The sequence below is a fragment of the Sphaeramia orbicularis genome, chromosome 6 (assembly GCF_902148855.1).
Source record: "Sphaeramia orbicularis chromosome 6, fSphaOr1.1, whole genome shotgun sequence".
NCBI classification, from domain to species: domain Eukaryota; kingdom Metazoa; phylum Chordata; class Actinopteri; order Kurtiformes; family Apogonidae; genus Sphaeramia; species Sphaeramia orbicularis.
In genome coordinates, this window is record NC_043962.1 from 29,009,289 (window position 1) to 29,071,668 (window position 62,380).

A 62,380-nucleotide genomic window follows, 5' to 3' on the forward strand; every position below is an offset into this window, starting at 1 on the left:
GAGCTTTGTGCAACTAATGGTGTCCATATAGAGGTGTATTAACCCATAAAGACCCAGCACTACTTTTGTGGCAGTTCCCAAATTAATGTTTCTCTCTATGTAACCTTTCCTAAGTGATTTATCACCATTTAATATAACATTAGCTTTTTCATTTTGCATTTTTCCACTGTAAATTGTGTATTGTCGTATATTTAATTCGCAGACCATGTGGAGGTTCATTACAGCTCAGAGTAAATTAAAAGGTTATTATATCAAAACTGAGAAAAATAAAGAAAAAAGTGACTTTTTTCAGTAAAGATATTATTAACTGAATATAAACCAAGTGTCTCCATCCACTGTCACTGATCCAACTCCATGGGTTTTACTGGTGAATCAATGTTGTAGAAGACGACAGTGTTTCCAGATTCACTACAGAGCCTCTGAACGTCCAAATGGGTCATATCTGATGACCATGAAAAGAAGAAAAACTGCATTTTACACCAATTATTCACATGTATTAATAAGATTAGTGGATCAATGGTTATCTAACATTTGATATCAGTAAATGATTTTGGTCACCAGAGGGTGTTTGGGTCTTTATGGGTTATGTGAGGTGGAAAAAAAACTTCAGTATCTACTTCTCATTTTGTAATAATTTTCATAGATTTGTCTATTTATTTGCTTTTGTTATATATTTGTTAAATTGTAAAAAGACACCCTGTATATCAGTTTCATCTGTGTTTGCTGCTCATTATCCCTGTAGAAACTAACCTGTAGCATTTCATTAGTTTACATTCATAGACATGGTTTGGGGAATATTTTTTCTGTCTTTGTGACTTTTTCTCTGCCCCTTCAGAAAGTCTCAAGCCTCTTAAAGTTCTGCTCTTGACGCTTTTTCACCTCAGGTGTTAAGACCTTTTGTGAAAGTTCTTGACTTAACATTTCTTTGAAAAATGACATAATTCTTAGAATTTTCTTCATCACTAGACGCAACTCTTTATGAAATGTTATTGATGCTGTTATCTGGTTTTAATGGAAAACCTTGAAACGTCTTAGTAAATTGTCCTGGTGGAGACATGTATATATTTATCTGTGTTTTGAAATGTGCCTCAATGAAAATTATAGTAAATATAACAGACTTGACAAGTGTCTCCTCACCTCATTAAAGACATTAAATACATTCCCATCTACGAGGGCTGTTCAATAAGTTCATGGTCTCACCCAGAAATACTGGTTGTTATAATACAGGATGTTACAATCTTTCGTGATGGGATAGTGATGCTTGAACATCAATGGACCAAGTGCATTGCTGTAAATGGAGATTATGTTGAAAAATAAAATATAAATTATCAGTCTGTGTTGTTCTGTTCTGGGTGAGGCCATGAACTTATTGAACGGCCCTCGTATCACTTGTGGTTAGCTGAATTACAGAAGGAGATGAATTGAACTCAGTATAATATTGTGATAATCTGTAATTAGTTATCCATCATGGGTGATCTATGTTCGTTATGTTCTGTCATTTAGTTGCACTATTATGGTTCAGGTGTGTGTGAGTGAGATGGGAGGAGTCAGTGAGAAGGAGATGAGGGGCTGACGTGTAGCGAGAGTCAGTGGACGTTGGAGCAGAGTTGAGAGTGCGTGTGTCTTGGAGAGTTTTCACCATTTTCAGTGTCTTGTTAACGCTCAATAAACCTTCTGAATGTCACTCCTGGCTTCGTCCTTGTGTAAAACTCTCCGGGGTATAACAATATGTTGAAACAATAACAATTTAGAGATATTTCTGAAACAGATGAGGATCAATGAGTGAATTGCACGACAAGGAGGTCCCACAATGGTGAAAGTTTCAAAGGACAAGGTTACAGTGTTTTACCAGATTGTAAAAACACCACCCTGAGACATTTTTGGTCAGAAGACACAGAGATTCCTTGAATATGTTTTAGAAAACACTCAGAAAGGAGTATTTGTGTATGTGCAGCCTTCGGATACCACTGCAAACACTTCCTAAAGAAATAATTGAAAAAGAACTGGAGCCATTTATTACGATCTCTTGTGACTCAGTGAGCTTTTGAGACTCTACAACTTATAAAACTTTGCAGACTTTTTTTTCAGTAAAAGGCCAGCTCCAGAGGACATCAGCCCAGTGTGTGTTCGTCTTCACTCATTTTTTTTATCCTCTTTGGATCAGCTTTGAGTTTCTTGGTTTATGTGTAAGCCTTTGAATTTAGCAGCTATATTTCCTGAAGTCCTACACTCATACTTGACCCTGACACCCCTCAGGTTTCTTTAAAACAGTCCTCTTCATTGCTCCATAGTTGAGGCTGAAGTTTAATGGAGATTGGATGCATGAGGTTACAGCCCTACATGATGAAACAGCCTCCCACACCGCATCACATCTGTTCCATTCACTGACACTTCTAAAAAGGTCCTCGCATCCCATTTTCCCCTTTTTGTTTGCTTAGCTCGAATTCATATGCGCTGTTGTGTATGTGTTTTATCTGAAGGTTGATTGTTATGCTGCGCTGGTTTATTGATTGTTTTAGAGCTACATCTCAGCCTCTTGCATGAACCGACTCTTCTTTTTTCATGTAACCATAAATAAACTTTGGCTTGAATATGAAATATTATCCAAGCAACACTTCAGACTTATTGGAGCAATTAATTTAAAGTAATTTAATATGTATGAGAACACTTTCAACATGGAAACTAAAGATAGTGTCACTGTAAAACATTTAGCTACATGTGATAGATACTTATTTCAAGGAAGTGATAATGAGAACAAATCACACAGCTGTGAACATTAAATGACTGAAATTATCATAGAAATACCCAGTTCCTTACAGTATATAAGTAACACTGTTTCAGTGGCAGGTTTGACGTGGATGGTGAAAGTCAGATCTGAGTCTATTAATACACTAAGGTCTTTGGTTTTCAAAGACTGTGATCTTTTTCTTTGCGTTTTCTGACAAACCAATCTCAGTTTTGTTCTTATTTAACCGAATTTTTTATTTTTTTGGCCCATCCCATTATTTATCTGCTCCAAACATTGTGTTACATTGTGTTACACTTGGCCTTGGATATGTCTTTTTTTGTATTCTCCAGTCCTGCTCCCGACACCCAGTCCCTCAGCTGGGGCTCCTTTGTCCCATTTCAATGGTTTTGTTGATTATTTACCCCCTGCCTGCTCTAGAATGCTGTTGTTTTGTTGTTATACTTTGGGCTCGGTGGTGCAGGGTTTGTTTGGTTCATTTCAGTTAATCCTCCTGAGTTTTAGTGTCATGGGAGACAGTCGAATCTGACGGCCCTCATGGTTGATTCAGTCTCTTTCCCGTATTTAGCTTACATCGCATTTGTTACATTGAACTTCGAGTTTGACTATGATGATGATTAGAAAATAGAATTTTGAGCTATACATCCACACTAGAAATGTACATAAAACACTATAGAAATAACATACAAATAAAACATCAATGAATCAAAAGGTACTAAAATTATACAACAACCCGATTCAATCAAATAGAAAAACATGTACATTTAGATTTAGCCTTTTCCCCTTCATTTAAAATGATTTTGAATGTATTTAAAGAGACCAGCTCCTTCATGTTTAGCTCCTCCTGTAGATTGTTCTGGGCAGTGGAAGGAGAAAATTTTAAAGCTTTTGTTCCAGTTCTGTTCTGAATTTTGGAACATGTAGACATAACATTTATTACCCCACCCCCCGAAGGCGAGGCCAGGGGTATTGTTTTTGGTTTGGTTTGTTTCTTTGTTTTTTTCTCTGTTAACACTTTAGCAGCAAAATTGGTTGAATTCATACCAAATTTGGTTTATAGAATGCCAGTGACTCAGAATAGATCTCATTACATTTTGGGAAAAGTATGTCAAAGTTCAAATTTTTAATGAATTTAAAAAATATATATACATCATTTCTTCCTATTTTCTTATAATGGGCAAAATGTCACATGTCCATTAAAATATAAATTTTGTTTCAATTTACTTCAAACTTAGTACATATATAGAGGCAATCAATATGTTGACATCAGCACATGCATAGACAGGATGACATCAGCTGGATCGATGCCAAAATACATGCAAGGGGCGGGATTTGCTGTGCCTGGCACCACTTGTTTGTGTATCATCTGCATAACTGTTGTGATCTGTAAGAGTTCTTTTTAGATTTTGATGTAAAGGGAGTTTATGCAGGTTGAACAGAAGGGGTACAGGAAGTGAACCCTGAGGAATTCCACAAATCATAGAACATAAAACCTTTTCCTCTTACATCTCTACCCTGGACCATCAGTTATCAGTACTTCATCCCAAAAGTCTTGGATATGGATCTTTATCCTGCGGGCTAATTGGTCTTTCGTTTCAACCACTTTTTTTTTTTAAATGTACCTCATAAATAAACTTTGGCTTGAATGTAAAATATTAGCAAAAAGATAAGAAATAAGAAATGTATCTAGGTAAGATTTCAGAGCATATTTAACAAGGAATAAAAGAACTACAACTAATATTTTTAGTTGCAGAATTCTTTTATTGAAACTTTCTAGGTTTTCTCCTTGTCATGTTTTTTTTACTGTGATATCTCACTGAACTTCTCTCCTTAGCCTTGATGGAAAATATTGCGGAGTTGAAGACAGATGGAAAGAAGAATGTAGAAGGATGGAGTAAACAATGTTACAAGGTTAAGAGCTGATTACACTTCTGAAGATGGACTAAAAAATGCATCATGGATACTTCATGTGCATTCTTCCTGTGTTGTTTAATACACTTTATAAACATGGAACAAGGTTGGGACAGAACTAAACCAAAATAAAGGTTATACTAGTCAGGCATACTCATATCTGTTAATATTATCCTCAATCAGCACAAATATATCAGAATAGTAAATCTATGCAAAAGAAACATAAAGCTACTAATTATATCTGTATATCTAGTAGCCTACATGTGATCATTCTTTACCCATTGAAGTAAATATAATGTGCTTATATTTATAATAACATTTTGTCTCACAAATACACTTCCACCAGCCTGATTTGGCTGCATTTCCCTTCCTGCTGAAGATCCAGGTTGCTGTTTAGTTTTATTCACAGAATCTCTGACTGAAGGAGCTGAAAATTAGAGCTATTGGCTGTGAAGATCTGAAACAAGCAAACTAAAGCTTATGTTGTGCTGCATTAAAATCCTTTAGAGACCTAGAACTGCATTTGTGGTGACTTCCAAATGAGTTTTTCTCTACATTTATCATTTTCTATATAATCTATCACCTGTAATATTATTTAATGTATTTTGCATTTTCCAGTGAAAATCAGATATTTCCTTATATTTGGTTTATTGATTATGAAGATGTTAATCATAAGAGATCAGAGTTAATTCAAATGTTATTATATCAAAACAGAACACTGAAAGAAGTGGGAATTGTTCGGCAAAATATATAATAAACTAAAGGCAACAGCAAGCATCTACAGCCACTGCCATTAGTCAAACTACAATGGTTTACAAATAAATCGATGATGTTTCCACAAGAAATGGCAATTTGTCACTTGGGGGGGGGGGGGGGGGGGGGGGGGGGGGGGGGGGTTTGCTATGTTGTCTGCATGTGTTGTGATATTTAAACCACTAAAATGTGTATAACAGTACTGACTTAAAGACAATGTATGTAATACTACTGATTTGAATAGAATGAGTGTAATGGCACTAACTTAAAGAGAATGTATGTGATATACTGACTTAAACACAATGTGTGTTATACTACACTGTAAAACCTGGTAAGTTGAATTTACTCAAACAGTTTGAGGAAACAGATTGCCTTGAACAATTTAAGTTCATTAACTCAAATCATTTTAGCACAAAATAATTTTTAAATTGAGTATAAGGAACTTAATGTTTTCTATTAATTCAACTTTACTATATAGAACTGTACTTATTCCAATTAGTAGGTTGAACTTAATTATTTCAGTTATTTGTACTCATACACAATAATTTGAACTTAGTTAAATTAAGTAATGCTAACTCATATTTTATACATTCTTGTAACATAACTATTTACAGTCACTTTACTCAGTTTCTTTCATTCATTTAATGCAGGGGTACTTAGAGTGGGGGTCGTGGGAGGCCAACAGGGGGTTGTGAGAAGGTTTTCAGATATTTCTTGACCCCAGAGGTAGTGTTGATTGGAAGGGAGGGAATTTGCTCCTTAGGTATTAATCATCACAGGAAACATTTATATATTGAAAGAGCAAGTGGCTTTCTTTTTCAGACTGTCACAATAGCTTGGCAGGGACAAACAGGAAAGGGATTATTCTGCCTACAGGTGTGACTAATGGTGTCACATCAATAAAAAATAAAAAGGAACATAAAAAGGCCAAACAAACGGTGTAAAACAGACACATTAACCAAAACAAACATTAACACAAACCCCCCCTTGAACCCCTAAGTAAATTATCCAGTACCCACAATGCAACACACAGGTTGAACAGAGCTCCTTGATTTGTCCAGGCAGACTGGACCTCCAGCGCACGTATGGAACATGAGTGGGCGCACATTCAAAACAACCAATCAGTGCTGAACTTAGCCCTAGCAGCAGGCTGATATGTCAAAGCCAAGCAGCAGAGTGCAGGACAGCGCTGTGTTGCTTTGCTTTGGAGAGCAAAATGCATGAATTCCAACTGTCAGATGTAATAAAATTTTATCATACAGGTTTTCCCATAAACAGGATTATGAAATACAAAGGAGTCTTGAAAAAGTTGTATATGAAATAAAGCAGTTTTTTTTTAAATGATATAATAGATCATTAAAATGATTTATGGTATTAGTTTGCAATTTATTGGTAATGCTGTTTAAAGGTGTATATCTCATTAATTTGTTTCAAATATCACATTATTTGATGTATTGGAATAGAATTTGAGGAATAGAAGCTTCAGCAGCAACAGGAAAAAGAAAAGATGCAACCCATGCTGAAGTCTTCTAGGTTAATTTAAAGTAAATGAGTCATTGAATCAAACTAGAAGTGAGTCACTATTAGTTAAACTGTCACCAAAACTAAGTTTACTCAGTTCAACAGAGTTATTATAACATTAACTTTTTGAGTTTTTTTTTAGATGATTAGAAATGAATGACTCCAACTTTCTTAGAAGATTAAGTTATAGTAACTCATTTCATTCAGTTAGATAAGCTCTTTTATAGAGTACTAGCTTAAACAGAATGTGTGTAATAGTACCGGCCTGTGTATTTGTCTGGGTGAGAGACTTGTAGTTCAGCTAAGTTACATGCAATTTCTTCGGAGATTGCAATTCATCTATTTAAATGTACTGATAGCATTAGTGGTCTAAAAGTTATTAAACATTTCCGATCAGATGTAGATGCTTTTGGTTGCTTGTGGTGGTTTAGGTCTTTGAGAGTGTTAAATTCACTTTTTACATGACAACTGTTTACAAAGCAGACAACACATCAGCATATGAGATGAAAATGTGTGTCATGTTGATCATTTCTGAACGTTTGGGTTGGCCCATGTTGCTGCTGCAGTGAATTGTGAGACAGTATTCTCTTCTGTCCTTTTGTAAAGGATGGTCTAGTGTATCATATCGTATAGTAAAGGAGATACTAACCACTTTCCTTTGCATTTACAGAAATCCAGCAGCTCCTATTATGGCTGATACTCAGATACTTCATGTCATTTCACTCAGATAGGAACCATCCAAAGCTAAAAGGACTACTGGGACTCACCCTCAGCTCTTTCACTCTCTGGTCTATTTATTTGCTCTCTGGAAAATGACTCCTGTCTTTGTTCCTATGATTTCTTCTTCCATTTGTTCTTCCTTTTAAAGGCCCTTCAGTATGTGAATAGTGGTGATTTGTGATTCTTCAAAACTCACCTGATGGTCGTCTGAATATACCCAGGTAAACATTTGGCTTCTCTGGCTTTTTTTTTTTTACATCTCAGAAATGTTTGCAGCGGTGAAACATAGATTTGGGTCTTATTCTTCCCTTTTCTCTTCTGTCTGTGTTGCTTTAAGTTGAAATTGCCACTTTGATTGTCACATTCATTCCAGGAAAATCTTGGTTGCTGCCAGTTGTGTCAGCTTTGTCCTATTAGCTAATCAGCCCACTGTGAATATGGAGTCTAGTGTTTTCCTCTTTCAGGTGTCAGATTGTCTTGGCCCTGCTTGAAATCAACCTATCCAGACATTCTTGTTACCACAGTGTCCTCTTGTGCGACTTTTTGCCTGTAGCTATTTCTTTTTGTCTCAGTTTATGCCTTCTCGGGAATAAACCAGTCTCATCTGTTTGGCACCCATGTGCAACCTTTTGCCTGCAAGTACAGATTTTTATTACCCCACCCTCTGAAGGGGAGGCAAGGGGTATTGTTTTTGGTTCAGTTTGTTTTTTTGTTTTTGTTTACACTCTAGTTGCAAAACTATTGCTTGAATTCATACCAGATTGGGTTTATAGGTTGCCAGGGACCCAGAATATATCTCATTATGTTTTGGGAAAAGTAAAAGTTTCAATTTTTTAATGAATTTTTTTAATGTTTTTTTCCCCCATCTACATTATAAAAGCCAAGTGACTTCTGTGTGTGTGTGTGTGTGTGGACGTGCGTGTGTGCATGTATGTGTATGAGCTTTATAACTGAAAAACTGGAGAGAGTTAGCCTGTGACTTTTGGAGTATTTGTATTCTGGGTGAAGGATCAGATAGGTGAAAACTGCATATTGATACAACCTATACTTTTGGAGTTATTACTTTTTAAAATTACAGTGGGTTTACAGGCGGCCTGCAGATGAGTCCATTCACAGCCGGATATGAGGTGGTGGTGGTAGTGGTGGTGGGGGGGGGGGCTGCTTCCGGATCAAAAGCTGTGATCAACACTAACAAGGTCGGTCTGGTTCTTACTGTGTGCGCCCCCCCCCCCATAACAGACAGACGGACTGGAGTTGTAACATCTCTGTCTTTTTGTTCTGCTGTTTCTCTTTCTTTCTCTCTTTTTTCCTCTGTCTCATTCTCAGCCACACCTCCTCATCAGTTGATTCCCCTCACCTGTGAGCACACCTGGGCTCATTAGGTAGAGGGTTTATATTCACCTCTCTCTCCTTTGTTCTCTGCCAGATTGTCTTCTTCCTGTGAGAAACTTTCCAGCGTTGTACCTACCTGATTCTTCGTGTCTGATCTCGTTCATTCCTGACCCGCTCTGCTACCTGTCGTCTGATCCCTGCCTGACCCGTCTGCCTGGTTCTGCCTTTTCGTCCGTTTCCCTGGTGCTCGACCTGCCCTTTGTCCCAGACCACGTCTCTCTGCCTGCCGCCTGGTATCGACCTGTTTCCGCCTCGGACCCTGTCTTCTGTCACAGCCCCTCTGGATTCTACGGACTCCCCGGTTACTGGATTATCTGCCTGTCCCCGACGCCCCCCTTTGCCTTACCCCTGTTGACTTTCTAAGACTGAGTTTATGACTTTGTTTAAAACTGTGAACTGTAATACTGAACTCCTGTTGCTTTTACAAAGTTTCAGTAAAGGCTTTCAAACTCATACCTCTGTGTCGGTCTGCTTCTGGGTTCCGGTTTTACCTGTTACAGGAGTTTGGATCTCGACACAGGACGAGAGTGAGTGGCAATAAACCGTCATGTTCAGTCCTGTGTAAAAGTCTTTGGTCCATGTCAATACAAAACTAAATGAGTCCATTCTATTTCTTCCTAATCTGTGTGTTACATCAGTAAACTTAGTCAAGTCATCAAGTAATGTCAATGTGATGAAGTCATACAGTAACATTACTGCAAAGCCCTTACAAAGAAATGTTTAACATCACTATGAATGCACTCTTTTGTTACTTTTGATTTCAGTACAAACAAAATGAGTGCCATTAGATTTCTTCCTAATCTGTGCATTACACCAGTAAGTTTAGCTCAGCTCCCCATTTTAACAACTCTACTGCTTCTAGAACCTGTGGATTCCCATGGGTCAAATGGGCAAAATTTCAAATGTCTATAAAAACATAAATTTTGTTTCACTTTACTTCAAACTTGGCACATATATAGAGGCAGTTGATATGCTGACATCAGCACACACATAGACATGATGACTGGATCAGCTGGATCGATGCCAACAATACATGTGAGGGGTGGGCTTTGTTGTGCCTGGCACCACTGTTTTTTATTGATGTGATTAACTGCCATATTTGTGAACATTCACATTTTTGCATATTTTATTTCACTTTTCTTTTAATATGTGCGACAGAATTGTGGAGAGAGCATATCTGGGAAAACACTGAACATCCTCTCTTCCCCATCTAAATATTTAAGAAGCGCAGGATACGTTTACTGAATTCGATATCATCAGTTACTGACAGAGTTCACTGCCCACATCATTTAGTATTCAGTCATTTTTAATTGAGTCAACTGTGGAATGGCAAGTGCATTGACTGGCAGGCAGCCTTGAAATGTCATTCAAAGTCACACTGAGAAGGAAGCCTCACATTTGTTTCCTTAAAATTATAATTGAAAATGTGCGATATATGTGAAAAAACGTAATCAAAAGGGTCAAGTATAAGAGATCCTGTCAAGGTCACTCACTCCAGACCACCGCTGTTATGACTTTATTGCTATGGAAATTAGTGCAGCTGATTGCAAGGAGCCCAGGGGATTTAGACACTCTTCATGTGAGCCAGACTCTGAAAAACACTTAATTCTAGCTCTGAACTAACCCTTGACAGTGAAGACATCCCACAAATATTTTCTAAATACATTATTGCTGTTTTTCATCAAGGATACACTTAGATCCCCACTCAGCTTTCCTTCCCATTCATTATTTTCATCACATTTCTTCACATAATGGAAGGTCAGACACAATGTGGAAATTACAAATGTGTATTTTTTGCATAATAAAGGCAACATCTTCAACTAACAAATGATTCTGAATGTGGAGGGTTTTAATTTTTTTCATTATTCTATTGTATCAGTCCTTTTTAAATATGTCTACAAGTAATTTTAATCATCTGTGCAGATTTGTTAGCAGATACGTTTCCTTTTCCATTTTGCAGACCTGTATGTGTCACCACATCACATAACAACTACAGCTTGTACAATTTCCCATTCCTGATGATTTAAAATATTATCATGATAATATGTTCATGTCAGAGGTTGTCATAACAAATGTCAAATCAATATTTATTTTTAAGGCTGTGTTTTCTTCCTGCATGAGAGTCAAAGGAACCAGACTGCTGCTTGTGGTTTGAAAAGACCACATATGATCACAATATGATAAATATTTTAGAAATCTAGGAGTAGACCTTTTAAAACAATTATAATAAAAAACAAAAATCACCATTATATATTTATTTTTGTAACTTTTTTCCTATTCTATTTTAGCAGCTTATACAAGGTAGATATGTACATACAGCTTTCACCATGTACATTTTGAACCTACAATCAATATTTTACAGTATCCCAACAGATGTTATTGGAAGATCCATTTAAAATGATTGATTCTGTTATGCACATATTATCATCATATGTTATCAGATATTGTCATATAGCATGTGTGTGATTTTTTTTTTCACAGCAATACCTAATTAAAGACAACACAGCTGTTCTCACCTGTAAATATTGAGTATACTGTGTGGGAGAGTGAGTGAGTGAATGAATGCCTCATATATAAATGCAACACTGGATTATCAAATTGTGCGGTATGATCATTTTAAATCATGTATATTTTATACTTGTACTGCAATGTTGTGGAAGAGCTCAACTGGAGACTGGAGTTGAGAATTAGCACTGACTATAAACTCTATATGCATCACATCAGTTGCAAACTTGTACTTATATTTGACTGCGTTGTCCCTGTCAAATAAATAGATAAATTAATGAATACCTGCCAACATTTTTGAGGAAAATTAGACAAATGTGCAAAGTGAAAATAGTATATTTGAGAACACAGTCCAAATCTAGAGAATCTTTGTGGAGGGATGAGATATAGATGAGAGTGTCAAAATGTACTATGATATGGGTGCATACAGACAGACACACAGACACACAGACAGACAGACACACAGACAGACAGACATAGACCATATTCCTGTGCAGGGCCAGAGTATTAAACGAATTTGCCATACTGCATCTCTGCATGATATGCCAGATGCTCAGTAGTGGAGCGGAGAGTCCTTCAGATTAACAAATCAGCCAACATTTTGAAAGCCCTGTCCCACCCTGCACATCATCTGTCTAACCAGCCGCCTTCTAATAGATGTTTCAGGTCCATTGGATCAGGGACAAGCAAATGAAATGTTTTGTACCCCAAGGCCATATGAGAACTGAACACTGGCAAACATCAGGACTGACAGTGACACATTCTAAATGCAGGACTTGTACAAATGGTGTCTGTCTGTCTGTCTGTTTTTCTGTCTGTCTGTCTGTCTATCCGCCTGTCTATCTACAGTTGTGAAGAAAATTATTAGACCAACTTTGTTTTCTTCAAGTTCTTGTTCATTTTAATGCCTGGTAACAACTAAAGGTACATTTGTTTGGACAAATATAATGAAAACAACAAAATAGCTCATGACAGTTTAATTTCAGAGCTGATATCTGGACATTTTCCATGGTTTTCTTGATAATAACCAAAATCACTTCAGTTCTTACATCAATAGCTATGGCATTGTACTGACAAAAACAGTGCTTTTAGGCATTCCATGTTTTCTTTTCTGTCTGTTTTAGTCACATGATACACACAGGAGTTAGTACTTGATTGCATAACCATTGTTTTCTGATGACTTTTGATGGTCTAATAATTTTTTCCACGACTGTATCTATCTATCTATCTATCTATCTATCTATCTATCTATCTATCTATCTATCTATCTATCTATCTATCTATCTATCTATCTATCTATCTATCTATCTATCTATCTATCTAAGTTTGGCACAGACAAGTGAAAGGAAAGTAATATAATATTGCAGTTCACCAAGCATGCACAACGGCTTAATCTATCAAAGACAAAAACAAGAGGGAGATGACTCCAGTTAGTGCTGTCATATAACAGAGCCGCTTCTGGGGCTGCTAATAAAAAGCACAGTTTTACTTTTTAGCCCGCTGTGACAGCACTGAAGTAATTTTCTAGAAATATGGATACACTGTTTGAATCTTATCTCTTAGCACTTCAATCCAGCAACTCAAATCAGCCCGACTACACATCTGATGGATAAGGGCTATTTTATATAACTGTAAAAGGGTCTGTTAAGCAAGGTGGGTTTATGAGAACCTAAGAAATACATAATGTTAAAAGGGGATCAGACCACAGAAAAGACACTGCTTTGATATTACATCAACACTGTTCACATTATATTCTATTGAATTGTCCTTAGCGGATCAATAAAGTTAATCTTGTCTCGTCATTAGCTTGGTGACAGAAAAGTAAAAGATTAAAGTTTAATTTTGGTTTGGATCTTACAAATTGAACAAGATCATCCTTCATGTTTGCCAAGGCTAGGAGAAATGTCTTCTTTTATTAGTCTATATTGATTCCTTTTTCTTTTACAGTCAATGACATATAACTTCAGATTTCCACTTTATTGGATCCCTCTGAGCACAGATGTTGCACAGATACATGTAACATCTCCATTTCAGCAGCTACAGGATATATTTTTTGAGTGGGTGTTATTTAAGTTGCAAAAAAAGATCAGCCACTACTTTCCTCAGGAGTGCGACTTGGGTAATGCAACATGTACGTAACATTTAACATGACAATTTTGTGCATGCACTGTCTCAGAAATATTTCATCATACCATATGATGGACTTCCAAAATTCCCTACCAGCCACATCACGTCAGTCAGATATATATTATAATAATTCTGTTATAGATAATAAAGTCAGATTAATATTGTAATAATTCTGTTACAGATAATAAAATCATATTAATATTATATTAATCTGACTTTTAACACATTAGGACACACATTGAGGATAAGTAAAATGTCTCAGTAATCAATCATTGATGAATATTTAGAGCACTTTTATAACATTATTCTTTTTTTTTTTTACATAATCACTTAAAAATATCTTATTAAGAATGCTAGTCTATTCATTGTGTTGCAGAAATGGACTAATTAATTAGCCTACACAGGAAAAGACTGGGTTGTATGTAAACCAGAAAGAAAAGTCACAAATACAATTCACTGTGCTTTGCAAAAGAAACAAAAAAAGTTACATACTGAGGGAAATAAAAAACTTAAGTGCTTCAACAATAAATGATCACAGTGAGTAAATAAAAGGAGCATACAGAAGGAGAAAAAATACAGTGGTAAATGAAAATTAAGTGCTTCAACAATAAAAGGTCACAGTGAATAAATAAAAGGAACATACAGAGGGAGGAAAAAGTACAGATGGAAGTAAAATGATTTTCATCAATAAAACATCACAGTATAAAAAAATGTAATTAGTCCAAAGCATGTAAACCAGTGGTTCCCTACCCTTTTTTGGCTTGTGACCCCATTTTAACATCACAATTTTCTGGCGCCCCCAGACATTCAAAACTGAGACATTTTTTTGCTAAAATTAATCTGTTTTTGATCATGTAATAGTTTGCTACACTGTGTTGCAAAAAAAAAAAAGGTAATTTTAGATGACATTTAGGCTATATAATGTATATAATGCACCTTTTTGGTGTCTGCTTCTTAGTTTCTCTTGGAGATGTCTTAGTGGGGCCTGGTGGGTGAAGAAATCTTTCTATTTTCTGTTCTGTTTTCTGACTGTGTCTGGGCAGGTTGAAGCGTAATAATGCACAAGGTCACATGATCAGGTCAATCAAGATATGCCTTCTCTGATATTATATCCTGCATTTTATTTGAACTTCATTTTTATAGGAAAATTGTGTGGTGTTTTAATTATAATGAAATATATATTGAATCATTAAAAATATTTTTTATAAGTAATTTTTTTTTTATCATTCATTCATTATCTGAACTTGCTTTATCCTCACTAGGGTCACGGGGGTCGCTTGGAACCTATCCCAGCTACATAAGGGTGAAGGCGGGGTACACCCTGGACAAGTCACCAGTTCATCGCAGGGCTGTTTTTTTTATCAATTACTTGAAATTTCAGCTGACCCCATTTGAATTCCAGGTGACCCCATGTGGGGTTGGGACCCCAAGGTTGAAAAACACTGATGTGAACTCATAATATAAGTGATTAGAAACATTTATATTAAAACAATGAACACAAAGTAATTTTATTTATATAGCACATTTCATCTACAAAGACAATTAGATGGGCTTTACATAAATAAAAGGAACAGAGGTCAATGAAACCAGAAAAGAATATGCAGTCATCCAGACTCATTAGCAATAAGACTAACAGTGCAATAAGACTAAAGTGTGACTTATTTCAATATAGTGTGATCATTCACACAGGAAGTCAAATTTTTCCCACTAGGATCAAAAATGTCTACATTTAGGGGAAATCTGAGCTCTACTGGCAGTTTGCTTTGGCAGCAGCCTTCTGACGCTAACTTTTTAAAGTTCAGTAAGAAGACCATTGTAGTAACTGACTCGACTGGAGGAGAAAGTGTGGGCCAGCTTCTTTTAGTATTTTTGAGTCCAAAACTTAAGTTGTTTAAGTTAAGTTGGGAGAGAAAAAATGTTTTGGTGACAGTTTTGATGGGGCTGGTGAAAGTCAAATCTGAGTCATACCTAAAAAGATCTAACTGTAAAGCCTGACTTAAAAACAACAACAACAACAATAACAGAAAACTTAATGATTTAATTTGGAGCTGGCCAACTTTTTAACAAATCCCACATTGCCCCCTGTTGTTTTAAGCATGTAGGTGCACATACATATAAATCTAAAGTTTAATTCCTGATTTAGAAGTTGTTAAACTCAGAAAGCTGAGCTCCAAACATCTATTTTGTCTCTTACCACACTTCTCAGTACTTGTTTGTAATGTGGGATAACTCTATAGTTTTCACTTGCTAATGAGCAATACCCACCAGAATTATTATTGTATTAATTTATACATCATAAGGATTAATTAATAACATCATTCCACAGATTTCCACACATATACTATTAATAGATTTATAATAACATTATCACAGTGGGAGGTCCTCCCTTGAATCCTCTCCGGCTTTTGGTCCGTCTCCAAATTGTGTCCGGGCTGAAACACATGATATTTAACTGTAGCTCATGTATTAAACCAACTGGAAACTTAGCCGTGAACGAGAAAGAAGTTTCACTGCTGTCCTTATTTACTTCGTTGTAATAGGGAAACCTTAGCTAAACACCCGTTCTTTGCGGTTTAAGTGAATGTAGCTAATTAAAACCTTACCAGTAGAAGTCTTCTAATTGGACCAGCCCTGCCTTCCTTCGCCTCGGCTGCTACTAGAACAACCTGTTCTAGGTGCATTTAAGAATGGACGCGGTGGTAAAATTCACTAATCAAAGTCAAGGAAGGGACCGTCTTCTCAGGTGAGCCCATTTGACTAATTTTACTGACCTATAAGTCGTATATTTTGCAACTCTTTTCCACTTTCGCTACTTCTTTCCTTACTTCAGGGCAACCCAGTATGCATGTTCCCTATCCTCCTATTTACTCCGAAACAAGTCGGAAAGAAAGGACCTTGTGGCAAAACTTAAAAGTCTGGAGGCCAACATGAGCGCTGGACGAAAATGTAAGTATGTGAAGCTGGTGTAGCTCAGCAACACTTCTTTAATTGTGTGTGAAATTCAGTATCTTTTCAGTAAAAATCATAAATAAATTAGACTAAGTGTAATTATAATCTATTTTAAAATGGCAGCCCAAGAGCCTAGGGTTCAGTATTGCTTAATGTTTTAGCTAATAGCTGCAGAAATTTGATAAATGACTTGCACAGTTGCTAAGATTCTGAATAATTCCACTTTACTGTCTGCAACTGCTTCATACTGCCTTCTTGAACCATATTAATCCTGTCATGAAGGCCGTCCTTGAACTACCCAGTCCTAAACTCCTTTTTTTCTTATTTCATCTCAGCCACAACAGGCAAGTTCCAAACTTTAATTAATACCAGGCTATTATCCACCTACTTAACACACTTACCATTTGTATTATAGATGTGATTTTGTATCTAGAGTGAAAAATAAACCTTATTTCCTAAGTGCACCTCTTCATTCTCACTAGAGATAAATGCACAAAGGTTTTCTATGCATTCATCTGGAGTCTGCATTTTCAGTTGCCCTTCAAAATCCCTCTTTTGCTGCTTAAATGCAATATTTCATCAGTGAGGTTATGAAGAGCTCTTGATGGTTCATTCTTCAGCACCAGTAAGAAAAGAGATGTCTAATTTGTCTTGTTGAATATATTTGTGGAATCACCCAATGTTTAAGTATCTTTAATTTAATCAGCCTGCAATTTATAGTTTGTCTGAATAAGATAGGACTGTCTTCATCCAGTCTAGAATCAAATGCTTCACCGTGTGCTGTGGGTTTCACTAAACACAGTGCACAGTTATTTAGCTTTAAAACAAATTAAAATGTAGGCTAGATTGATTGCAAATTACATAGCACTGTAATTAAGAATGTGTATAAAAGCATTAGAAAATTCAACTACTTAAAAACTGTTTTCCCTGGGGGATATTAATGATTAAATTCACAAAACTGTTAATAATTATGATTTTAGTTGAGGTGACTTTATTTCAGGGGTAGTGTTCACCTCCACAATAAAGCACAGCATACACAAAGCATCTTGACATGGCTGTAAACACTTTTTTATTAACTCCAATTTACACAGCTGCCTACATTACGACTGAAAGAAAACTAAAAGATACAACCATTCAGTAGGGACTCGTGAGCTGGATGGTCAAAACATTCAACCTGAATGTCAAATGAAATGATACTCATAAGACATTGATTTTTGAAAATGTTTCATAGGTTCAGAGTTGTGTTAGATCACCTTGATCTTACTCAGTAAAAGGATAATACAAAATGTCGAGCTGGCAAATGGGCCTGGCCAAGCAAAAGTGAACATCAGAGTCAATTTCTTTTTTCTCGAAAACAGTATTCTTGATTACTCAGCATGAAAGACATATATCTCTAGTTTTTAAAACTGTGTTTGTGTAATTTATATTTGAATTTCAACTGGATATATAAGAAGAAATATATGAGAATACAGTGTAAATTAAGAACAGTTAAGGTTGTAAATTAATGTATACAGCATAAATTCAGAATGTAAGTAGCAATGTGTAAATAAATATGCTCAAAATATATACCTGTGTCTGAACTTATATTTCACAATAATCAAACACTATAATGATTTTGAAAGGTATTTATTATAAAGAACAGCTGAAACATGTGTATTAAATATAGTAATGAAACATATTTTGCTAAAGACTGATAATTTTATCAGTATCTTAATAAAATCAATTGTTGTTGTTATTGTTATTATTATTATTATTATTATTATTATTATTATTATTATTATTATTATTATGTTGCATCACACTGAACAAACACCTCACTCCATTACTTTTTTAGATTCTCACTCCATTATTATGAATTACTGTATTTTAAAACTAAAATAAAAAATTATATCTGTTTCATTTTTGGATATAATGTACTCTTATATATTAAGAAAAGTGTAGTATGCTAAATATTTGCACTTTCCTTTAGGAACAGCACTTTTTGGTATTTTTTTTCCAAACCTTGAATAACTGCTGTATATTTTTCCTCACTCCATGACTTTGTCAATGATGATAAATTCATGTTTTTATTAAATTTTTGGTTATTATTTCTTAATAGCATGTTAAAGTACTTGCTTAGACCTACAATTTGAGCTATTATGGTTGCTGCTGTATTAGTTTTTAAAAACCGATATGGAATGATTAGTATTGCTGCACAGTGCTTTCTCACTCCGTTAATTCACTTGGCCAGGTCCAAATGTGTAATCTGTCCACTTCCTTTGAGCTCTTGGTCCTTTAGAAGGTAGTAGTAGTTGATTTGGTGAAAAAAATCCTATTGTGATTATTTTCAGTAATATTGTAATTCTAGTCCATTTGCTTAGTCATTACTTTAATTTTGGATGTACTGTAACTGTAACTCTCTGCTCAGTGTCAATAAATCCACAGCATCACCATGCAACAAAGATTGGACCCTTACTTTGCAGCCTTTTATAATGATATAACTGCACAGGCTCATATTGTGATTTGATTAACTGTACCACTCTGTTAGCTGCTGATTGTAGAAGTAGTTTCTCCCAATGTGAGCTGATTGCTTGTGTGCCTGAATGCACCATGTTCTTGCACTTAAACGTACTCCACCTATGGCTGTACTGCTGATAACCTTTAGAGTAGGGGTTAGGTCATGTGTAGATAACTTTATTTTACAACCTGTGGGGAATTTTAAAAACTTTTTGAACTTTAGCACTTAGAGGTCTTTGTATGAATATAACATTTCCCTGCATGATCTCCATACAGAATGTTAGAAGTGCTGCCTCAGAGGAAGGTCAGGCGGTAAAAGCCTTCTCCCTCTTAATGCTAATGCAGTATTGCGGTATCATCCCCCGGGAAGTAGAACTGTATATATGATGGAATTTCAGCCTGATAATTAAAGCCGGGGTGCTTGATACGGTTTTTTGTAAAACAATGGGAAGAAACTCCTTGATTGTCTTTCAGGTGGTTTGTAAGAAAATAAGAATTGTTCCCCCTTCTGTTGAGTGTTTTCAGGCTGTAGGCCTAATCGACTTTCTAACAGGAGGTTTGGGCTGCCCATAGGGGTTTTCAGACAAGTACAGGGTTGAGTAAAATTGACAGTTGTAATTACTGATGGCTGTGAAGATTCAGTCAGACATGACTTTGGGTGGTGCAGTGGCATGGTGGTAAGCACTCTGCCTCACAGCAGCAACATTTTGTGTTGAGTTTGGCTGTTCATGCATTTCCTCCGGGTCCTCAGGTGTCCCCCGGCATTAAAAACAGTTACATACAGTTTAATTCTCCTGCCAGTGCCCTGACCAGGGTACTGATGCACGTCTGGAGTTGGTCCCTGTGTTCATTACTCCAATAACCACTTTTACATAGAGATCCTAGAAGAAAGGTGAGATAGTGATTCCACCTTTTTGCCATCATTGGCTGATTTCCACAGCCAAGCCAAAGGAGTAACAGAGGTGAGAAAGGCTGGACTTTTACATAGTGGACCTGCATTCTAGAATCAAGGAGTGGTGACGCAGCACAGCGTATAGTGTGACTAGGGATGTAACGATATGAAAATTTCATATCACGGTTATTGTGTCCAAAATTATCACGGTTATCATTATTATCGCGGTATTGTTGAAATGGTTTCAAAATGTTCAAAAAGTACTAATACACACATTGAAATAATGTGACCAAGTAATATTTTGAAGAAAAAAAAACAAATGAAATAACATGCACAATGTACTTTCTCTTGCAGAAACATTGAAATATTAGCATGTAAATATCAAACATACAAATGTGCATTAAAGATGGAACCTTATGGCCATAAGAGATATCTGCACCAGGGGTGGGAATTAAAAGGATTTTATCAATATTGATGCCATTGTCAATTCTGCTTACCAATCCAATTCTTTATCAATTCTCCTATTGATTCCTGACTGTTTTTAAGGGTGGAAAAACAGTAGTTGAACAGGTCATAGTGGAACTGGTTTGACCATTTTCTATATCAAATTATTATTCGCAATGTCACACATATATACAATTGTACACAAACAGAAAGTGAAACACAGTCAAATTTTCCTGAACTGTTTAATGAACAAATGTAAAATATGCTGAAAGAATGAGGATTTTAAAACATGTTAGGCTGATCTGCTTCTCCAGGAAATGAGCAGTATCACCCTGATTTTTAAAGTGCAGTAATCGAACACAGTTATCACGATAATTAGAATTTAAATGGTTTCAGAAATTTTACCGCGGTTTATCGCTATACCGGTAATCGTTACATCCCTAAGTGTGACATATAATTTGCGCGTCGGAAATACCCCGAGCATAGTGGTGTTCCTAACCCCTCCAGAGTCGGCCCATCTTTCCCTGTTCCACAAATGTTAGCATGAATAGAGTCCTCCACCTGAAGTGATAACAGCTCACAGATCTTGGCGTCTCCCCAGTTCGACATCTTTCTGGTTGTGTTGATATGTTTTTTTTACTGTACTCGGCCAACACTCATTTTTAAATCCCCCCAGTGCGGGGTTCACACACACAATACGTCATCAAAACGACACCTTGGTTGCGGAACGAGAGGTGTTCCTTTTACATAGCGTTCCGGAATCATGATCCCACCTTTTTTATGGCTCTGTTACTACCTCCAGAGACGTGACAGAGGTGGGACCAAATGATCCCACCATTTCATTTACACAGACGCCATTCCGGAATAAAGGCAAAATATTCCCGTAATATAAGTGCTGTGTAAAAAGGGCTATTGTGTGCTATGTTCTAATGCTAATGCTAAGTGCTGCATGTATAGAGATGGGTAAAAAGCAGAGGCCCAATTTTGCTTGGGTATAATAAAGCAAGTTAACCTTATATGACTGTTGTAGTCTACTCCATGGCCCCACATAAAGGTTAGAAAAAGTGTCTTCACATGAAATGGTATCTTCTACGGTGGATCTTTGAATTTGCCATATGATCTACTTTTCAGCTGGACTGTACAGATTGTTTTGTTAAAAAAAAAAAACTAACAGCACTATCAGAACATTCCTTCTTCGCTAACATTTGTGTTAAACCGCCCACTTTTTTGTGTAATTCCAATACTTGATAGAAAAAAAACCTGTGGGTTTGTAGCTTTAACCTGGCTAACGTAGATCGGTATGCTAGTGCCGGCGTATTCAAATCTGGTCTTCGAGGGCCAGTATCCTGCATGTTTTACATCTTTCCCTCTTCCAGCACACCTGGTTCAATTAATGATCAGCTCATCATCGAGCTCTGCAGAAGCCTGATAATGATGTAATGGCTTCCAGGTGTGCTGCAAGAGGGAAACATCTAAAACATGCAGGATACCAGCTCTCGAGGACTTGAATACCCCTGTGCTAGTGAGTTCATATTATTCTGTTTATACCGATACCTGTTCAAATATTTGTTCACATCATCTTGCAGAGTTTGTGTAACATGTAGTGGAGAAGAGGTAATTATGAAGAATTGTATCCGCTGTAGGTCTGGCTCCGAATCTGATCAACAGATGATTTAGACTCAAGTGGCTCAAACAATGCATTTGATTAATAAAAACTGGCAGGACAAGTTATACCGTCAGTCAAAGTAATTAATGGAAACACTGTAGTATAGTTTTAGTGTTGTGTCGTTAACTATTCACCTTCAGTTTTTATTTTTCATCATTAGTTTTTATTTTTTGATTGTTTCCAGTTAATGATTGAAGTTGTACTCATTGTTATGGATGGATGGATGGATGGATGGATGGATGGATGGATGGATAGATAGATAGATAGATAGATAGATAGATAGATAGATAGATAGATAGATAGATAGATAGATAGATAGATAGATAGATAGATAGATAGATAGATAGATAGATAGATAGATAGAAAAACATAGACAGAACGAAAAACAAACTGAGTCCAAAACAAATATTCCCACTGAGACAGTAATGTAGGCTATATGGTATCATACTGTAATAATGTCAGTCCAGAATAATGAAAAAAAAAAAAAGTTTCTAGTCAGACAACAATAAAAAGCTGTCAGTCACAGCCTAACCTCCAGAAACCAGAGGAAAAATAGAGGATTAAAAAAAATGTTTTGTTGTCTACATTTTGTTATAGGTTATAAAATTGTGACTCAGATTGTGGATTGGGGTTCTACCTCAAAACATTGTTGTACGATCTTTTAGCCATATCGCCCCAGACTCTACATTAGATTTGGATAGAGAGGAGACAGCTGCAGCAGGAAAGTAATAAGTCCAATAACACACACATGTGCTTATGAGAAGAAGGAAGACAATGGGTGCACATACCTGAATGCATTATTTGTGTATTTGTGGACACTAATGGTTCAAAAAGTTTGAATTTGAGCTCTCCAGGTGCTGCAAAACTATCTTTATATTCATTTTGGCAAAAATCAATGTGAATTTCTACAACCTGTTTTAATTCCTTCTTAATTTGTTACGTCTATAACTAGTTACATCACAACATTTGCACATATAAGGTCAAGACTTCCCATGAACATTTCTCTGAGTACGACATAATTGTTTGTCGGCAGCAGCGGTTGTAGTAAAAACTGAAAATATGTCCAAACTTTGAGCTGATTACTTAAAATGTTCAGTTGTTGGTTGAACTGGACAGAGCAACACAGCCAACAACCTGGAGGGGGGTGGGGCATGAAGTGGCTCATGTGCATTTAAAGGGCCAGCGCTCAAAACGACCTTTCTGGTGTTATTACTCAGAAATAGGGTTGAAGATGGACCTGTGGAGTTGAATTAATGAAGAATTCAATACCCTCCAGGTACAGCAAAGCCATCTTTGTATTCATTTTGGCAAAAATCGAGTGGATTTTCTAAAACCTGTTTTAATTCCTGCTTAATTTGTTACGTCTATAACTAGTTACATCACGATAGTTGCACATATAAGGTCAAGACTTCCAACGAACATTTCTCTGAGTACACCATAATTGTTTGTCAGCAGCAGTTGGAGTAAAAACTGAAAAAAATGTCCAAACTTCGAGCCAGTTACCTAAAATGTTCAGCTATTGGTTGTATGAATGAACACAATTGGCTGAATAGGACAGAGCAGCACAGCCAACAACCTGGAGGGGACGGGGCCTGAAGTGGCTCATGTGCATTTAAAGGGCCAGCGCTCAAAACAACCTTTCTGGTGTCATTACTCAGAAATAGTGTTGAAGATGGACCTGTTGAGTTTAATAAATGAAGAATTCAGACCCAAGCATAGCATTTACAGTTTATGTAGACCCAGGGAAATGTTTTAAAATGCATAATTCCATTTAAAAAAACAAAATATTGTATTGTGTGTATATAGTGTATAGGTATAGTGTATTGTTTACAGTGGTATTGAGTTATGTGACTGCGCAAATTATAAATATGTGTTAAAAGGAAGTTGCTGTTATGTGTTATGTAGTTACATGGCTCATGTTCTGCCTGTTGGTGAGAGTAGCTCAGTTAACTGGGTGGAGGGAATGTTTCAGTTCAACACCATGACTGAACGGTCTGTGTTGCTGCCATAGGTTATGTGCAGTTTTACATATGTGTTTGGAAAAGAAAAAGAAGGTAAATAAAACTGCCTTCTCGTAGTTGTGCAGGTTATTGGGGCCTGAAAAAGTGCCACCAAAATAGTGTCTCCTGTGACTTTAGTCTACCAGAATGTCACAATATCACTCTTTTAAGGTAGAAAGAAACATTTGCAGAAGAAGATGAAGAAACAAGTTGACATTATTAAAAGATCACGAACAGTGGAAAAGAATGTGGTATAGTTATTAAAATTTCATTTCTGTTTCATGCAGCTCTTTTTATACAGGTCAATGAAAATGATTATGTAAAGTAATTGCAGTTCACTCAAGTAATTGTGATGAAGTGATTGTATAATAATTTAACTGGAGCCCAGATGTTGAAAATTGCTTTGTCAGATGCAAGTGTACAGAGGAGTAAGGTTTTTCATAACAAAGGAATAAGAAGGAGCCTCGGATAAATTACCTACAGTTATAGCTCAGGGTTGAACTGTAACGGTTACAGGGTTACCACATAAAAGCTGGAAAACCCCTGAAATTATGTAAAATCATCTAACATTTTAGACTGGTTATGGAATGTAATTTTTAGGAATAAAGGCTCCTCACATTTTGCTGAAAGCAGATCTGAGGAGAATTAGAACAGAAGATGAACTAGAAACGATTTCAGAGTAAGTGTGAAAATGCGGCCACGGCTACAGAATGTCTTTAATAAAACCTTGTAAAATCCAGGTCACACAAATTCAGACAGGTGGATTTCAAAGTCAAACACTGAGAGAAAGCCAGTACATTACTTTACAAGCAGTAAAATGAATTAATTCCAGGGTGGGCTTTTCCATATTCTCACTGAAAAATTGACTCTTAAGCCCACGTTTTTCCACAGGGGTTAGAGAGCAAGCCTGGGAAATCTAGACAAGGACACTGAAGAGCATTTTTAAAAATGCATGAGACCTCAAGGTTTCTTGGTTCGTTTTTGCCGTTATTTTACACTGCATTTTGCATAATTTTGGATGTTTGTTATAATCACGGTCCTTTGAGGATACCCAATATTTAGTTTAATTGTGAGGATTTGAAGTGATAATGATATGAATACGAAATTAACTAACATTTAGAGCAAGGGTGTCAAACTCTTTGCAGTTCAGGAGCCACATTCAGCTAACTTTGATCTGAAGTGGGCCGAACCAGTAAAATAATAACATAATTCTATATAAATAATGTCAACTCCAAACTTTTCTCTATGTTTTAAAGGGGAAAAAAGTAAAATAACATTATGAAAATGTTTACATCTACAAACAATCCTTTCAAACATTGTGAATAGCATGAACAAACTGAAAAAATAAGTGTAATTTTAACAATATCATGCTTTAGTTTATCATTTCCACATGTACATAATATATAACTTGTAGATCACAGTAGGTCTACAAATACACAAAACATTTAGTCACAGGTGGAATATTGTTAAAATTGCACTTACATCTCAAGACATTTCAGGTTGTTTACATTTTTTTTGGTAAAATTATACTTAGTTTTAGTGTAAATACATAAAAATATTTACATTTACAAAGAGAAAAACTTGGAGTTATGAGTATTTATAGGTTATTGGGTTGTATTTTACTGATCTGACCCATTTGAGATTGAATTGGTTCGAATATGGAACCTGAACTAAAAGGATTGTTAATATATTAGTGGAATTTTAGCATTTCACAAATTCATCCTAAGGGCCGGACTGGACCCTTTGGCGGGCCGGATTTGGCCCCCGAGCCACATGTTTGACACCTGTGATTTAGAGAATGAAAAAGGTCACGGTTTAATTTTCTGGTCTAAAGGACATGGCTGTTAGTGTGAATGGTCATGGACATTGTATAAATTTGTGGAAGAGTTTTTTGGTTTTTTTTGTCTATAAAACTGTATGAGAATCCCAAATAAGACGGCTATGATAAAATGTTAATCTAACATTTCAAGTCAAGTTGATAATTGTGCTAATACGCCTTTGTTCTCCCTCTTTTGTCAGTGTTCAGACTGGGAAACACAGTAAATTCCATTGATGCTGCTAAGCGAACCATGCAACTCTCTGACCCGGTGCTGTGCCTGTGTCTCACTGTGGCCAACGTCAACCGAGCTCTCTACTTTATCTGCGACAATGTACTTTGGGCCAGAAACGTGGGCCTTATCCGTGATATCGACAAGGAACGCTGGAGCCTGAACGCCTCACGCTTCTACTTTCTCTCCCTCATTATGAATCTGACCAGAGATGCTTATGTCATTTCCCAATTAATGCGACAGAAAGCGAAAGACAAACAGTTTAAAAGGAAAATGGACGCGCATCTCAATGAGAGTCCTGAAGTAGCCGAGGCTGTCGTCCCTCAGCTGGATGCCTTCGTCTTCCTGCTTTTAGAGAGTCTAAAATCCCACCCCGCTGCTACACTGGACACACTGAAAAACATATGTGATCTTTTCATTCCATTAGACAAGTTGGGTATGTATCAGTCAAATGCGGGAGTGGTTGGGTTTTGTGGCCTGTTATCGTCACTCATCGGGATTATAACTCTTGCACAACCCAAGTTAAAAATTAAACCTTGATAAAAACCTAAAAGAAACATTCAGGTTTTTAGCCTCATCTCACTGGAGCTACAATGATGGCAGATGATGATGCACAAAAAGATAAACCAGTGCATCAAATACACATCTGTTTAACCTGACATTTATATCTGTAGCTTTGCACAAACCCTGCACTAACTGAACACCTTGCAGATTAACAACTAATGAACTGACTGGAACGAGCTGACTAATGGGAACGAATTCATGGGTTAAAAAGGGCCAAATCAAGGTTTTGTATTTTACATATTGATAATACTTGAAAAGGTTACAGCTAAACCTATGAGCATTCCTCAAAACCTGACACCAGCAGCGTTTTACTTGAAAAGTAAGAGCTCCTCATGGACAAACTTCGGCTCATTTTACGCCTACCTTTCTGTGTCAGGTTATTTTAGGTGGCGTTGCCATCCTAAATCCTCTGCAATAAACCTTTCTGTGCTGTGTTTTTGTGATAAGATATTGCTAAACCTTTACCTCAAAGACAGAGCTGATAAACTGCCTCTTATGGGGAAACATGCTCATAAAGGGAGCCAAAAACAGGGTAGGGTTACTTACATGTTATTTATTTAATTACATTATTGGAGTCATAGTCTGCATTTACAGGCTGCAGATTATTCTACATGTTAAAGAAAAGTGTAAAGAAATGATTAAATTAAATCCTGCACTGAAAAGAAAAAAAAAAACAACTATGCAAATTGCGGTAACTACTTTTATGAGGAAATGTGTACTTAAATAATGAATATAAAAGGACTTTTTTAATAAATGTGTGGAACATTTTTCCTGTAAGCTGCTCATGACTTGATGTGTAGAGTGAGATTATATGTTGCACAATGTTTGCTACATGTGACTCTTCACTGTCTCTGATTAACAGCTAATAAACAGAATTTATAAAAGTGGTTTGGAAAAATGCGTTTGTGTTTTAAGGTGATGACCAACAGTTGTGGCACCGTTTAACAGTAGGACAACACTGCCCTCTTGAGGAAACGCATCACACACAAACACAACAATTATGTTTGAATTGAAAAGAGTTTTATTTTTTTCAATTTTACTGAGACATCAACACATTTTGTGAAAGCTTCTCTCAAGAGGACGACATTGTGACAAAGCATCCATCATCAAAAATTGCAAAAATATATTCCATTTCCCTTTCACCGCACTGTTTGAGTTTTGCTTTGAAAAATTATGCAAAGATGAATTCCATGAAAGAACAAATACATATAAAGCAATAAATAAAAAAACAACAACTTTGTTCTCCTAGGAAGATCGAATGTAATGACAAAAGATTTAATTTCACATTTCGAGGCATGTTTTTTCCAGTACCAGCAATCCAAATAAATGAAACTGTAAGACATTTGTGGAAAGAGTTTGCTGGGCTAGAAGTAAAAATAACAAAACCCTAAAATTAGAACCACAACTTGTGTTCTGGAAAACTGCATTTTTAAAATGCTTCATTTTTATGACTGAAATAAAGTGATTGTGATATACTGACAATGTTCATACACTTAATTTAACAAGGCATCTGATATCAACTTGCGTTTTTTCTTCTTTTTTCCCAGAATACCAATGATAGTTACACATAGAGTGACTCTACTTTCTAGATGGGAAGGCACCGACAGTAGTTAGCTTCTGCAACAGTTGAAGAAAACCATGGTTAGCACTTGAACAGACCATTAACAAAAAGAAAGAAAATCACAGGAATGGCATGATTATCTTTTTCATACAACAGTTATTTACTGATATATTGGCAGAGGAGCATCACTGATGTAATGCAGTTAGTACAGTTACATATCTATTGTACAGTTGATCAACTATTATCACACCCATAGTCTTACGGTCTCAATATTTTTGTAGATATTGCCATAATTTAGAAGTACCTTTTGCATTGTGAAACAGAAATACATTATTTTGTATATCTCAGCAGGCCATGTGCTCTTTAAGACAAATAACCTATGCACCATTGATTTCCAGATCCAGTACCAAAACAGGTTTTAGGTTATTCAGATTCATCGGCACATTTAAGGGCATACAAAAAAATACAAACCCTGAAAAAAAAGCTATATCAGATGCAGACACCCAAACAGCCAGAATAATATATTTTGATATTACTGCTTCAAACTGGACTTTAATAAATATTTCTTTTGTTGAGATGTGTGTATGTGCCAAGATGGAGCAACTGTTGCTTGAATCCTTCACACATCCCAGAATACCCATTAAAAACTTCAATACAAAAGCTGCTAAATATGTGACAGTAAGCCCGTTGATCACTCACACTGAGAAATCAGCACAAGTGATTCACATTATCCGTAGAGTTCTGCAGAGCTCTTACTTTTGATAGTGGTGTTTGGTAGAGTTACAAACTGAATTCAATTGCTGCACAGTGAGATAAAACACAGTTGAAACAAAAGCTGAATCCAATGCACGTAAAGAAAAACAACACAGAAAACTGCTGCACAGGTATCCAAGAACTGAATCTTCCTTTAAACTAAAACATATAAACTAGCTGTCTGAGAATGCTTTGAACTGTGCAGGTTAAACCACAAACATTTCAGAGCATGGGTATCAGAATTTTGGAAATGTCTGACATACATGTTAAGGCAAATATTAGCTTCATTCTCCCAATTTAAACAGTGTTTATATGAGTTGCGCTACAGATGCAAATGTCCAGAAACACTGAAAACTGACCATTATTCCCTACTTAATAGGCCACAGTTAATTAAGGTGAGGAAAAATGACATGTTGTGGTTATATAGACGTGTACCTGCTGTGGTACAGAAATTCTAAAGTGAGGCCGCCTCCCACCAGAACCAATCCAGAACCAAAGTGGTTTGAGTGATGGAGCCACAGTGCCATTAACCCCATGTTGACGGGGCTACGAAAATACAAATACAGTCCGATTTGATAAAGGCATATCTGTCACATTCAGCGGAAAGTTCCACATCCTATTAAGTGGATCATTCAACCAAATCCCAAATTAAACACCATCAAGACATCATCCAAAAAAGTAAAATAATAGTAAATCAAAGCAGGTGAACATCGATCACCAAAATAAATACCCTGTAAGCTTTTAAAACTGCATGTAGAGTGATTATGTTTTATTAATCAAGCAAAAATACAGCATGATTACTGTACTGTATGCACTGTGTAACCAGACTTGAGAGAAGCGTAAGTTGATAATGTTTGTTTCATCACGTAATGAAAAGGCAATTCACGGTAGGCTACATGTGTGTGAAATATTTGAAACCAGTATAACAGTACTGGCAGGTGTGGTTTTGTTGTATTCCAACATTTCTTAGAAATGAAGCAGGGCAATGGAAGGAAGCTACGTGATAAACTCCCACTGACGTCCTGAACACAGGTCGTGTCACTCATAGTGTTTTATTTTTAAATTATTATTGATATGATTGAAATGGTCAACTTTTGACTTCATTGGAACCTATTAAAAACTCCTATGTGTGTTAAATATAAAGACTTTAGTAGCATTTGTTTTGCTCTAAGAATGATTGTACCATCAATTTAATATTTCTAACAAATCAATGCTTTTTAGTTGTGACAAAATAAAGGATAGAATAAATTTGATATAGGCAGGAAGGATCACATCTATTCTGCGTTTCAAATTCATTTGGCTTTCACTTTCTTTTCACTACCATCTCATCGCGTTACGTCCGTATCCAGCCTTTACAGCAATAATCACCGGTGGAATCCAAGATGTCAAAGGGCGACGTTTGATCACGAGTCGGTGGTCTCAGCCTCGCTCCTCGATTCCATCGATGCTGGGAGGAGTAAAGTGAGTAGTACTTCAGTGACTTCAGGACCCAGCTGGGCAGTCTTTGGGGTCCATTAGTAGTCTTTTGGTCCATTCATAACACACCCCGCTCAGGGTAGAGGCCAATTACTAGGAGAGTTCCTGCGTTCGGTCGTAATTTGTGATCAGGCCTTTGATATGGGACAGTTTCTGGTGCAGGTACTCGCATCGCTTCTTTTCTTCCCGATAACCAGGAAACTTCTGAAAGAAAAGAAAGGACGAACAAATGAGTTTTCAGTAAGGCATCAGAATAAAAAAAGAGGGGCCTCATACAGAAATATTGTAATATTTTTACTTTTTTCATGGATCCTTGTTATTTAAGGCAGATTTAAAGTGCTATATAATATTTGCTTTAACCCATAAAGACCCAGTGCTACTTTTGTGGCACTTCCCAAATTACTTTTTCTGTAGATTTCGCCTTTCTTAAGTGATTTCCTTCTAGTAAATGATTTATGAGTATGTTATAAGGTCTTCGGCCACCTCCAAGTTTGTTGTTTTTGCAGGGTTGAAATGATCAGACATATTCATTTCTCACTCTCTTTTCTTCACATATGACAAGAAAATAAAGGAAATATGTGCACCCCCTGAAAGACACAAAAAACCTGAACTAAATGGGTTATAAAGGTTAAGGTCAGTATTTAGTGTGACCCCTGAGCCTATGGCAAGAAGCAGTACAAACAGAAACATCTGACATGTGTTGAATGAAACCTGGTGTAATGCAATAAATCTCATATTGTCTGAAGTAAGGGTTAAAGACGCATTAAGTGTAAAAGGAGGTCACACTAAATATTATCACTGGTTTATAGAAGGTGTTTTTTTTCACAGAAAGTTTTGTTTTTACTGCTGTACATACAGTCGCGGAAAAAAATTAGTAGATCAAAAGTAATCAAAAACAATGGTTATGCAATCAAGTACTAACTCTTGTGTGTATCATGTGACTAAAACAGACAGAAAAGAAAACATGGAATGCCCTAAAAGCACTGTTTTTGGCAGTACAATGTCATAGCTATTATGTAAGAACTTAAGTGATTTTGGTTATTATCAAGAAAACATGGAAAATGGTTAAATATCAGCTCTGAAATTAAACCCTTATGAGCTGCTTTTGTTATCATTATATTTGTCCAAACAAATGTACCTTTAGTTGTACCAGGCGCTAGCTAAAATGAACAAGAAACTGAAGAAAACAAGGGTGGTCTTATAATTTTTTCCATGACTGTTCTTCACATATATCCAGATTGTGTCTTAATACAGAGACTGGGAAATGCATATGTGTGGTCATTAGAACTTCACTAAACCAACAAACCTAATGGTGGCCTAAGATTTTTGCACAATATGGTATAAAATAAAATTTTATGAGCTGACCAGCAATTTTTTTTAAATTGTTTTCTAACATTTACCATATTTTATATCTGTGCCAGGTAATTTCCAAAACATTGTATGTCTTTAAACACCTTTTAACATGGTCTCCTTTAATACATTCAAAGTCATTTTAAATGAATGGGAAAAGGACAAATGTGGGTGTAGATGTTTTTTCTAATTGTTTGAATTGGGTTTGGCTTTGAGACGCTTTTAAGGAACATTGTTATACTTTTAGTACCTTTTAAAATAATGGTGACGTTTTATATCTATGTTCTTAACAGTTTTAAGTTTGTTTTTTAGTACTGACTTTCATTGTGTTTATGTATATTAGTGTAGATGTACAGGTATAATTTCCATTTTGTGTAACTTCTACTACTGCTGCTGTCTTGGCCAGGACACTCTTGAAAAAGAGATTTTTAATCTCAATGAGCTTTTTTTCCTGGTTAAATAAAGGTTATAATAACAATAATAATAATAATAATAATAATAATAATAATAATAATAATAATAATGATAATAATAATAATAATAACATTCACCAGGTCACAGATGATCCATTTTAAGGTGGTGTTACATTTGGACCATGTATGAACCAATGAAGTTGTGCTTAAGTAACACACTAGACACAGAAACCTCAAGATGTTCCCTCTAGTATATGCATTTTGACTACAGATTTCCCTCATTATAATCCTAATCATACACCTTGAAAAAGTTAAATATCAAACTAAAATAGGTCTTACTTTCTTGTACTTGCGGTACTTCTGCAGTATTTGGTCCTCCATAAGCTGCAGAGAAGAGAATAAAAAAAGATGTTAGTGATTCATGAATCAGCTGTTTTTAATCTTTAACTGGAAGTGGGACAGGCCAGGCTGCTGGTGCAGACAGTACCTTGTACTCCTGTGTTCCTGGGGAGAGAGTGTTGATCTTTGAGCCCAACTGAACAAACATCTCTGTAATAGCCCCGATGCGGTCATGAAGAGCCCGGTATTCATCGTACTCAGCGCAGAAGTCGTCTTTGTACTGCTGACGTTGCTCCAGTGCTGTTATAGTGCTGTATTTTCTGTAGGAAGACACATAAAACTCGTAAAAAACAGTTCTCTAGGACCAGAAAAGAATAGCATCAGGAAGCACTGTTTGTAACCTAATCCTTCCAGTAGGTGGCAGTGCAGAACGGTGGAGTGAAAGGTCTGACACGTCACTGATTTAACAGTAAGATGTGTTGACCAGATGTATAATTGTAAGGCATAAGCTCATTTGTTTTCAAAGCCATTCTCTTGTGAAGCTCTGTGACAGTTCGTTTAGACATGAGCTTTACTTCCCTCTATTTGTATCAATGTTTTGGAGCTCAACCTAATTCTGTTGGGACTAGTGGGATACTTCTTTACCAACAGTGGGTTCATCTGAAACCAAAACTCCTCAGTGACTGATGATGTCGATAACAACTCACAAGGACCTACTGATGTTCTGTTTTTTGGGGAATTTATCGTTCAATCATAAATCCCATCAGGAAAAACGCTACAACCAAATGCATTTGATCTTACATTAAATAGTCCGGCAGCTCCTCTGCTGTGGTTCGATCAACAGGCGTATTCTCTCCCCTGTGGTCTGTAAATAGGAAAAGCACACAAACCAAAATAAAAGGTTAAAGCAGCCCGCTAATGCAAATATGATAAAGCCCACGACTTATCAAGGCTGATGGAAGCATTTATCATTGTCTGTGATAAGAGATCTGATCCAAAGCAGGTGGTGACGTCAGCAGCACAGAGTAGGAGGCAGCGCTGCCCGCTGACTCGCTCGACCGTAGGTCACCCAGCTGTTCCACAGTCAATCATCAACAGAATAGACCGCACAGAGAGACGACTGAGGCCACGGAAAGAGTTACAGCCCTCAGCACTACCACTGTCACCACAAGGAAATCTAAGTTGCATTGTCATACTTCTCTGCACATTTGACACCACCCATATTATATACATCTACTAGTAATTTAAAATATAAACAAAAACTGCACTAGAAACATCTGATATAAACAAGAATTTCAGGATGTGAAGCCTAATACTGAAATACACAAATGAAACAAAAGATTTCAGACACAACTGTATTAAAATGTACCAATAGAAAAACACTGTAAAACAATATGGAATAATGTTAAAATATGGCATTTTTGTTACATTTATCAAAATGTTTTATGAGGATGAATGGAGACTATGCAAAATAAATATGACTATCTTAAATATTTGCAATAACCGCCTAACCTGACCCAGGACAGCACAAGCTTAATAAATAAACTGTCTTGAGTGAAAAAATTTACAATTATTCTTCAAATACATTTTAAATTCTTTTCAATGAATGTCCTTTGCAGTGGACAGCTTCCTTTTTTTTTAAACCATAAAGACCCAAGTGCTACTTTTGTGGCAGTTCACAAATGATTTTTTTTCTATATTTAACCTTTCTTAAGTGACTTTTCACCATGTATTGTAATATTATCCTCTTTATTTTGAGTTTTTTCAATGTAAATCATGTATTTTTCTATATTTAATTCACTGATCATGCAGATGTTCATTAAACCTCAGAGTAAATTCAAAGGTTATTATATCAAAACAGAGAAAACTGATGAAAAAGTCATATTTTCAGCAATGGTTGCAATAACTGAACATAAAAACAAGTCTGTCCATCCACTGTCATTTTTCAAACTCTGTGGGTTTTACTGGTGGTTGTAGAAATTGACGGTGTTTCCACGGTAACAACGAAGCCTCTGAATGTCCAAATGGGTCATATCTGATGACCATAAAAAGATGACAAACTGCCTTTTACACTAATTATTTACATGTATTGATAGGATTACTGGATCAACAGGTATTAAACATTTTAGATCAATAGATGCTTTTGGGCAATGGTGGGTGTTTCGGTCTTTATGGGTTAAATAAGGCTGTGAAACTCTTGGACAGAACGACTCATAGCAGGGTCTCATGAGGATAAGGCAGTAATGTAATAATTGTGACTCAACACTTTGAATTCTCTAAATATGTGAATCATTCTTTAGCTTCCAGCAACAAGTCTCAGAACTAAAACTTCAAGACTCTTTGCCAGTTAAAAGTGGATAATATCTTGGTTCCAACTCATTTTTTCATCACATTCATGACAGCACAATAACATTCCTCAAGTGTAACAAAAACTGACAGATAAGATGGTTTAACAGATTTAAAGCCTTTTACCTTTGAGATTTTCTTGGTTCTGCTTCAGGTCCGGACTGGTCTCTATCCAGTCTGGTTTTAATCTCTCTCGTTCCTTGTCTTTGTGCTTTTTGGACCGTTTCTTTTTATGTTGGCCGTTAGCGAGCTGCTGGTCAGTGCAAAGGGGGGTTTCAGGGTGGGGGGGCCTGGGGCTGGGGGCAGAGGGAGCCGGCCCTGTCCTCTCCACTTTGGGAACAGGAGTTGACCCGCTGTGCTTGTGTGGCGAGTATAGACCGTTTGGGCTTGAGTGGAGATGATTGTTGGTTTTGTCAAACTCTGTTTTAATCTGTGCACTAATGTTTCTGTGACCTGAGGAGCTACGAGCGTCGTTTGTGCTGTAGTCTCCACGAGAGGGCGACTGCTGAGGCAAACAGGGGTCTAATAGTCTTTGTTTTTTAGGGGTTTGACAGTTGGGTGGATCAGAAATTAATGGCCGTTTCTAGAAAAAAAAAAAAAAACACAAACAGTGATTAATTTCTTTTAATGCTTTTAGCACAAGAGTTCAAGTTAAGTATATTAGGAATCCTTGTGGCATGCAGAACAATACATATTTCACTCTGAAATGCATTTCATCTCATGGCTCCTCAGTTTAATTGCTAATACATCAGAATTGTCATAATGAAATTCCTTATCTGTTCTGACTCCTACAGAAAAACGCAGTGGGGAAATGCATTCATTCAAGGTGAATAATTACCGCTGAGAGATTCTTGGCAGGACTGAGCTGTGACGGAGAGTCCCCAGGAGTTTTATGGAATGAATGGTTGGACTGGGGACTCTTCAACTGGCTACTGTGGAGTGGCTGAAGTTTCCTGAAAAAGATTAAGAACACATCACCTTCAGCTGGACAGTTTGTCTTAATTCTGTGAGGTAAATGGACTGTAAAGCAAAAACAGGAAGCAACAGTATGTAGGTCATAAAAGCTTACTTTGGCAGATTTATGATGAGTAAATGGATGAGCAACTTTCATTTACTGTCATGACACGCCTTCTGAGGAGAAGTCCGAGGTGGATGCTTTTCCACTGAAGAAGCAGTCGTCTTACAAAGTCAAGCTCTCGATCTTTAATTTAATTTTTATCAAAGTTTTTTTTCTACATGTTTTTATGGCATGCTTTGTTTTGTGTCTCTGGTGATACAATCAGGAGGCAGCCCAATTGATTGAACACAGTCCAGTGAACAGAACAATAGCAGCAGATTTAAACTCTGCAGGACCAAACCCTCTTCTCTGTTAATCTGCTTCCTACAGCTCCTTCCTCAAACAGTCCCCCCCCCCCCCCCCCCCCCCCCCCCCCCCGCCCCCCCAGACTCATGCTACCGTCTTAGTCATGTACTCCGGGAAGGAGAAGTTCTCAACAAATTTAGCATTTACATGACAGTAGTGGGACAGCCTGCACTGAAAGACCCCCAGCAAAAGAATAAAGTAGGTGAAAAAAAACAGAGCATGACAGTATTTACAGGCAGTCTCATTGTTATCACAGTTTGATTACTTCAATTGTAGGCTTTTTACACTTATCAGAAGTGGTAAACGTAGGGGGTTGTGCAATCAGCCAGCAGGACTTGCACTTTTTTTTTCCAAAATGCACATGAAGCACATGGCCAGCATGTTTACTGGCAGGCAGAGGAAATGTACGAAGGAGGAAGCTCACCCTGAAAAGCTCAGTCGTGCTACTCTGAACCTTCCATGCTAATGCTACTTGGCAACACAGTACAGGGAATATTTTCCTCTGCTTTGATGTGTCCATTAAGAGATTCATCAGTGCAGAGAAGTAGTCATTTAGAAGCTCCCCTTTCAACATGATCACAGCAGACTTCTACATTAATTCAGTGGCCTTTCTGTATTAACGCCAGCACTGACAAAACGCATCAATCCCGTTGTTTTTTCTGCATTATCTGCCAAAGTGTTGTACATTTCCCAGTTAAGTTCTGTTGACGCAGCACAAAAATGGAAAAAAACATTAGAATAAATTCCACCCACCTGATCAATAGCCTATGGATGAGTTGCTTCTCCTCTTCTGAATAGCCAGGCCAGTCTCTGTGGACGTGTCTATAGAGCTCATCTTTCAAAGAATAGCTATGGTCTTTAAGATTCAGCTTGCCAACCTGAAAGAGGGTTGTGCCCAGTGTTAATAAATCAGCCGGAAGATGACAGAATAATACAGTTCTCAGAAAAAGAGGCCATCTGAGGTCATAAAACTATCAAACTGTGTTAACCTGCTATGCTGTAGCTCCAGTCTAAATAAAACATGAGCTTTCCGTGGTGCGCTGGGTTTATTTTTTTTCATGGTAAACAGTTTAACCCTGCCCTTACACAACATAATCCTCCTGATATAAATCTATCCAAACCAGCCACTTTCAATTCTGAAAGTAGTCAGATCCCAGCTGGAGACACCCCACCCCTCTCCTGTCAAAACACAATCTTCTCCTCCAAAGATAATTAAAGCACAGCCCTAATTACAGCTACCAGCAGCAGCAGTCTCCACTTGATGATTGCAGTGGGACACTCAAACATTGTGAACACAGGAAATATGCCAGAAATAAACTTACTGACATAACCTTTTTAGATCGAGGTTTTAGCTGTGCAGCTCTTCTCTGTTTGTTAGTATTATTAGCAAAACAGCAAGTACGAGAACCATTTTTGTCATTTCAGTCCTTTTAGTGCAAAAAGCTAAACTTGTAAAGGCCCTTTTATACATGTGCACTAATCACAGGATAAGATTAGTCATAGAAAAACCACAACGACACCACATTATTTTTGTTTACCTGCAGTGGTTGACAGTATTTCATCATTAGTCGACAATGTGTTTTCATAGCAATGTGCCAGATGTCTCACCTCATCCAGTACTGAGGTCAGGTCGGCCTTGTCCTTTGGACTGGCTCGCTCCCTCTCCAACCACAGTAGCAGCTCAGGTTTCCTGTAGGCCTTTAAGGCCAGGAGATGAATGATGCGATCCCTCAAGGGCCGGTGTGCTACAGGGCTAGGAACCAGGCTCCTCTTGTTGCTGGGGGAGTGCTTGTTGCTGCTATCTGAGCCTGATACCAGACCCTGCTTCCTCTGGACCTTCACGCACTTACCTGAGATCAAAACAAAAGGGACAGACAGCAGAGTTTTAACTTGACATTTGGGACAGATAAGGGCCAGCAGCTTTGGTCATTGGCAGTGAAACATGATGTTATCATAGCAGTAATCTCAAGCTGTTTTTGAATGGCTGCACAGTAAGTACTCTACACAAAAATGAAAAAGAGCATTGAAAGAGATTGTAACTGATCTGATAAAAAAGATTCATATATGTTGACACTATCCTGCTATAGACCAGCCAGTGGAGCCAGTTACACAAAGACAGGCTTGCACATGATGGACAACCTAATACATTTTATCTTCAGGTTATCTTTCTATTGTCATGCAATCACTTGTATGCAAACCAATAGATAGAGCATGTGTTGCACTTTCAACCCAATCTGAAAAAGTTATTTACATACATAAATACCCCCTGAACCACGTACAGTGCTCATAGGCTGTTCTGTGTTGCTGCAAGTGGAAAACGGTGAAAGGGTTGACAGTAGGGTTAGCCTGCTGCTGAGTAAACAGAGGAGCATGGAAACTAAAGGAACCAACACAGAAGGCCTTTCTTCCTGTAGCAGCACTAATTCAGTTGAACCCAGGCAGGCAATGCTTATAGATATCTGCAGACCGTAATCTCATTACTAGTTTAAGCCATACTTTGGAGGTTGCTGTAGGTCGGAGACTGACGGCCCTTTCACAGCGGACCACATGGTAGACTGTCATATGGTGAACAAGACATTTTCCTCTGCAAGTGATTCAGATTCAAGTTTTGGTTTAAAGCTAAGCTCTATGTAATTTTGTTATTGGCAGTGTTCAGTGAAGGACTCAGAAGGAGTCTCTTTAAATCTGCTTTGCAAAATTGCAACAGTCTTGCAGGTACTTGTTTCAACATCGCCTCATGCAAATATCCTTCCTGCACTGAAACAACCAGTACTGCTACATTTTAAACAGGCAGCAACTAGAACCATTGTTTATTAAAGTCGCTTGAGGGAAGTTTAAAGTCTATCGTGGCAAGTCTGTGGAATTATCCCTCTAGCAATGACAATGATGTCTCACTTTAGATAATAAGCTCTAATTCATACAGTGTTGTATGCATTTACTACAACAATTTTAAAAAAGTATAGAGGGAAAAATATAAATCACACCTGTTTGTGAAGGTACAGAAAAATATGATCTGAAATACTAAAACAAAATATGAGTGATGTCATGACTTTCATAACTCCAGGTGTGCACAAATGTCAGTTTCTTTTTTGTCTGTGCTTCTTTCCCTTCTGGATGCAGCTGAACTTTAAATCATACATTATTATCTAAATTGTGGACATTTTTCTTCTCAGAAAGCTATAATTTGGAGTTGGTATATGGACATTTTTTGGATGAGTATAGCATTACTGTACCATAAAAAGACAGTCAGTCACCACAAAACAACTGTGTGCTTTCCACTGCACATGGCACATAATGTCATCCATAAGCCATTTATTTCACTTTCAGTGTCCAGGAGTGTTCAAATATCTGCTTGAAATGTCATGTTAAACTAAAATGGAATATCCTTTAGCTGAATGTTTTTAATCAGACTTGATCCTGGCTTTTCCAGCATTTATTAGACGTGTCAGGTATGTCACATTTATTTTGGAAAAGCCTGACACTACTCTGCAAAGCACTGCATAAAATGTGGAGAAATTGCCAAATGCAGCAATTATTCTATTCTTTATGTTGTGGTGATGGTCAGCACACTGTTTCTATTCATGACATATGATCTATACAAGCTTTTAAATTCACGTGGGGCTTCTAAACGCCATGAGGCTGCATGACTGGATCATTTATAAATGAGCTCCATAAAGATGGAACATGGTCAATTTAATGGACACCGACGTTAAAAATCATAGCTTATGCAGGGAGACGGGGGTGAATATGGAGAATTAATTACAAGGAGGAGGTCCTCATGACAGACAGAGCGCTTGAGGCTTACTGTGGCCTTGTGTTTAGATGATATTTAGAAATATTTTATCAAGTGAAAGGCATTAAATTCAACTCAGTGTAATTACATTTTTAGGCAAAACTTCATCAGCGTGAGACTTGTTAGCGCATACTTCTGGCAAACTCAATCACATTAATGGTGCCGGCAGGCAAGCTGGCACACTGCCTGAGCAATCTGGTCAAAATGAAAGGAAAATTACAAGAAAGAGAGGCATCTCTCTTGCATGAATAATTGCAACACAGCACTTTGATCAATTATGTGATAACTTCCACACCATATGGCAATTATCTGCAGGATGAAATAGTGAGAAGCAATGGTTTAGAAGCTTTCTGGGAACATGAAAACTCTCTGGTTATCTGTCCTTGATCCGAACATGCTTGAAGGCTTCCATGTACAACAGAATGAAGATACTGATATTGGGCAAATGCTTACTTGGCCCAGGTTTGATCTCAATTGCTGAGCGGCTCCAGATGTCCTTCTCCACCTGAGACATCCGCTCCCGGGTTGTCTGGTAGGAGTCATCTGTTGCACAAACCGTGATCTTGTCCTGAATGCTGCCCTTGCCCTCCAGGAGATCCCTGCCCTCCCTGGAGAAGAACAGAATATTTAGTTTAAGTTTACAAATTCTCTGGCTCAGCTCATGAAACATTTGTCAAAGATACACACTGGAACAACAGTACAGTGATATGTGGTGTTGTCCAACACACACACATAACTCCTTTGGTGGCTTGTTTCTAAATGCAAATTCCAATCCGTATTTATTACGTTTCACTGTGAAACACAAATGAGTACTTGTAAGATTAGAAAACTACTCGAGGATGCAGAACAAATAAAGCTGTTCTAATGTAACCCTTGAACCAACCCTTTTACCTGGCAAAGACAAAACACTACCTCTCTGTTCGCAGTTACAACTCGTCACACCTTTGAGGTCAGGTGTGGCATGCCAGCATTTGGGTGTTGTTGTAGTCTTGTTTGTATATAGTATGACACTCTACTGTCTGTTGTAATAGCATTAAAGAGAGAGGCCACTGTTTGGTGAGGCCCTGCAGTCTCAGTCTGACACCAAATTTACTACGAAATTCAATTTGTGGTTTACTGTGGAAACAGTTATGCGTGCTGCTTACCCCGAGACATACTGGTGAATGCAGTCGAAGCTGGACTGAGGTTTGTCTTTGCTGTCACTGGATAAGTAGAATGAGAAGACTCTGAATCCATCGGGAGATTCAGGAGTTGGAGTTGGGATCTTTATGTACTGTGTAAAAACAGAAGAAAAGAAGACAAGAAATTATGTGCATGAAATTACTAGAAAGAGAGCACTGAAATGTATTTACAGAGTGAGGAAGGGACAAATAGCAACAACACTCCTTCTCTTCTGTTTACAAAGGCTAACTCATGGTAATTTTTAACCTGTGACAGTCTCACGGTGTTCTTTAGAACATGGTGTCATACTTGAGTTTATCTGCAAGCAGTTCTAATTAGATAGCCGTGTTACATAATAAGCTACTTTTATCCTTCCAAGTTGTAGCCTGATTCTATTGAATCTTAAACTGGAAATAGACTGGATGAAGCAACTTCGTTCATTGAAACTGATGAGAAAAATCTTGACCCGGGTGCTTTCTGTTTTTTCCCACAATAAATGTGACCTGAATAATCTCCCGTTTGGGCCAATCACAGAGGCTACATGGTACCTCCCAGGTCAGGGATGATGACCTGGAGCCGGTGGTGGGAGGGGCCTGTCTGAAAGGCAAAACATAACAATAGTGTAGCGGACAGCTTTTTACTTGGATGATAACCTCTTCTGTTGCTGCTCCATAGCAACAAACAAGTGAAGTCTATCTCTGTCAGGAACCTGTTACATAAAATGACCTAAAAACCTACTTCTACTAAAAGGACAGTTCCAGATAGAAAGTCATTAACCAACAGGTAACATGTCCTTTAAAATATGCTGGGCAGCCGCTCTCTTCTTCACTGCCTGCAGCTGTGTTTCAGCCTGAAAATGCAGTTTGGTACTTTTGTTGATAGAATGGCCTAGATTCAGGACAAGCCCAATGATTATCAGTTGTCCTTTACAAGCATGAGTACGTGCCCACTGATGGATAGTTCTGTTTTGTTGTTTTTTAATGTGAGGTTGCTGTAAGATTTTTCCTTTTTTTCATAGCAGACCGCATGGTTCCACCTCAGGCCAAAGCACACAGGCGTTTTTAACTGCAGGTTTCAAGAAAAACAAACGTCAGTCAGATGGACTTGAGGCTGCCGCTTTGGTTATCAGTCGTAAGTGATTGATTATAAGCTGACGGGCTGGGAGCGCAGTGCCCCTGGCAGATGTGGCAGGCAGGACTATAGCTGTCACAAATGCCCAGTCATGCAGCAAAGCCATAAGCAGTTTTTTTGCAGCACGGAGCCAATGAACAGCTCCTCTCGTGACACCCCTCCTCCTCTTCTAAAACCCAACGCATGCCATTCACCCTACCCCCATCGGCTGCTAGCTTTCCTTCATGTGCACAGCCCACCCATGTCAACACAAAACGCAAAGCCGCCTACAAGGCCACGGACACTTGAGACACACAGCTGACCATTAATTCTGACCTATTTATGTCTGAACATTTACATGAAGTGGTTAAGGCAGAATCCTGCATATGTCTGCTTTGGGGTTTACGCTAATTAAGAACAATCAACCAAAAAAGCATCAAAGTGAACTGGACCAAGAGGGGAGCCATATCCTCAGGACCTTTTACTTTTAAGAGAGTGAACTAGTAGTCGCCTTGACCAAAATTAGAAGCAACAAGTTTCTAAAATTGGGTCACTGATGTAGGGAGAGGCTTACAGAAGAAGAGCATCTAAATGTTTTTAAATGTCCTGCTATATAAAAAGTCATTCCTGATCAGATGGGAGCATGATTTACAAATTTAGCATTGCAATAGTGCCACCACGTCCCCTGTGTCAGTCTGTGGCAGCGGTAAGCGGCCTTTCCAGCCATGCATTAGATTTGCCTGTCACCCCCATCCATGCCACCGTGCACACTTCACATTCAAATTCTAATCAATGTCACTCAGGTCAGACTTTTCAGAGGTCGCCCCCGTTTTATTCACAGCTTCCTTCTCAAGCTTCATAACCATATGTCATTTATCCCATTAGTTCCCAGCTCCTGACTCCAAAAGAGTGTCTGTCTCATCTCAGAATCACCAACTACAAAACATGAGATGCCAAATTGGAACTGAATGCATCGACAAATATCCTAAATTTCTGCCGTTCTTGAAGTAGGAGAGTTAAAGAAAACATCAACAGGTTTGTGAGTATAGCTGTAACCAACTGTATTTAACTTCTGTTAGCAGTCACAGTGGCAACAAGTGGCAATTCTGGGATGATAATGAGTGCAAAAATGAAAGAGTAATGTTTGTGACATTGCAGTGCAGCTGAAATTAGCTAAAAAGAAGTGAATTGTCAAAACACACTAAGGCTACAGCTACACAAAGTCCACTTTTACATTTCTTAAAGAGAGACTAGGCAATCTGAATTTAAAGGGGCCATATTTTGCTAAACCCACTTTTGTTAGTCTTTGGTGGCTTTATTTGTGCATTTGGATCCTAATAGTTCCAAAAGTTTGAATTTGAACCCTCCAGGTGCTGCAAAGTAATCTTTATATTCATTTTGGCAGTGTGTCATTGTCATTTCAGTGTGTCATTTTGGCGAGTGGATTTCTGCAACTTGTTTTAATTCCTGCTTAATTTGTTACGTCTATAACTAGTTACATCACAACATTTGCACATGTAAGGTCAAAACTTCCAACGAACATTTCTGCGAGTACACTGTAATTGTTTGTCAGCAGCAGTTGTAGTAAAAACTGAAAAAATGTCCAAACTTCTGAATGAATGAATGAATGAATGAATGAATGTTTATTTCAGTTAAATACAAGATACAAAACACACACATATAAAAAAGACAACAAAACAAAACACCTACATATTAAAAAAGAAACAAACAAGCATAAATTTAACACATTTTGTAACTGAAAAAGGAAGAAGCTGAAGCCGGAGGCTTATTTCTGCTTCTCCTATTCACATCCTTAGTCCAAGTCCACACCTTAAGTTGCAACAGATAAATACTTAAACTTAAATTATACTACATTCAGTGTAATAAGTTATTTTGTAAACATATTACTCTCATAGCCCTTCATAATTTGACCAATTAAATTCTTTTTGAAACTCAACAGTGAGCTACACAATTTCACTTCATCCTTCAATTCGTTCCATAGCTTGACACCAATAACTGAAGCACTGTGATATTTAACGTTTGTTCTTACTTTACATTTTTCAAACACAAACATCCCTCTTAAATTATAATGTCCTTCTCTTAACTTAAAGATTTTCTGAATACAAAAAGGAAGGTTTTTACTTTTAACGTGAAACATAAATTCCATTGTTTTTAAATATACAATGTCAAGAAATTTTAGCAAACCAGATTCTACAAAAAGTGGATTACTTGATTGGAGATAACCAGCTTTGTTTATGACTCTAATAGCTTTTTTTTGGAGTTTAATTATTGGGTCTAAATTAGTCTTATACACATTGCCCCATATTTCCACACAATATGACATATATGGCATTACAAGTGAACAATACAACATATGCAAACATTTTTTGCTTAACAAGTCTCGAGTTTTATAAAGAATCGCAACAGCTTTGGACATTTTGCGTTTGATATATTCTATTTGTGGTTTCCAACAGAGTTTATGGTCAATAATCACTCCCAAAAATTTTGTTTCATACACCCTTTCAATTTCAATTTCATTAATTTTCAGTTTTATATCATCACTTCCCCTAGCACCACCAAAAACCATAAATTTTGTTTTATCTTCATTAAGTGATAACTTATTTACATCAAACCATCTTTTTAACTTGCTCAATTCCTTTTCCACAGTTTCTAATATTTGTTTGATATTTACTCCCGAATAAAGCAAATTAGTATCATCTGCAAATATTGTAAATTTTAACTTACTAGATGCCATAAAGATATCATTTAGATAAAGTATAAATAACCTGGGTCCCAGAACTGAACCCTGTGGGACCCCACATGTTACGTTTCTAAGTTGTGAATTTGTATTTCCAATTGATACATACTGAGACCTATTTTGTAAATAACTTTTTAACCAGTTTTGCGTCACACCTCTTATACCATACATTTCACATTTCCGGAGTAATATTGAGTGATCAATTGTGTCAAATGCTTTCCTTAAATCAATAAAAACACCAACAGTATGTTGTTTCTGATCCACCGCTGTTGCTATATTTTCTGCAAATTCCATTACTGCTAAAGATGTTGATCGGTTTTTCCTAAATCCATACTGATGATCATTTAATATCCTATATTTGTCTATGTAGTCATCTAACCTCTTTACAAACAGTTTCTCAAGAATTTTAGAAAACTGTGGTAACAGTGACACCGGTCTATAATTTGACACCATGTGCTTATCACCATTTTTATAAATCGGAATCACTTTAGCTATTTTCATATTTTCTGGAAAAGTACCTGTTTGAAATGATTTGTTACATATATACGTGAATGGTTGAAGGATACTGTTTATCACTTGTTTTATGAGTGACATATCAATGGAATTTCTATCAGTAGATTTTTTATTTTTAGATTTCCTGACCACTTCCAACACTTCACTTTCACAAACTCGAGCCGATTACCTAAAATGTTCAGTTGTTGGTTGAATTAATGAACACAATTGGCTGAACGGGACAGAGCAGCACAGCCAACAACCTGGAGGGGGTGGGACATGAAGTGGCTCATGTGCGTTTAAAGGGCCAGCGCTCAAAATGACCTTTCTAGTGTCATTACTCAGAAATAGGGTTGAAGATGGACCTGTGGAGTTGAATTAATGAAGAAATCAGACCCAAGCACTAGAAGCACTCGGAGAGCGCAGACCTCCGCCAAGGCTGATCAGTGCCCCCCCCCCCCCCACCCCCCCACCCCCACCCCCGTGGGCCCCCCCACCCCCGATCACCACCAAAATGTAATCATTTCTTCCTTATCCCATTTCCAACAAACCCTGAAAATTTCATCCAAATCTGTCCATAACTTTTTGAGTTATGTTGCACACTAACGATCAGTGGCCCCCCCTTGTGGGCCCCCCCACCCCCGATCACCACCAAAATTTAATCATTTCTTCCTCATCCCATTTCCAACAAACCCTGAAAATTTCATCCAAATCTGTCCATAACTTTTTGAGTTATGTTGCACACTAACAATCAGTGCCCCCCCCCGTGGGCCCCCCACCCCCGATCACCACCAAAATTTAATCATTTCTTCCTTATCCCATTTCCAACAAACCCTGAAAATTTCATCCAAATCTGTCCATAACTTTTTGAGTTATGTTGCACACTAACGGACAGACAAACAAACAAACAAACAAACAAACAGACAGACAAACAAACAAACCCTGGCAAAAACATAACCTCCTTGGCGGAGGTAATAATAACATTTACAGTTTATGTAGACCACAGGGAAATGTTTTACAATGCATAATTCCATTTAAAAAAAGCAAAATATCACTCCTTTAAAACTTGATTTATATCACACCATTGTGATTTGTATGTTGTATTGTGCACAAACAGTGTGTTAATATGCTTACTTCACTAGTTGGCAATGACACTGTTTTGTATCTCTACTTCATGATATAGTGTATTTGTGATCACTATCCTAAACTTGATCAGTCGACACTCTATTGGTGCATAAACCTTCTATATCAACAACAAAGACCAAACGACTCTTTGGTTAATGTCACTGTACAACGATGAAGTTGTAAATTTGATCAAGTTCTCTGTGACTGCCAAACAGCTAATCATCACAGTTAATTTATTCAGACTTGCTTGTTTCATCATGATCCCACCCATGTTGATGAAATTAACTCTGACTTTTGAAGTGTTTAGTCAGTGACACCACTTGTACCAACAGGTTTGTGATCATGAAGCTGCTGCTAGTCAAGTAGTAGGTGTAGATTTACATAGACACGCTGAGTCACAGATATCTCCTTATGGAGCTCTGGTCTGTTCCCCTGAGGCTGTGTGTGCTTTGCCATTTCGCCTTTTTTTTTTTTTTTTTTTTTTCACTGGGGAGGACTCACACTCCCATAGGTCACATGTGTGGAGTGAGGTCAAATGTGTCTAGCGTTGCACAGTTTAGCCCCCATGTCACTATATCATCAGTCAAGCTCTGTGGAAAATGTCATGTGCAAATCATCAATGCACAAGTTAACTTGAGAAAAAAAGCACTTTGTTTAAAACACAATCTTCCATTCAAATGCAAGGAAAATCGTAAATTAGCCTCAAAAAGCATAGACAGGTTCAATGCTCTAACCGTGGTTAAGACAGAACTAATAGCAGCTTATAGTAAAATATGACTCCAACACTCTCAGGTCATGGATTGAGTCGCATATATAAACACCATACGTTACACCCAAGAATCTGGTTACATGTATCAACAAACTACGTGCATTCATGTAAGCAAACAGGTTTTGCATATTTGATCTGTTGGATATTTGTTTATGTTGACACAATATTCCTACATGCAAATAATACTTAAACACATATCGTGTTCTGTTGGATGACACTCTCTGAATCAAGAAATGTGATGAAAACTATGATGAATGAGAAAAATATTGAAACTGAGCTCATTATGTTTGATAAAATGTGTCTGTTATTTTTTTTAGAAGAGAATCTTCATAGTAGATATTACCTTCTTTGACTTTATTAACTTTTTCTCATGCATAATTACTATTTGCCATTCATGATATAGTTGTTCAAGGCATAATCAGTGAATCAGTGTTATTTGTACAGCCCAGAACCAGGGAAAGAATTCATTAAGTGGCTTATGGTCCATAGTATTCCAATTATGATGTGCAAGTCTTTTAATCTGATGATTAATTAATCAGAGAATAAGCTTAATGTGGTATTAGCATCATCCGAGTATATTATTAACATGTGTCAGTTAAGTAAAATGGAGCAGCTTCATAAAAGAAACACAGCATGTGTGCAATAATGCTGCACATAATCATGATTGGAATGAAGTTTAACCGTTAGACAGTTATAGCCACAACTACCAAATGGCATCAGAGTGGCAATCTTTTGCACCTTGTCAGCGCAGCCCCCCCATGGAGCGTACAGGCTGATACAATAACTGTCTCTGTGGCCTCGGCCCAGCCACATCTGCTACTCCAGGGCCTGTGTGTTTGGAGATGTCAAATACTTTCAAGCTGTTGTAAGGTGTGAACTGGCCTGGAACAGAAAGTCTTGGCAGGGGGCTCAGCAGTTGAACAAGGACAAAGGGCACCATCGGTGATGTCCTTGTAAAACTCCATCCTTAACTCCCTGACCATGTTTAAACTGCTCATCTTTGATGGGGTTAATCAGAGTTCTTAACCCTGCCATTTGGTGAGGAAGGAAAAAATAGCTTCACTAAGGAGATGTACTTTTTCTCATGCTGTGCTTCAGCAAGCCAAACATCTGCAGAGAAAGATGAGAGGATAGTTTCTCTTTCTGTCCTCCTTTCTTCTCTCTGCAAAGGAGAGCAAGAAGGCAGGGTTCCCAGCTCTGGTATTTGGTATGGCAGCACTGAGATGGGAGCAGGCGCCTGGATATGTGATTTACTCTGAAGTCTTTGCCTCCTGCCCCTCTCTGTACTGACACTAGTTACCATTGTCTCCTCATCTGAGCCTACTCAGCCATAGCCGCTCTGTGAGCTGCCCGTCTTTTGTTCTAGCTTCTTCCCCCACAAAGCTGAGTGCAATGGCCTGTCGGCCCGCCTGGATTATTCATGAACAGCGGGGACGTGTGGCTGTGTGTTATTGGGGGGTAAAGGGAGGGATTGGGGGTTTGTATGTCTGTATATGGAGGGGAGGTGGGGGGGGCTACTCCCAGTAGAGCCAGTGCATGAAGGATGGCCCTAAATAGTCTTCCTTTAGGAATGTGCCACTGCTGAGCAACCCGACAGAGAGGCAGGATTTGATACTGACTTGTGGTTTTCTCTTGATTGAGGCAGACGTATGATTGCAAAGTTGAGATCATGAATCTAACGGACTCCACAAGTAGAGCCTATGTTCTGACAGGGGAACAGTCAAGTACCAGCTGTGTTTTAGTGACAGAATCAGTCAAACAAGTGTAGTGATAGTGACAAATGATGCCTCAGAGAAATGCAGGGGCCAAACAAATGATTTCTATCCACCTTCCTCAAGCTTTGTACAATATGAAACAAAGTGTGGAGGAAAAAAAGCATATAAGCTGTTTCAGTGTAAATCATGCTTTCAGTGAGTCTGGATGGATGTGGTTGTTCCTGTGCTTGAGATCTATTCATTGAGGGGGGTTGGTAGAGACAGGAAAGAAAAAGAAAGGGGGGTGGGGACTGACGGGAGCAGTGTGGGGATATGGGGATGGGCAAGTGTCGAGCATCCCCCAAGGTACTGCCTGTTATGCCAAGCAGAATCAGTCTTTTCCAAGAAGCTGGGGCTAATCTGTCAAGCTCAACCAACACTCGCCACCCCCCACCCCACCCCACCCCACCCCCACCCCCACCAACCCTCTGTACTGTAGGTGCCTTCCTCTTTATGCACAGAAGGATAGAAATAATACCACTGCCACCTCAGATTTAAATGCCCAAAATTATATTGGAGACATTGCCCACTTGGTTTGTGTCTGCAATGTGTATACTTACACACACACACACACACACACACACACACAAAATCAATTAATGCACAAACACTCAAAGGAATGTATACATATTCTCTCTCTGTGAGCTTTGCCTAATTAGCATTCAATGGTGATGGCATTTGGAAGTTAGGAAATTCCCTTTACAACATGGTTATTAGACCTCAGAGAATACGGTGTTTCTCTCATTGATTCCTAGCCGTTTCACTGGAGTAATCCCACAAACCACTTGGAGCACTGCACTATACTCCCATTACTGGATATTTCTCTCCACGCAAGCAGGCAGTCTGTAATCCTTTTTAACAATTCACAGATTGTGTGTTCAAAGATATGTCCAAACCTGATTAACATGCTGGGGAAACTTGGAAAAACAAAGGAAAACCCAGCACATGTATTAGGACCTGATGTACAAAATTAGGGTGCGTGGGTTTAGGAGGTGAGCCAAATGACACAACTCATTGTTTTAGCAGTGACAGAGAGTACATTTAATGTACAGGTGTAAGCAAAGACAGGATCAATGGTTTCTAGCTACATATGATGACGTAAATAAATCTAAACACTTACAAGTCTTATTCTGTGTTGATATTTAGGCCATTTTTTTAAGTAATCACAAGACAGCAACATGAGAAAAAAAATACAAAAACTATGTAGTCCCTGTATCCTCCACCACAGCTCTAATAAGAATTATATAAGCTTATTAAAGTGATCTGTCTTTAGGTCAAACAATATTCCTTTGGTGCTGATTTTTTTAGCCACAGTGTTTTAATCTTTAGAGTATGCTACTAACTACTGCCGGTGTTTACATACAGTGTGTTATTGCTCACATCCTGTTGTGCTGCATTTTTAAATCCTAGAAAAATGTTTGTGATAAACTTCCTCAGAGGCTGAGGGCAATGTCACAGCATAGACAGTCTACAATGTTCACACTAGAAAATGATTAATAAAATGGTGGAAACTGCAAAAATTGAAAGAGCTGAATTTAGTGATCCCTAAAATAACCGTATCTTCATTTCATTCAACTGAGGAATATTTTTCAGACAGTTGGGATTACATTTAAGAAGTGACTTTATGGGGAATGATCAAGAAACTGACTTTTCAAAACTGTGTTCCTCTAACTCTATCATACATAATTTTAGCAAGTGAGACAGCAGAATACAGCTGTGTGCATAGCGTAATACTGAGAATATGCGATAACTCCTCAGACTTTGACCACGTTTATCATTTGGTTTGGATGCTAAATGCTCATAAACCCTATAAATGATGTCCTATAAATGAGTCCCCAACATTTATCATTGATCTTGACAAACCATCTTCATTTCCTTTCCCATTCCATTGCATTTTTCCATCTCTACACTAGAATTCACATTAATAAATTCCCAGATGAATGCCTTAACTGACATATTGAGCCTGTATGACAAAAAAATCTGTAAAAATTTGCTTAAGTGACTTTTTTTTACAACACTTTTTTTTTTTGCTAGTTTCTCTCACTTATCATTCCTGGTTTCCCAGGGTGACTGCTATATCTTTAGTCCTAACGGTTCAGGATTATCTTGGAATGTAAATAAACAATAAGAGGCCACAACAAGATCACGCTGCTCTGTCTGTGCTGCTCGGTTTCTAATTCCTACTAATTCAAGTTAGTCATATGTGTATCAGTGCCGTTAGCCACACTGTCTGCCCAGCTAGCACCATTGATTTCAGATCTTTTATAGCACTCTTGGAACCATAAAATACTCTTGAAATACTGCTCCAGTCACCATGGCATCCTTTGAAATCCCTTGTTTATGCTATAGAACACAATAATGACAGAGGAGCTAACTAAAGAAAAGTCCTCCTTAACTGTGGGATCTCATGGGGGTTGTTCCTAAAATACACTGTATGATCTAAAAATCCTTCAGCCAAACGCCTCTGCATAAAAACAACTGGGTCTCAGACAAGCAGAGAACACAGGGACTTTTGCCTCGGTTAACACATCTGGATGAATAGAGCGGCGTGTGCCCTTTCAGAAACACGTGGGACAACTCTCCCTCTCACTGCTCTGCCACTGGGAGAGGACAGCTCTCAAACCACATTCCTGTTATTGTTATTCTAATTAGCTTCCAGGAAAAAAAACGATGTGTGCATGCATACACGCTCACACTCTGCAAAAGCTTATTTTTTTGCAGTGCGAGCGGGAGGCAAAGCAAAAAGCGACGGTGGTAGGGGGTAGAGTCGGAGCAGCCGTGTGTGAGATAGAGGCCCTGATGTCTCCCAAGGATTCAGCCAAGGCATGGGGTGAAATGGCACAATAATCAAGAGGGCAGGCAGGAGGGACCCCAGGGGAGGCATGAGCCTTTGCACACTGCATTCATGAGAATATCTTTAAAAGCACCTCTACATTCTCCTCATCCCAACACTGCTGCCTTTATGTGACATCTGTGCACATAAAAGCAGACAGGGCCGTAAACAAAAACAATTGCTCTGGCGACTGCAATTCAACATTTATGAACTGGGAAGGAAATGGAACCCACGTCACACCTGACACAGCATAACATACAATATTCTAATGCATGGGTCAGTGTTTACTACTGTAATTCAGCTGTCATCTAAAGCACTTCTTTATTGTGTTTTACTAAATAGAACTGAGCTGCATCACTTAATGATTTGCAACGACAACGTAAAGTGATCTGTGAGATCCAATATCCAGCAGGCCATGAAATGCAAGTGGAAAAAAGACAGGAGAATGATCATGAAAGGTACGTGCTATTAAATAATAACAAGAAGAAGATAAAACACATTTAGCAATCAATATGTGCCCAAGAGAACAGCTCAAATAAATACAAGTAATCCAAGGTTCATTTCTTACTAAATGGATATTCATTGTGCCAACTAGCACACAGATTCGCCAGCCCCAAAGGAAAATAAGCACCAGGATGTGAAATTCCAGTCCATGGGAACTCAGACCAGCTATGAATATATTCCTTAATCCCTGGTGCTGATTTCAAAGTAATCCAAAATCTAATTTCTTTTCAAGCTTTTACGAAATATGAACAGGACTCAAAGACGACCCTGCTAGTCGTATTTCTTTATTGTTGCATCACATTTTCCACTTTAAACTTTTAACTCCAGTATCATCCACTTCTAGGTCTGGCTTTAAAGTATGTAGATGTGTAAAAAGTAGAGGTTAGCTAGATTTTAAAGACAGATTTTTTTTTTATTGAAATTGTGTTCTTTTTCAGTTTCCTTGAATACTACTTTCAGAGGAATCTGACAACCAGTGCCTTACATTGCATGATTACAAGCCTGGTAGACAATTTACAATAGTAGGCCTAAATGCCGCAGGGTCAGAGAGAAAAGGCAGCCGAAAACCTCAGCATGCTATTTCTCGATAGGAACCCTGGCCCCTGATACCGCTGAGCCCTGGAGAGATGCCAGGACAGTGATTTGAAGAATTCCTCTGGTTTTGTGGCCCTGGAGGTGCCCCTTTTACAGGAAATGTGACATGAGACAGTGAGGACAAAGATCAGAAGGAGTAGTCATGGCTTCTGTGGTTCGAGCTCTACAGCTGGCAACTGTCAGTGGACACAAGCCTCCTCGCTCACTACACATGACCTCTTGAACCTCATGCTGTTTTTGGAAAGTAGTGGCGTACCGGCATCTGTGACGTTGGAACCCTCCAACCTGGAGGCGCAGAAACCGGTTATCCTCTCAGTCTGTTAAATGCCATGTTCACCAACATCCTCCCCCCACTAACGGCTTAATCTGGCCACCCCCCACCAATGGTAGCAGCACCTCATTAATGCCCAATCGTCCAGCTCGGGGACTATTGTCAGAGGGGGAGGGAGCCAGTGCTTGAATTCCGCAAAGCAATTTGAATATGTAATGTGCCAGCTGAGATATAATCACCAAATCCTATTCAGTGATTAAAGCACACTTAAATTACTCTCACTTAACATTGCTTCACAGAAACACTCTTATAAGCAGGTTAATCTGCTTTTTTTCATTTCAGATTTTTCCTTAAATGTTTACATATATCATTTGTGTTTTTGATTATACCCTATTTTACATGTTGTCTTAGCAAAAAAATTTATAAATTAAGAGAGCTCCAGTGCCACTCCTGTATTTCAGATCTTTCATGTCTGCACAGAGACAACAGGCATGGAGATATGGGGGCTCCCTGGGGTTCACCAAGTCCCCCACCTCCTCCCCCTCCCTGAACAAAGCTTCCCCAGTTGCAGGCCTGACCCAGTAACCTGGCTAGCAGCCTGAGGGTATAGCATACCCTGTCTTAGGGCTTCCAGCCCGTGTGAGCGCACAGGGCCAGCATTTGTGTACAGAGCAAAGTCACTTTCGTCAATGCAATCGGCTCTTGCAGGGATTAGAACTCCTTTTAGACCGGGCTGATTGTGTGGTAAAGGTGTAGTAGCCTAGCAGGCAGAACCGGGGAGGGTTTAACAGTGGCCCGGCTAATCTGGCTGGACACTGGAATCTTTCTTTCCAGCCTCTTCACTGGAATATACCCTTTTCCTTTCAGTGCCAAACGTTTTGTAGATTACAGTCCAGGGTACAAGAACATACAGTCGTGTAACTGAGCAAGCGATGACACTCATCCTTCAACGCTTGGGCACCGGTGCATTCACAGCAACCTCCTTCTCTATGTGGATCACTGCTTCTTTCAGTTTTGAGAAATAAAACTACCAAAAGTACTGACAAGAACATACTGATATAAAAAGCAAAATCATACCAACATTTAGAAAGTCTTTAGGCTGACCTCTTGAGCTTAGTGCAAATGCTTATTGGATGCTTAAGAATCAAATAAGATGTGCAGAGGAACTGTCACAAGTGTTCTCCACAGCAAATCAGAACTAATTAGAGCATTCAATTTCTGAGACACTAGGAAGACTATGCAAAACATCTTACCCCCTGGCTCCCCTTGAAGCAAATCGCTGGCTGATTTGATAGCGATGCCTAAGGAGAAAGAAAAAAGAAACTGGTCATGATCAGATCTTGATTCATTAAAATGCATGTTCATCCTTGAACTGATGAAGAGCACATGCATGACGCATGAAAAAATGTTGTATCATTCCAGCTCTTCTCTGTAATTTTCTCTAGATGACACGGTAAACCTTCCCAATTAAACACCAAACATTACCATAAGTGCTGTTTCCCATCAGATTTGCCCTTTTGAATTGAGGGTGTTTGGCCTTAATCTTTAGGGGAGTGTCTGCCATTAATTGATCCATATCCTACAGAGAACTTTGCTCATGTCAGTTTGCTGACAGTGTTTGTGTGCAGGTTGGAGGTCAGAGTGGGGGTTGTTTCAGCTGATTTCCCATCTAAATGATTAAATGAATTAAGGCTGCAATGGTTCCCAGAGGAAACACAAAGCTCCTTCTGAAACCAATTATATTTGTTTAAAAATGTGGTTTTTATAAGCCCTTCTTGTATGTTTCTAAAAACCATGATTTCTGCTCAACGTCGTTGTCCAAGACCACAAAGTACCTGGGCCAAGCTTTCTATCTTACTGTTTCTTAGCTCCCGGCTGATCAGGCATAATAAAAAACCTGAAAAAACATGGGCCTTTGGGGTGATATGATACACTGCTAATGCAAGGAGAGTGTTATATGTGAAGTACAGCTGTGCCTATGATTGACAGGGCTCTTAATTTATTATTAATGGATTTGGGAAATGTCTTCCCCATTAAGGAGTATTGTTGTGATTTTCTTCACCACCCGTTAGCTTTTAATATTGAATGGAATAATACATTTTAAAGCACTCAAAATGTTTGTTACATTACACACAGCCCTAAGGGCTACATGAAACATGATAAAGGTCCAAATTTGACCTGACTGTAATGTGAAAACACAAAGGATCACATATATATTTTAGAATATTTAGTAACAGCAAGTTTTTGGATAATATTCTGGATTCAACACTGGATTCAAGCATTTGTTCAAAAGGGAGTTGAAGCACTGCACGTACTGTACACAAGCACCAAAAGCCTTCTCTGAAGAAAATATTTGCTGTTTTTCTTTTTTTTATTTGCTTTTATGTGTGCTGTTGGATTTCAGATTGATCCTGAAATGTATTGATGATAAAATAATCACTTGCTGCTACACTAATTGCATGCACACACACCACAATTTGATGCATAAGAATGAGTCTCCACACATGACATGCATTTAATAATTAATATCTTCTAGAAACTGTGTAAGATCGGGGTTCCTGAGGACAAAAGCACAGTGGGAGTCCAGTGTGTGTTTGCTGAGGTGGTCTTTGACTTGGAAAACTTTGAAGCAGCCTCTCCTGGCTGCTCTGGCCTGAAGGAAGCTGAGGGGCTGTGGAGTTTACTCTGCTTCACAGACCAATGAGCTCCGGAGCTGGGCGGGCTTCCAGGCGTGTAAAGGGCAAAAAACAATAATACACACGAGCACAGCAACAACTTACAGAGTCCAACCACCCAGTGCGGACTACGGGGCTGACTCCATTTCAACACCAGGGTCTAGTTTTATTATGATCCGACGTATTTGTTTTGACGGCTGAGAAAAAAAAAGTAAAAAAAATAAAAAATAAAAAAAAACAATGAGTCCTACTACAGTCATAAGTGAGAGACTGTCTTATCAAGCATGGCTCTGGGAAAGACCATTTGGATAGACTAAATTATCTCTGCCTAATCTAATGGACCATAAAAGCTATCCAAAGCAATAAAACAGTCTCCCGAATCAGAGGAGTCGAATAATTTGCTTGATAGCTTGTTCATTAATTTATTCCCGAGAGCGAAACGAGCAAAGAAAAAAAAAAAACAGCTTTTTTTTTTTTTTTTTTTTTTACATTTAATGACTGACAATCATCTGTGTTCGTCCATAATCTAAATAATGGATTTCAGTTGTAATTTATGTAAAGAAAAGCAGCAGGCTTTTAAGAGCTAGAGGCATCCAAACCCCTGTCATATGGGAACTTTAATACCTTTTGGTTTTCGGGAGATTACGCTTTTGATAAACAAGCAAAGACGCACAAATGAAAATACCCCGAGCCGCTCCTTTTCTGCGCAAAAACAAATTTTACTCAAGGCTTACGGGAATTTAATGAAATCCCTCATTCATCAAAGTCTATTGAATTGCCTGTTGTGATCACAATAAATCAAGCTTAAGCTGCCTTCTACTGTAACAGAGCCAGAATAAACCAACACAGCCCACATTTAGCACACACAAACCGCTCCAGTCGAACACATCTGAACAGTCCACAGTCCAACGGGCTGGTGAAAGTTTACTTTTTCAACCCAGACGACAACACGCAGTTGTTTTCAAGGCAGATTTAACAGTTCCCGGAGTTGGGAGGCGGTTAAGAAAAAGAAAATATAAGCGAGAAACGCACGAATGGAGCAGATAAAGACTGTAAATATGGTCTTACCTTCAGGTTCTGGTAGGCTTCGAGGGTCCGGATAGCAGTGTCAGTGAGTTTGACGTGGTACAGAGTTTGATTCGGGGTGTTTTTGTTGATTTTGCCACAGGAGAGCCCATACCGATGCTCCTGTCTCAGCGCTGCCATTTCTACAACTGAAGGCTATTGGCGACATTCTGCCTGTACGTCACGGAGGAGAGAGCGTGTGGGCGGGGCCAGCGCGCGCACACGTACGCACGCTCTGTGTTTACATGTGTTCAAGGGACATGGCATTAACACCGTCACAAACCCCAACTAATCACCGTCATAACATGCCTTTACTTAGAGATCACTTGTTACCATGTGGAATTCCTGTGTTTTTTGTGGACATGCTGATGAAATTTTAAACCATTTGTTTTTTGAATGTTATATCACAAAGCAAATTTTGGTCTAACCTGTGTTCTTATATCTTCACCCAAGTTAACATGTCATACTGTTTTTCCCTGAAAGAGGTTATATGTTATAATGAAAATAAGAACAAATGTCTCCAATATTTAGTTAATTTTTTTTATTTTATTGGGTAAATATTTTATTCATAAACAAAAATTTTCAGCCTCCAAACCAACCTTTCCTCATTTTTTAATTGAATTTAATTCACTTCACAAATTATTAACCCTTGTTAATAATAAAAATAAATAAATAAATAAATAAGACATTCCTTGACAGTTATGATAAGTTATTTGATGTTTCCTCTGACATTTGATGAAATTTTAGGTGAGAAATTATGTATGCATGTATGTATATATGTATGTATTTATTTATTTATTTTTGTATATAAATTATTGAAAATGTGTTTCATGCATATATTGATTTTATGATTGTATTTTGTTTTTATATCTGTATTCTCTTGTATGTATTGTGTTATATGTTAAACGTTTGACAAAGTTTGTAAATTGATATTTAAATAAAGTTTAAAAAAAAAAAACTTGTTATCATGAGGTGATTAAGGTCAATGTCGACCCTCTTTGTTCATTTTGTCACAATGCTGATGAAACATTAGCTCATCTGTTTTGGGAATGTGCATTCAGTCAAATTTTTTGGTGTGATATCAGTCCTTTTTTAAATAGAAATTTTATTATATTACTGTAAACTTCAAAATTGAATTTATTATATTAACTTTATTGCCTGTTAAGAAATTGTTTATTATTAATCTCATTTCATTATTAGCTAAATTTCACATGCTAGCAGATTTCAGAAACCCAACCGTGTGGTTTTTAAATCCTACTTAACCCTTTTGTGTATATTGGACACTACAGTGGACAGCTATTCAAAGCAGTTCTCTTACACATTCATGGGTTTTGTTGTTTTAGTTCCATATCAGTCAACACAATGGACGCTTACGCACCATCCCATAAACTGCAATTCATACCATTACTGTAACTTTCCTGTTCTTGATAAACCTGATCTGCAATAACATGTTTGAGTGTAAATCAATTGCTAATTGTTATTAGACTGTAATTAGCAGGGTTTTTTTGAGCAATAAGCTTTTTTTTGTTGTTGTTGCATATTATCTGAGTGAGTAATAACTAGTATTATAGTATGCTAAAAATGTGAGAAAACATCAGATTAGCAGAATTAAAAATATATATATTTCATAGCTTTTACACAGTTTGTCAGTAAATGCATGTTTCTTTGCTTCAAAAATTAAACGAATGGTGGACATTTTTGTAACTCCATGAAAAATAGGTTCATAAAAAAATTTCAATCACATTGTTTTTTTCATGCCTAAAAATAAATAAAAACACTCAGGGAAAAAAGCTTGTTCAAGGTTCTCATAATTCATGCATGAAAGGGTTAAATTCCTACTTGGACACTCTTAAATTTGACACAAACTCTAAAGGTGTGGAAACTAAAGCCTTATGAAATGAATTTAAACTGTAATTTATTTAAACTTAGTTTACCTCATCTTTTCTTGTTTATTCTTTAATTTATTTTATTTACTTAATTTACTTATTTATGTATTTAAATCATTTACTTTCTTCCTTGCTTGCCTTGAGTGCTATGCATTATCTGTTATTGTTAATTACTGTTATTGACTGCTGTTGGTCTATTTTGCATATGGCATTGTGTAAATAAAGTTGAGGGGGAAAAAAAAATTCTAAACATGAGGTGCATTCTTCTGACTTTTGGTCTAAAATTGAAAACCTTCTTATATCTAAATGTATTGGAAATATGGTTATAACATCTCAAAATGTACTTACATATTTTGAACATGACATATGTAATCTTGAATTTATTGTTAATCTAATCATTTTATTTGGGAAATTTCACATACACAAAAATAAATGTGCCAAAACACTCCCAAATTTTAAAGACTTTACGATAGAATTCAAAAAATATATTCAATCACTAGAATTGATCTTTAACAAAAAAAGCACAAACAATCTGACAATTTATAAACAATTCTTTAAAATGGACTGAATTTACTCTCTGTTGGGTTTTTTTTTCCTTTAGATCTTTATATTTTAAGTCATTGTTATTATTATTTGTCTTTTCTTCTTTGTGTCTGTAAGCTTTTGGATTCTGTTAATTTATTTGTTTGGACGATTCTTCTTTTTGACATCTTGATGTTTGTTCAAAATTTCTATATGTTTTGTATACGTATATATTTTCAGTAAAGTTGGAAATAAATTAAAAAAAACTTCTAACCATGAGGTAACTCTGACTTATTCATATGGTTAAGAAGCCCCACAATGCATCATGGTCTATTTTGGAACCCTCAAAGACTCGAAGTATCTCCTGATCTTAAATGCTAATAACTTATCAACCACTAATTAACCCTTAAAGACCCAGAGCTACTTTTGTGTCAGTTCCCAAATTAATTTTTCTGTCTATTTAACATTTCTTAAGTGACATATCACCATTTATCATAACATAATACTCTATTTTGCATTTTTTCAGTGAAAATCAGATATTTTCCTATATTCATTTTACTGATCATGTAATTTAATCATCATACTGAGATTGCATTTAAGAGTTATCCTTCCAAAAACAGAGAAAATGAGAAAAAGTGACTTTTTCAGTGAAATATATCATTAACTGAACATCAACCCAGCATCTCTCTCCACTGTCATTGATCCAACTCCATGGGTTTTACTGGTGAATCAATCTTATAGAAGATGGCAGTGTTTCCACATTCACTACGGAGCCTCTGAACATCCAAATGGGTCATATCTGATGACCATGAAAAGATGACAAACTGCATTTTACACCAATTATTTACAGGGATTGAAAGGATTAATGGATCAACAGGTATTAAACAATTTATCAGTAGATGGTTTTGGTCGACAGTGGTTGTTTGGGTCTTTGAACATTTACAGTCAGTAGACTAAATATAGACATATAGTCTGATTTTCACTGAAAAATGCAAAATGCAGAGAATAATAAAATAAAAATGGTGATAAATTACTTGGAAATGGTTAAATGTAGGAAGTCAACACAAAAACAGTTCTAGGTCTTTAAGGGTTAATTAAGGGGGCGGAACACACAGGGACAAGCTGTATGTTTACTTCCTTACATTTCTTTTTACCAAAACATTAACACATCCAAATATATACCTTACCATGCCCCAATTAATTCTGATCTATTTCTGTGCATTGCAAAAAGTTGCACCATATAGTCTAAAAGGGGGTGGAGGGGAAGGGGGCGGAACTCACACGTGAGGACACCCACGTACACACATACAGGTGTCACATTTTACATTCCTTTTCTTGAGACTCTACCAGCAGTAAATACCATAATAGTACCCTGTGCATTCTGACTTATTTCAAGTTTATCTCTGATGTATAGTATATTATGGTGTATTTTAGATGCACACACATACATGTTCTGTATGTTTACAGTTTACAGTAACCCATTGGACATTTCAATTAAAAAGACAACAACAAACAAACAAAAACTATAACCGTGACATACATACACATATATGTAACTACAACTCTTTATTTAATGATAAAGAGTTTAATGGTTATGAAATCATCACCCAAGAGTAAATTAGATGCATTATGGGAGCCTGTAATTTGTGTGTCATTATGTGTGTATATGTTGGGGGTGGGGAAGACATGTGAAAAGACACGCGCAAGCACACACGTACTCACTTTGCTTGCTTAAGTGTTCAGAGGACAACAGCTTAACCCTGAATTCACTTTCAGGCCACAACTCATGATAATCGTCATGACTCAGTGCCCTACCATGACCCCAGTGTAGGTCCTATTATTGGCCTCATAAGGGAGGAGAACACACACGTACACACACCAGGGAGGAGGACACGCACATACACACACTTATACACACGATGTAGACACATGTTCACATTGTTTATGTTTACAAATGTTCAGATCACATTAATTTAACATTACATTAATCATCTTGGGACCAAATGTAGATAAGCATAATATAGATCATTTACCATAAACTAACATAATTTAATTGGATTTACAGTTTAATGTGTTTACCCTGAATTAAGTGACTTACACTGTAGATTATTTTATTTCAGTCGTACAAGTTGGGAATGGGAGCACACAGTCATTCAGTCACACATGTACATACTTTGTATATTTACAGATTTTCAGAAAACTGTAATTTAGCATTACATTAATTTTTGAGACCCTAATTAATCATCAGGTGTATCTAATATAACCCAGTGTAATTGAACTTAAAAGGTTTAACCCTAAAGGTTAATGATTTCCAGTATGGGAGCCTGTATTTCAGTCCCATGAGGGTGGACATATGCACACACACATATGTTGTGTGTTTATACATTTGGGGGACACCACACTGGTTTACATTGACTTCCTGGAATCTGACTCTAACCTCAACATGTTCTAACCTTAATCTACCTTAAACCTTAACCCATAAAGAACCAAACATCCACTGATAACCAAAAGCATCTACTGATCTGAAATGTTTAATAACTTCTGAACCCCTAAACCTATCAATACGTTGAATTAATTGGTGTAAAACACAGTTTGTCATCTTTTCATGGTCATCAGATATGACCCATTTGGATGTTCAGAAGCTCTCTAGTGAACATGGAATTGGACCAATGACAGTGGATGGAGACACTGGGTTAGTCAGTTAATGATATTTTACTGGAAAAAAAAACAAAA

The 62,380-nt window shown here is 37.5% G+C and overlaps 2 protein-coding genes across 3 annotated transcripts; one reads left to right on the forward strand and one right to left on the reverse strand.

The window, feature by feature from the left end:
* Positions 1-16,292: 16,292 nt before the first annotated feature.
* Positions 16,293-27,963, forward strand: pex11a (peroxisomal biogenesis factor 11 alpha). 2 transcript variants are annotated; one of them, XR_003935576.1, is made up of 4 exons: positions 16,293-16,418; positions 16,506-16,621; positions 26,142-27,314; positions 27,355-27,963. XR_003935576.1 is itself a non-coding variant. In XM_030136038.1 (3 exons), the coding sequence occupies exons 1-3, from the start codon at positions 16,363-16,365 to the stop codon at positions 26,708-26,710; spliced, it is 741 nt and encodes a 246-aa protein (XP_029991898.1). In that variant the 5' UTR covers positions 16,293-16,362; the 3' UTR covers positions 26,711-27,963. The 2 variants fall into 2 exon arrangements, 1 of the variants encoding a protein (XP_029991898.1); XM_030136038.1 differs by having other exon boundaries at positions 26,142-27,963.
* A 297-nt stretch (positions 27,964-28,260) lies between these two features.
* Positions 28,261-57,382, reverse strand: LOC115420639 (RNA polymerase II elongation factor ELL). The gene is made up of 12 exons (XM_030136037.1): positions 57,243-57,382; positions 54,753-54,800; positions 41,274-41,401; positions 40,582-40,736; positions 37,944-38,185; positions 37,089-37,213; positions 35,811-35,925; positions 35,099-35,555; positions 33,428-33,491; positions 32,775-32,946; positions 32,627-32,671; positions 28,261-30,728 (listed from the first exon to the last, which is right to left on the reverse strand). The coding sequence occupies exons 1-12, from the start codon at positions 57,378-57,380 to the stop codon at positions 30,618-30,620; spliced, it is 1,800 nt and encodes a 599-aa protein (XP_029991897.1). The 5' UTR covers positions 57,381-57,382; the 3' UTR covers positions 28,261-30,617.
* Between the last annotated feature and the right edge of the window lie 4,998 nt (positions 57,383-62,380).

Bases quoted from the DNA above. Each gene is read 5' to 3' on its own strand.
- pex11a (XM_030136038.1), top strand. From the start codon at position 16,363: ATGGACGCGGTGGTAAAATTCACTAATCAAAGTCAAGGAAGGGACCGT. The intron at 16,419-16,505 runs GTGAGCCCATTT...TCCTTACTTCAG, and splicing joins GGAAGGGACCGTCTTCTCAG to GGCAACCCAGTATGCATGTT. The intron at 16,622-26,141 runs GTAAGTATGTGA...CTCTTTTGTCAG, and splicing joins CATGAGCGCTGGACGAAAAT to TGTTCAGACTGGGAAACACA.
- LOC115420639 (XM_030136037.1), bottom strand. From the start codon at position 57,380: ATGGCAGCGCTGAGACAGGAGCATCGGTATGGGCTCTCCTGTGGCAAA. The intron at 54,801-57,242 runs GTAAGACCATAT...CTTTCTCCTTAG, and splicing joins AAGCCTACCAGAACCTGAAG to GCATCGCTATCAAATCAGCC. The intron at 32,672-32,774 runs GTACTGTCTGCA...TCTTCTCTGCAG, and splicing joins CAGGAACACAGGAGTACAAG to CTTATGGAGGACCAAATACT.